Source organism: Perna viridis, chromosome 6 (genome assembly GCF_037379345.1).
Source record: "Perna viridis isolate PV_CMFRI_1.1 ecotype Kerala chromosome 6, ASM3737934v1, whole genome shotgun sequence".
Lineage (NCBI taxonomy): Eukaryota > Metazoa > Mollusca > Bivalvia > Mytilida > Mytilidae > Perna > Perna viridis.
This window is the reverse complement of record NC_142450.1, coordinates 9,656,411-9,717,358: the sequence shown is the minus strand read 5'-3', so window position 1 is coordinate 9,717,358 and position 60,948 is coordinate 9,656,411. Positions and strand designations below refer to the sequence as shown.

The following is a 60,948-nucleotide window of genomic DNA, read 5'->3' as shown; positions in this document are numbered from 1 at the left end:
AAAAGTATATAACTTAACAAATTCACTTTCCCACTGAGATACTTTTAAATCACTTCCGTACAATTTCTTGTATGTTCCGATAAAATATTTGTCTTTTGTCCGGAATTTTTAAGAAAGGTATGGAGACAATAGATAGAAACAAGTGGTATATGGAGGTTATGTTTACATTCTCAGCCCGTCTACGTAACTTCTACATATGAAATTACAGAAAACATACAAAACGATAATATATAAATAAAAAAAAGTTGGAAACGCTAGTGTTCGGGACGAAAACGATGACAGATTTACGCAATACAGGATTTTATTCCGATAATGAGTTATTTGCGCTGAAGAAAAATACTGCAGAAAATGCAAAATTACAAGAAAAAATAGGCTGTCTGTCGCTGCAGATGAACTTAACAAGTGACTTATTGAGACGTTACACTAGAATTGTTCGAGAAGATCTTGTGGAAATTCGGCGATCGACGGGTAAAAGTTTGGATATTCCATGGGTTCCCATTAATCATGAACACGTAGAAAACCTGGTCCAAAAACCTATTCTGCGGCTACCAGAAATAAGTAACCAAGAAGATCAGAACCTTAAGAAAAAGAGTGATGTTAGGAAAATACGCGCAATAACGGGGACTTTGCGCACCAAAAATGAATTAGGAGATGTGGTTACACAAGCTAAACGACGAAAATTGAAGTCCGAAGGGGGTCAATCAAAAACGTTGTTATCCATCAATATTGGTAACCCTGAAAGTGGAACGTTGACCATAGACACCATACCTATCGCTTGTGAAGATGACGTATTTAGCAAAAGTGAAAAACACGACGTAAAAGAAGCACATGATAGTGGTGGGAAATTTGAAGGTACTAAACACAACGAAGACCAGAAAATACAAGAAAATGAAAGAAATGAGTCACAAATACTACCAAGCAACGAATGTAATCATTCTTTGAATAATAAAACTTCCGAGTATTCAAATCGTTGGAAGGTACATTCCAGAACTGGAGAAAGAATTAATTTCCTCTCTATCCCAAAACTTACGGACTGCTATCGTCCTATGTGCAGACCTAACTGTTCTACCTGCCTTATCAGAAAGAAAAGGGGCCCGTGTTTTCTAGTTCCAGGATTTAATATCAGTACGGATCACTTTCTTCAAAACTCGGAAAATACATCAGATTCTGAAGAGCATGGATCAAAAACAGAATCCATTAAATCTGAAGTTAAGAAAGTCAGTAAAATTAGTAACACGGAGAAGGAGGACAAATTAGGAGACAAACGTCCCCAAAATGTAGAACAGGACGGTAAAAGTTTCGAACTCGAAAATTTTGTAAAAGAATGCTTGGAAATCCAAAAACAAACAACTGTAAAGCGCCCTAACATCGCCAGACTGGCAATGTTGGCTAAGCCAAAGAACGAAACTAAGCGGGGCACTAGATTCACGAAAACGTCAATAAGAAAGGAATTGGAGAAACTGAAAGGAAACAATCCCATCTGTAATTTATCAATTGAGGAACGCCGTAGATTAGACATTACTCAAGGCCGTGTTGCTTTGTTTTTAGCCGAGTTAAACGAAAGACGCAATAGTACTATAAAACCCCTAAACGAAATACTAGACTTCCCTGTGCGAGAAAATAATGTATTCGATTTTTCTCATTTACACCAGTCAATCAAGCTGCCTTCTTTTGAAAAGTTTAGGAAGTCTAAAGAACGGAAGGTTCGTTTTCAGGATCATGTGTGTTGAAATTGTACAAGGTTTGAGTTTTATAGCTTTAAAGATACATTTTTTGTATGAAATATAATTCATATCGCTTCTTTGAAGTTCTTTTTTGTAAGTGTCTATACTTGGCGCCAATATTTAATTATATATTTATAGTATGGACATATTTAAAATTAAAAAGATAAAAATAGTATGTGTATACCGTCGTATTGATGCAATTTGTATTGTTTCCTTGTACATGTACGTGTTTTTTTTGGTTTTTGTTGTTTTTGTTTGGGGGGGGGGTTGTCTCAACATCTTTGTTGTGTATGTCTATTTTCCCGGTCTAGTCTTTATCCCTGGTATATATTCTTTTGATTTCTGTTCGAATCTTGGTTCCCTACTCCTACAACGTAAGAGTTTGGAATTCCGTTCTTCCGTACCCCAACGTTAGGATGGCACCGAGTCAGAAAATAGCTTGCCAGACAACCTCCAGCACTGCTGGAGTATTTGGTTCCCTAGATATTCCCTCATGAAATACGTTGCAATAACTCGAAATGCATACAAATAAAACACAAAATACAAAAATACCAATCATATGTATTGCAAATTTCGATATGCTGTATACGTGTTTCAAGGAGTAACCTCTCATCAGCAGCATTAGAATCAAATATGTTGGAAGATCTGAAAATAAAAAAGAGAATAATTGCATACAAGAAGTACTCAATATTAAATATATCAAACAAGAAGCCAAAGCCATCACCGAGAGGTTCTACCATTTGAAAAACAAGGAATGAAGCCTCATTGTTTTAGGTATTTTGAAATTTGTAATACTGCAAAAATGGATAAAATATGATTATTAAAATCTGATATTATTCGGGGTCATATTGACGAATAGTTCGCGATAGTGTATCGTTGACAGGGATTTATTGTATTTAGAATTTATTGTTGTTGGAATCAACATGATACAATTATGACTTCTTGTCCCTATGAGAAATACAATCTAAAAGTGGAAAATAGATTAAATCTGTGTACAATGTCTTTCATACAAATCCAAGTTAAGAAACACACAAATCATGAAAAGATCTCAACTGAAGATCAGAACTACTTGTTAGTTACCCACTACTACAGATACATCTATAATTGGTGGATTGAAGTGACTTTTGTTTAAATGTACATTTTTTGTAGTTTATTCAGAATCTATAAAATGTCTACTATTAGACAAGTTAATAACCCATGATGAATATAAACCAAAATGTCCGCTCGTCGGCCTACACCAACTATCACAAATTATATGGATTTAATTTAAAACTGAACATTTGGATCAATGCGGTGCAACTTTCATATAAAGCCAGCCATCATTTCGACATTTTAAAACTGTCTGCTCCAAAGTTTATCTGAGCGTTCTAAATGATAGATCAATCTTTCTCCTTAATTTTCATTTATTTGGTTTACTACGCGTGGGCCCAGAGTATTTTTTCTATAGCCGGTCTTAAATTGTTTTGCTGTTTCTGACAGTTTTTTCCAGATTATTCTGCGGCCTTTTGAAAGTTCGAGTTTATAATACGGTATGTACGAGCAGATTTGGTGGCAGTATATGAATATGTAATCATTATTCAAACGTTGTCTTCAAAATCCGGAAATTTTTACATATATATATATATCTTCTACTGTTCTTTACGTCTGTGGTAATTTTGTCAAAATAATAACTAATAATTCCCGAATTTTAATTCAGGGAGGCTATTTTGTGTTGAAATCAGCAATATCCAGTTTATTTGTAAGGCATATGAATATATTGATCCCTTTGAATATAATTATTCTGAAGACATGTAAATACAACAAATTAAGAACTTATTCAACTTTTTCAAAACATAATTATCTTAAAATCAAATCATGTCAGCAATTTGAATATAAAGGTAATATTACAAAATTACCGATTTCATAAACACAAATCCAAAAGCCAGATCTTAAATGGTACGAACTGGCAAAATCAAGGATAAAGGAGGAAAACGAAATGTGTCACTATGTTCCTGGATTGGTACTGGCTAAGTGAAATGGTGGTTAAATTAGTCGATGTTTTATGGCTAACCAAAGCTCCTGCATGCATATTGTCCATTACAGTCCCGGTGTATTTCTGTTTTTTGCACAGAAGTATACGTCAAAATGGGTAAACATTAGTCAACTAGCTAAGAAACATTTACAGCTATTCAGTTGCATTTGCAACGAATTTCATGCTGAAAGATGATGTGCATGTAAGGTCCAGCTATGATCGGTACTTTTCGGCCATTCTCGATAAACTCCAGCAGTGCTAGAGGTTGTCTGGTAAGTGTTTTATGACTTTGTGCCACCCTAAGAACGGAATTCCAACCTATGACGTTGTTGGAGTATTCTTGATACTGATTTATCACAAGGTCGTTCAATTGTTTATATTGATTGGTCAGTTTTGCCCTGCGGTCTATGATGAAAAGAGTGACTTAGGTGTACCGCAGGTAACGATATGAATTTAAAAATATAGTCTTACCCCGACATTGCTAGAGACAACCCGGTTTTAATGGCATTTCATGTTATAGCTTTTTTTTTCTTAAATACAAACAATGTAGCAAGTTGATGTACAGATGGAAATTTGTATCAATGTTTAAATAGTCAAGCACAAGTGGGGGATGTGTTTTGAAACTGATGACTTATCAATTATTACGTTTTCAGAATAAACAAGAAAACCGTAAACAATTTAACTAAGCCAGCTATGAACAATTTAACTTTAATTTTCTCTTACGTATCGCGCATCTTTGTACTTTACTGTAAAATATATTGAAATAATCTGTCCAATAGACACAATCAGGGAATTAAGATAAACTCATTGCAACAAAATAACACACCAGGGACTTCATATATCAGTTATAGATAGTCCCTGAGCACTAGCAACTTGTGATCTCACTCAGAAGTTTAAAATCAGCATTTTGGAGTTTTTCCGCGGAAATGGATAAAAAGTAAAAAAAAAATAAATAATTGATTTCATTACTCACTACTTAGTGAAATACGGTAATAAATTATTTTTTTTTGTAGAGGTGTTAAATAATCTTGGTGATTTGTTAAGCATATGTATACTTCATGATATTGATTTGAAATAAATTCGCCTTAGAGCTTCCCTAAGCTGATCATTACGGTACATTTAGCAGCTACTGCTGGGGGACCAAAAAGTCTCCGATGGGGGTTTTCATCAGCCAAGTAGTCAGACATGTCTGACTTGATTTATATCGTAGACCATTTACGGGCATTTGTAGTATCATAAAATTCACAAGCGCCTAAACATCAAGACTTAGTCTTGGTTCCCTGCATCGCATTTGGTAAAAGTTTTCAGCGTGAATTTGGCATCATATTTCCAGATATTTGTTTGGTTTGTGCACTTCTCGTATACACTTATCTTTGGGTATTCTTATGCGTTTGGTTCTAATGCTGCTTGGATTGGAACGCGTGAACAGCATACTCGAATTTTGAATTTTTGTATTTAGAAAAGCAAGTTAAATCGAGAAAGGAAAGCGTTTTAACCATAGCAAGCCACAAAAAAGCAAGTTAATCTGTTAATCAGAACGAGAAGATCGCCTTCCACGTACAATTTTCAATTCCTCTTACTGGCAGTATTCCGACATCTCTACATATTAAGAGAAGTCATCACTTTAGAGTCTGCACTTTAAAAGTTTTATGCTCGTAGATGTTATGGTGCAACCGTCTGCACAATGAGAATCGATTTGTTCACCGTACCATAGTTTTCCCTCTCTCGTCTTCCCTGGATGCGACATTTCAAAATGGTTGGTGGGTTTTTATAGAAAGGGAGAGGACACTTACCTTCCCGATCAACCTGGGCCGGGTTGCTAATTTACTTTTATTTCTTTGTGCAAAATTTATTTTAGTTATTTCATGTACTTTGTTGTGCTATGTCATTTTATTTGTCTTTTCGATACCCTGGATTATGTTCTCTTTTTTTTTGTTACTGTACGAATCCTTGATCCCTTAATTAATTTTTCTCCACATTGGAGTATAAATGACATGTATCCGTTATTGCCTTTCATGTTAGAGACAAAGTTTTGTTTGGTGTTTGTTAATATCATCACTACAGAGGTTTAATGGTTTTAATTGACCGACAGGAAGTTGTCTTCTCACAGATATGACAAAACATTTTCTGCCAGGTATCACGTCTATCCGAACTGAAAAACAAATCTTGACGCTGACTGGATATGTCTCGTTGCCGTGTGATTGTTCCGGTTGAACAGGACATGTTTACCATTCAGGAGCACCTGATATCACCAGTTGGAGTTCAATATTGCAAGAGCTTTAGTTTTTGTGTGAAGTCTTGGTTTTTTCTCTTATCTTCACAGTTTGTAAATGCAATTGATTTATCTTGTTGTCTACGCTCTGTGTGTTGATCGTCTCTATTTCCTGTTTTCACGTTTTTGCAATGTGTTTGGATTCTGATGTCTATGGATTGTATTTTTTGTTGTTGTTTTTTTTTTTGTTTTTGCCGATTTCTAACTGATAGATATGTATATATATAACTGATAGTAATGTATTGTCAAGGATTTTACTGAAGGAAATTTATACAGAAACACAAATGATAGTCAGGAGAATCTTACTTTACACAAAGATCAAAAGAGCGCGACAAAAAACAAAACACACCAACGCTGATTAGAAGAGCCAAATAGAACATGCCGAGGAGAGCAGAGGAGCCAAACAGAACATGACGAGAAGAGCGGGGGAGCCAAACAAAACATGACGTGAAGAGCAGGGGAGCCAAACAGAACATGACGAGAAGAACAGGGGATCCAAACAGAACTTGGCATGAAGAGCAGGGCAGTCAAACAAAATACTGATAGATGGCCAAAGAGTTAAGCAGAACACAGAACACAGTGGTGGATTCAGAGGGGGGTTGGCGGATTGGCACCCCATTTTATTGGAAAATTTGTCATTTTCATATGTAAAATTGACAAAAAATGGCAAATAATGTCCTAGCATCCTCTTTTTTTGAGGAACCTCGGTTGGCACCCCTCCTTTCCAAAGTGTATTGATCCAGCCCAGGAAGAGAAGAGATGCTGATCCAAACTGATCTCACACTCACACATACATGAAAGATCACCAAAAGCCAGAAGCTTGACAAATGAGTTGTACAGAATACAAGAGATTTTTTTTATAAGAGGCTATATAGGAACACAAAATCAAAGAACTGAGAACAAACACAGAGCAGAAAGCAGAAAAGCAGCCAAATAGAACACATAAGAGATGGCTGGAAGAAGCAAACAAGCACATAGGAGATAAGACAGTCAGCCATGCAAATCATCACGACTGGACCGCAAGTAAAAAAAAAACATTAAAGATTGACAGAAAAGTCATACAAAACACAAGAAATGAGCAGAGAGCAAAACAGAAATGGAGATGCGAAAAATAAACAAAGAGCCAGGTATCACATATAGATAATATGGCTAGGTAAGCAAACCCCCCCCCCAAAAAAAAAAAAAAAGAAAAGAAAAATAGAGAGAACATTGAAGAGCCAAACATACAATTTAAGAGAATAACTTTTGAGCAAAACAAAACAGGAAAAGATGGTCAAAGTTAAAAGGTTAGAAGAGTCAACAAGAACTCAGAGCGAAGGTCACAAGATCTAACAAAAAAAAAAACTGAATAGAATACAAAGTTACACAAAAACCAAAGCAGACACACAATGGATGCACGGCTGGCGAAATAGAAAATGTCGCATAAGAATTCTCATAAGTCTATCAGGACACAATAGAGAAAAGCTGCAGGGAAAATTGAACTAAGAGGTTGTGCCTTTTTTTCATTTTTACCAGTTTATCCTTAATTTTACCATTCCATGTGCTATTTAATATTTCCCTTTCTGAATTATGATTATGAGTTCGGTAATTTTGTTATTGCCTTTATAGAATCGGTCGAGCGAAATGTGATGAAGACGGCAAAACTGCTGTAGAGATTATAAAAAGGTTGATAATGACCATGCATAAGAAGCTTATTTGGCAGTATCATTACTCTACAAGAAAATTCTGTGTACAGAACATAAGAACAAATGTGATCTGTATAACCAATAGGTTGGAGATGCCAGTATATTGCCACTATGAAAAAGAAAGTTTACAAATGGAAAGTCAAAACCACCACATAAGGAAGGATAGATTTTATCTACATAAATGTTCAGGTCTAGGTATGACACGGGAGAAGGTACATCAGATGTCTCTTTATTTTCAATATTCATACCAGTATCAAATACAAATAATCTTTTTTTCAGTGATTATACATCATCTATATATATGCAGCTGAAGGAAATGGGATATACGCTTCTCTTTTTTTTCTATATTAGTCCTTGTAATAACTTGACAGGAATATAAAAAGAATGATGCACAATTTGTTCCCATAGGTATTGCCGTTGTCCTGTTAGAACACCTGTCGCTAAGATTCGATAAAAAAGCTTACATTTGAACAACATAAGAAACACAGTACTTCTTGTTAAAATCAATGTGTTTTTTTTTCGCAAAATAAGTATTTTCTCTACCTAATACTAGAAAAGCATTGTTGAATATCATCACATAGAACGTACTGGCTCATAGTGTGGATTCGTTGGATAGAAGTTGAATATGTGTAAAAAAGGTAAGACTATTAGAAGAAAGATACTCCAGTTTGTCTTCTGTTCTTTCCAGTAACCAAAGACACAGGCTAGAATATATATAGTTCAAATCAGGTTACAAAATACAGTGATAATAATTTTCTTTCCAGAGTTATAGCTCTTTGTTCATTTTTACATTTTGCATTTTTTTTCTTTTACTGTGGATGCATGTTTGATAGTGGGAGCTAACCCGTGTGGTTGAACTGTCTCTATTCATTTTGTGAATATCTATTTTTTCCCAATAAAAGGAAATGTGCATACTACAGATCAGCATATCATGTTCTTACTGGGATATATAATTATTTCCAATAATTATTCTACAATATGTACATGTAACCATATGGAGATCTAGACATAAGACTACATGCTGTTGAGCTTAGTAGATGTATTATTCATTTTTGTGTGTTTCAACTTTTCAATCCTATTTCATGCAGTACTGGTAAAACAAGGCGTAGATTGGAAGTTAAAGCAAAACAAATGTCCATCAATTTATGCAAGATCTAGATTTCCATTGTTTATTCAATAATTACAAAGAATAAGCTATTTTATAAAATATTTGCTCCCTACAGGGATTTGTACATTCTGCGTATTCCTAAACCTTGCTTAATATTGCTTGTCAGGATAGTGTCGTTTTGTTTTATTTTATTTTTCATTGATGTTGGGCATTTTCTTTAACTGCTAAATTGGTGAATGCAGTTTTTGATTGAATAAAGTATGTTAAAAAGACACACTTTGATTTGGACACACAGATTGTTTCCATTTAAATACCAGGAGCCTGGAATGGTTCATTTTTCACCATTCAAGGGCAATAAATCTCACAAGGAGTCTTCCTTCAACTCAATGAAGACTTTTGTAGGCCTTTTCATAAGGGTCATTTCATCAACTGAAAATGTTTTATATCTATTATGGTTATGTATATGTTATGTTGAAAAAGGCCAGTGCAGAATAAGCCTCATAATGATGGTAAAAATTGCATGTCATAAATATATTTATACAAATAGTTGTATATGGCAACATGTCATGATGATTGTAATAATATACTTACATATTTGTAATTATGTGGTTAATTCTAAGTTGCACTTAAAACAAAAAAAAAACAAAACAACATCTCTATTTCTCTATTGGCTAAAAACTACATAAAAACAATATTTTCATCTTCCAATTAAGAGCAGTAACTCCAACAAGAGTCTTCCTACAACTTAACCTAAGGAGACTCTTGTAGACATTAATGTTAAGATCATTTCATCAGTTGAACAATTTATCTATCAATTATGATTTTCCAGATATTGGCTAAAAACTGCATAAAACATCATTTTTCACTTTCTGATGGCAATAACAAGAAGTCCTCCTACAACTTTAAATCAATGGACACTGCTGTTGGCCTTATCAATAAGATCATTTCATCTATAAAAAAGTTTTTTCTATATGTCATGATTTTCAAGATATTGGCTAAAAACTGCAAAACATATGCTGTTTTCCTCCTGTCAAGGGCAAAAACTTTAACTATGAGTTGTTGGCATGCAACATCTATATTCTATAAATATGTGGCAATTTTATTTAATGGATAAAAAATCCAAACACAATTTTTGGGAAGAATACCCTAGAGAACATTCATGCTATCTTTCTTAAAAGTCTGTCAAGAAGTTTCAGAGAAGAAGATTTTTGAAGTAAAGTTTACAGACTATGACCTTTACAGCAATGACAACAACACAGCCACAGCAAAGAGATGGCGATAATTTCTCAAAGTGCAAGGTGAGATAAAGATAAATGTTTAAAGTGGGAAACTTCGATAGAAACTTCCCTCAAAATTTCCAGTTAATGTGTAATTTTTTTTCTATTTTTATTTAAGGGAGTACTTAACAACTTCTCTAAAATTTATTTGGCTCGTTTAAATTTCTTGAAATTTTATTCAGTATTTTACTTTGATATAAATTCATAAATTTCAAGAATTTTCACCACATTTTACATGGGAATAATTTCAATGAACATAATGTAACTTCATCAACAAAACTTTTGATCAATAAGAAGTTTTGAGTTTGATATCAGAATGTCACAAAATAAAACATTTTGCTGATTTTTACAGAGTTATTTCCCTTAGGTGTAGTTCACCCTCCCCCCCCTCCCCACCTTGAGAACATAGCAACACCTGTACCAGATTTTAGTTATCTGTTGTTCACCTTATAATTGTGCCACCTTAACTAATATCAAATTTGATCATGCAGTGTTTTGAAGATAATTTTGTGAAAGACAGCTTTTATTAAACAAACTTCAGTAATTATTCAAAACATCACTAATCAAAAATCTCTCTAGTGTGATGTTCATGAAATCCCTACACATTTTTGAACATCTGTCCATGTGTTATACGTTATCTCTGCAGCTTTGTCTTTACCGTCTGACAAGACCTTATGAAGATAACATTTGTCCAATAGTAGCCGATCTATTTCCTGTCTGATGGGCTTCAAATGTTCTATCACAATCTCAGCCAGTTTGTCTTTGAATTCCACCTTATTTAATGTAGAACATTGTTGACAAACCGTCTCTACATCTTGGTCAGTAAATGCTGAATAGATTTCCAATAAATTGGCCATACCTTTTCTATTTTCAGCGTCATAGGAAATACCTGGCAGGGAATCAGTTAGTGATTTTTTAATCTTTTCAGATATATCATCTGGCAAATCTGTTAGAGAGATTCTGGTTTTTTCATTTGGTTCAGATTTACTCATTTTGACGGATGGATTCTTCAGGTTCTTTATCCGTGTACTATCTCCTACAATTCATAAAGAGAAGGCTAGAAAAAAACATGTTCATAGGACACAGATACCACAGCAATTTCTAAATTTGAAAAAAAAACCTTTAAAAAGAATCAAATGAGGAAATAAATCAATTGTCTCACATACAATAAAAACAATAATATTGAAGCTTATACCATGTTTTCAATTAATATTTCAAACCGTTTCTACGAAAGCTTGAGGGGATTTTATTACCAGCTCTGATAAAAACCTTAAAAAGCAAAAAAACCCATTTAGCTAAGAGGAATAACAAATTGTTTTGGCATTTCTAATTTTAGCAGGTACTAAGTAGTGCACTAAGTAATCAAGCCCAGACTATAAATATTTTTATATGTAAATTTATTTTGAAATTTTTTTTGATCACTAAATATATGCAAAAATTAGCACCCCTTGAAAACTTCTCACTACACAGTATTACATGTAATTTCAGTCAGCTACAGGGGGGAATAGGGGATATATGGGGTCCGTAAAAATGTAAAGGGCCACAGAGACATTTGCAACCAAATTTTCCCACTGTTTTTTCCATAGTGCAATTCAACTTATGAATCAACACAAATAGGATACCAGGTCATTAGCCAATGAAAAGACAATTTTTCACAAAGTTGGGATAAGTACAGATATGTAGTGCCAAAAATAAATTAAATTTATTCTATCATATATTACATAAAACTCAGCAAGAATTTAAATTCAACTAAAACAGAAAAAAACGTATCTACCCTGAATGTATCAAATTCTATCATTATAATTGGAAAAAAAATAAATAATTTATTTACCCATTATAGCTGATGGTAAAGGGAAGTTAAAGTTGAATTTGTTGTTAAAACTTTTGGCAAGATCCCTTGTTAGTTCTAAATGATGGATTTGATCTTCTCCCACTGGTACATGTGATGCTCTAAAATAAAACATATTTCCTAAAATACACTGTATACTTTTACTTGAGGTACTGAATATATTATCTTGTATAAGGAACTTGGTTTGATTTACGTGGAACAGAAAAAGACAAAGACAAATAAACAGCTGAATTGTCACTGCATGATATGTCCATATCTACCTAAAGCCAAACTGAACAAAATGCTTTGCAGGGCACAGCTGGATACAACCAAACAAAACAAAAAAAAAAAACAACATGAAGTTGCCAGGGGCAGATCCAGACACTTTGAAAAGGAGGATGTTAAAAACATATGTCCTATCTATTTAAAGCCACACCAAATTTGTAATCAATGCATCAATTGGGAGCTGAGAGCTCCTGCAAAGAAATTAGGAATGATGAACAGATGGAATGATGGATGGATAAGGTAATTCAAATATACCAGCCACCTGTTAAGTGTGGGTATAAAATTGTCGTAAAAAAGTAAAGGTTACATTGTGGTACAATTTCAAGGAGATTTTTAGAATTACTTTCACAAGTTTTAGTCTGTACAAATCGGAAAATGCTTGTTCTTGGCCCCTTGTTGGCCTCTAATTCCTCAACGATTTAAGTCACAACTATAAATTCTATCCAAGCATTTCTTTTCAGGTAGGGTACATTGTGACTGAATTTCAGAGGTCCATTACAGATAATTATAACATTTTGCAATCATGTTTACAGAAAACAGACAAAGTAAAAGGTAGTTAGATTGATCAGTGCTCAGATGGCATAAGATTTTTGGTGAGCTTAAAAAGGCCTTCTACAAAAAAGAATATTTTTAACATGTCATAGTTTTCCTTTCCCCTTTCGTCGACTCTGGACTTGGAGTTTTTATGAGCAAGTAGGCAGGTAAAGCAGAGAACACTTACCGTTTCTGTGCACCTGGTCCATGCTCCCAGTTTTTAATGCAGTTAGAGTCGCTCATTTACTTTTGCTGCTTTGTACATATTATTTTGGTTAATGTTCTTTGTTGTGTGTGTGTTCGTTTTTCCTGTCAGGTCTTTGTCTCTGGATTATATTCTTTTGTTTTCCACTAGAATCTTGGTTCCCTTGATTCTTCTTGAATACATCAGCAAGTGTACAGATCCTGTATAAATCTGGGTTACAGTCCTGACATTTATCAAAAAGCTTTTTTCAATTAATATATTTACAATACACATATATATATATAAGTATATCTGGGTTACAGTCCTTTACTTAAAATAATTAACAATACCTATATATAAGTATATCTGCTGCCTGGAGAATAGGATAGGTTAACAGACCAACACCACTACTGTCAGATGACTTGGATTTCTCCTGAACAATGAATAAAAGATTAACATAAGGCCAAATAAAATTAATTAGTAGATTCTCATCCCACCCACCCCTAAAAAATTGAAGAAAATTTAAAAAAAAAATTAGGCCTGAATTTCAAAATCAGGATTTCTTTCGTGTTTGTTTCTACTATTGAGAAACTATAACACACAAATCTTTCATTTCTTGGTGACATAAATAATGTTTCTTCTTTAAAACTGATGTAGCTATGGATTTAGAACATATTTATCCTTCAAATAGCTAAAATTAGGCTAGCAAATATCAGGTAAGAAATAAAAAATAGAATCCTTCCACCTGCCCCATATTTTTTGTGAAGGTTGATTGAGAATCTATCATTTAAGTTGACTTGGCCTAACAATATGTCTGATTTTTTTACCAACTCTAATCATGACTAAACACAATCCTGATTATTTTTGCATTTTTGTTAATCAGGGTACCTTTGGGTTCAATGCAATCATGTGTTCAAGTTTATAGGCACCCATTTTATCCTAGGAGTTTCACTGATTTTCCAGATTAAAATACCAAACTCCTCACCTAAACCAGATGACCTGATGATGCAAAGAAATCATTTTGTCAAGTGGTTGTAAATATCACCATCAATTTAAATGTTCTACAGAGCTTATATCATTTTTTAATCCAACATGTTTGTTTACTGAGGTTAAATAAATAAAAAAAATAAATTTGCCTTTTCTTGTCATGCAATCACTTCTATAGAAGGGGAAAGTTTCCCTGCATGAGTCCTGTCATGCTACCTTAGGGGAAAGTTTCTCTACTCGAGTTCCATAATCTATCGGGCTATTGCAGGGGGAGCTTCCCTGCACAAGTCCTGTACTTTATCATGCTATCACAGGGGAAAGCTTCAACACAGGTCACTTACCCAACCTGTGTACATATTCCATGCAACCAGTTGTTTTTCTTAACTTTTTCATGTTATATGTGTTCTCATTTTGTACTTTCTTTCAAAGTATAAATAGACAATAAATAATTTTTAATGTCACTTCTAGATGTAACTTATCTAGAATGAACTATCTCTGCAGAGCAGATTTTTTCATATTGTCTTTTTTTAACTAATCACACTAGCTATCAGTTCAACTTTAGAGATGAACATTTTCATTTAAGGGATTTGACAAAGAACGAAAGTTTTCATTGACTATATGGTTAATTTCCATCATGATAGTGGCCCAGTCAAACTTAAGTAGAATTGGGTATGTACATCTATCAAGATTAATCTTCATTGTTAATGAGTTGCTTTTGACAAGATTGGCTCTATTGTTATTTAAATGTTTTCGCTGATAATGACTTACTTTCCACTGTGGTAAATGTTGAAGTCTGGGTAGGCTACAGATACAACCCAACACCCAGGCTAAATCTGTATGGTGAGGTACCTACAGGGAAAAAATGCTAGAAATAAAATACATAGTCAAACAGAATACCTTGTTTTACCCAATAAACAATTTAACTTTCCATAGTGCTGTACATATTGCCAGTATTAAGAGGGTGTCCATGCAAAAAACAGGAAGCTGATTGCACATGACAAATTTTGTTTTAAAAATATTTTCATCCATTTCATATCACAAATGTATTGTTTCTCAAAGTTGAATATTTGTTTTTGATTAACTGCAACATTTAAGGGAAAAAAATTACATAAAAAGCAGAAAAAGGGAGATAACTCATTAGTTTTGTGCAAAATTAGAATGCTTTGTTAGGGAACTATCGTTTTTCGAGTCATCCGTTGTCGCTTTAAAAAGATCTCTCTACTACTTGACATAAATATGATATATACATCATACACTGGAACAAAACATTTGGTGGGACAACATTTACCCTGTATCACCCATGTCATAGGATTTGCTTGATTTTTACATGGACAGTCTCTAAGAAAAATCTTTATGAAAGATTACTCCAGTTATTTAAAACCTCATTAAGTGTCAAACAGAAAAGGAGAAAGTTATCGTAATTGTGTCTTCTAATGATTTCAAAACATGAGAAAATAGAATGTATACAACTCATTATGCTAATCATATACATGTATCATTGAAACAAAGTAAAAAAAAATTCACTATTACTTGTGGGTAGACATTAGTATGATTACAGTGATTGCATTATAGCCCCACCCTTATAACAAATGTGGTAAATAATATTGATATCAAATATACACAGCATATTTTACTAGGTTATCCAAATATAGTCTGTAAATTATTACTATATTGTGAGTCAATTTCAAATCTTTTTTTATACATCAATGTTTTTTACAATGATTCCAGAGATTTGGATCAGCTTTTCCACACAGTAACAGGCATTTGTTTCCTTCCTTGCTAACTGCAGCAGACAGGCATTTCAAAATTCTCGGGCGTTATTACTTTGTTTGACAATTGAATAATGTCATGTAAAATCATTCCCTTTTCCCCACTTTGCAAGATTCTTGCATTTTGTGAGAGGGCTGGCGGCAGCTTCTAGAGTGAATTTTGAATGTCAGACATTATTTAGTAGCTTGACATCTAAACTGAATATGACTCAAACTAACCTGAGACTGTTGAAATAAAATACTTTTGTTTGGATCTATTCCACAAGCTAGCAGTGAGGCAGCCATCTTTTGGATGTTTTCTCTACAAAAATCCATAGAATGATACATATAATGCCATGATGGCTGTATAATTTACATTGCAAAAGAATGATCTGTATTTGGAGTAGTGAAAAAATGAAATGAAAACATTTTCAGATTGAATTAACTGTAATATCAACATAGAAAATGATCAATAACCAAAAAAAATCTGAATTTTATGTTTAGCAGATCAAAACAGCATTTTAATTTAATTTTGAGCAATTAATTCATATTCCCATTTAGGTTACATGAATGTCAAATAATTAATGTACTGGCATATATTTTATTTGATGAATTCAACCTACTTATATTCAGGATTACATACATGTACTAGTAACTTTAACAATTGTAAGTATATTTGTATATGTTTTTTGTTGTTGTGAAAAGTACAAATGTATTATTTTAATTGAAGTTTTATGCTTGTTTAATATCATACTGTATTTGTTATGGATCTACCTATTTATGTCATACATGTGTAACAGTGGCATCTCACAGTCAGAAGAATTAATTACTATGTTTGTAGAGCATTGGTTTACAGTGACTAAGGACCCTGGTTGAATTCCTTGCTGGTACAGTTGGGAATTTTGTATACTGTTACTTATGAATATAGATATCATAAAAGGTCTGAATGATTTAAGATTTTCTTACCATGTATTGTACTGGTTTATGTAGTTAAATAATACTCCAGATAAAAATCATGGAAAATGTGATTCGTGGTTGGAAAGCCTACATATTTTTATTTTTGATATTTCATTTAAAATGCTTTAGTAAATATGAATTAAGGTAAACCTAGGGTAAGGGACACTACTCTTAAAAATCACTGGAACTTTTGTATTCAGCATTTAACACTATCTCATGTAAGCATCTAAGTAACTTGGGTTGATTTTATTCTGCTTCAAATGAAAGCTTGAGAGGCTTTGATGAAATTGATTATGATACAAACATATTACTGATTTCAAGAGTTATGTCCCTTACCCTAGATCTACCACCTTAACATGTGACTTTTCATAAAATCCTTCTTAGGAGATACAAATTATATAGAATGTACTATATAATTCAAAAATTAAGGGAGATAACCCAGTAAATGACACTAAAATACATAGAAACTGTTGGATTTTCAATGTGAATTATTTCCTAAGAGCAGAAAGATTGGAATGAATAATTATACATTACATAATATAGACCTATAAAGCAACTCAATAAAAAAAATAAAAATGTGTAGCCTTTTTTAGGTGTATGATACATCACAGAATTTACATGATTCTTATAAATATACTTAACAATAATCATTCTATGGCTAATTCCTAACTACAGAATCCTACCTCAACTCTTTAGGATCAGATGGAACAGTTAAAGCATGAAGATCAACCACTGTGTAGAGAACCTCAGTATATTCATCTTGTAATTGTACCCACTTCTTGATGGCACCTAGGTAATTACCAATATGTGGGATTCCTGTTGGCTGAATACCAGACAAAACCCTAGATGTGGAAGTCTACAATATATACATCACAGTAACATGCATGTTCATACCAGATACAGTGAAATCTATCTAAACCTAACTCTGAATAATCTGAAAACCTGTCTAAACCTAACTCGGAATAATCCGAAAACCAGTCTAAACCAGACATTTTTAAAGACCTAAATGTAAAACGATGAAGTTGGACCTTGCTAATTTTTTATTTGTAATTTGGGGAAATAGAAGGACTTCTTGGTCTGTATAGTGTGAATAAGAAAGGCCAATCATATACACTCATATTCCTCAACCTATATATGCAGAAAATCTATGCAAGGCTTGAAAAACCCACTTAAAACAGACAAAAAATAAGGGATATGCAATATTACAAAATAATACAATAACTGTTGTTAGATGATTGAAAACCCATATATTCATCATAAATAACTTTTATAAGTTTTAGGTACATTGAGTATGAAGATCTATATAAATGTAACATGCATCCTGTGAATCAGAACTATTAACAGGTTGGGAACAACACCTGGAATTAGGGTTAACCATCTGTTTGGGGAACAGTACTACTACCAATTGCCCCAATGGCTTCTGTAGACCCCATATCATCTTGTTATGCATTATCATTGCATAATGAAATATGTATAACTTATACTTCATGAACTGATAAGGGTGAGCGCGAATTAACATGAATTAGTCAATTTATACTGGTTTCAATTTTCTTCATTTAGAGCTGACTTCAAAGATGTTGCAGTAACTGTTGTAACATATAAGTAATACCAATGATTAATTAATCTTATAGAAAATCAATGTAAATGCTGTAGTGATGTCCTACACTGTTTTCAGAAAAGTTTCTTTGAGTGACCCTTTGTTGTATTTGACAAAAATAACACAAATATTCCCACATTATATTTAGAAAACTTTAGATTTTGAAAATAATCTGTCTTTGATTATGTAGGAAATGAATAATTTGGCCTCATCATACCAGAAAATAAATATTCTGACTTAACAAATTGCTAGAAAATAAATATTCTGACCTTGGCTAGTGAAATGAAAATAAATATTCTGATCTTGGCTAGTAAATTGAAAATAAATATTTTGACCTGTGCAAAAAAAAAAAATGGCTCACTACACTCGCAATAGTTTCATAAATTAGAAAAGTATACATGTTTAAATACTCCACAAGTTTTATATAACACCTTTTGGGTTCTTGAAAATGCTACAGTATGTATGCAATTAACAGAAATATGCAATAACCAGGTATGCAATTCAGTGGAATCCTCTATACATAAATTACTTTACTGGGGTAATGTGTAGTTGAATATTGCAATTGTAGATTTCATTCATATTACCTAGATATATGCGAATCTGTTGCCTAAAAAGTTTCTCGCAACATATCCAGCTAAATTTGGGATATATGTCAGGTCCAGGAATGCCACCTGTCGGATATACATCGTACATTGTAGTACTCACGCAGATACTATGCCTTGTATTATAGAGAATGAACTTCATTTAACAATGTCTTTAATAATGAACATAAAAAGTAACCCAAACCACATATTTTTGTAACCCGGATATGCACATTTAAATTTTCATTAAAAAAAAAACATTTGACTCTTTTATGAGTATGAAAATAAATAATCTAGCCAAGGTTATTGTGAAAATAAATAATCTGACTTGCACCAGCCTGAAAATAAAAATTCTGACATGAAAAAAGGTTGCCAACCCCTCCACTTAGAATCTAATGGTCGCCCCCTTAAACTGCAGCAAGTGCAAGCATACATGTTTTTCCCAATACTCCAAAATACCAAATCCAATTTCTTACCTGAGTTCAGGTAAGAAATTGGATATGGAGTACTCGAAGATATGCTTCCGCGCGTAAAATCATTCATTAAGAATTTATTTTCTATCATAACCAAACAAGCTATACCTGATACTTGTGCCGTAAACTATAGACAGATGTTGAACGTTTACATATATTTAAAAGTGAAAGTAGATCTGTTTTCAGTATGGACGCTGCCATGTTGGTTAAATGTAAAAATCAAAAACCAAATTTACAAATAAACGAAACATTTTATTCATCTGTAAATTATTTTATCGTATGATATTTCGAATCATTATTGTTTGAGAACATTCAAATAAATCGAAAAGGACATTCACTTCAATCTCATTAATAGTTATTTAGTAGATGTTGTTTAATAATTTGTCGTAGTCGTTTACTCAATATTATTATTGTTGATGATAGAAACACCATACTGCGAGCTAAGGTGCGTGTATCACAGGTATTTGTTATTGTAATGTATCACGAGAACGCAAGGAGTTGACGTATTTAACCATGTCAGCAAATAGCTTCAGTAATCGAAATATTTACATATTCATTGCTTAAAAAATGCATTTGAGTATTAAAATAGCCAAGATTAACCCCTTTTGCCGCCGTTTTGGGATTCAGTGTCCGGAGCGGCCAAAACAGCTCCGGACAGTGAATCCCAAAACGGCAAAAGGGAGAAAGCCAAGATTAGTCAATGACTTTATATCATACAGGGTCTTTTCACTCCTAACAAAGTCTATATAATGTACAAACATAACTGTGCCTCTCCGGTCTTTATACTGGGAAAACTTAAAGCCTACATGGTTTCTATATAACTTACCATACTTGGGGAAAGAGAAATTATTCCAAATTTTAGTTATATAAGCTATAAAATTATCAAATTGCATTGATTATGAAAAAGTTGTGATGAAAATACTGAGGAAAGATATATCCCTTACAAATACCCCTGTTTTCAATAGAGAAAAGTGAGAAAATTGGCTAATAAACAGCCAAATAACAATGGAAGTGTTCTATGTAGATTATTACAAGTGACTTTTCCAACTAATATACACTCCCTGGATTAATGTACATGTAGCACATTAGGGAATATATATAATGTACTACATGTATATATATATATTCCCGACTTGCGGACCAACATTTTGTCAACATTTATTCTGCTCTTTTGGAGCAGGTGTCTATTCGGAACACGTAAGGTTTTCCATCTGATATCAACGATACTTTCAAAAATCTCGAAAGTCAAAAGGGAATTTTCTTGTTCTACTGACCCTGCCATAAATTTTCTTTACCCGGGATACAAATGAAAATCATCCTTATGTACCTACCAACAAAATGAAACACCCTGTAAATTTTAGAAACACCATTGTGTTTGTCTGCCGGGGATTCTATTTTCATTCGAGTTACCTCTTTTTTCTGCACCCAAATCTGAACATCTATTAGAGAGACTTCGAAATTATACCTGCTCTTACGGGAGGTAACTCAGCAAAAACAGGATAAAATATGGCTGCATCCCGAGCTCCACAAGTAGGGAATATATATAACATATGGTGTAAGACTTCTTTGTTCATTGATCACTTGGTGCAAAGGATATTCCATGGTACATGAAGCCTCGTTTCTATTTTTAAATATATTGATGCTGTGTTTCTATTTATATGTATATTGACGCTAAACTTCTGAATTTAGATTTGGAATATAAACCGTTTCATTCCACAATTACTCTCAGCCAATCATGGTTGAAGCAATGCAGACAAAGCAGACAAAAAGGAAATACATTATCTACATATGAAATATATAAATTAAGGACTTCCACTTAGTCAATAAGTTATATATGGACCTGTTAGATTATATTGACTGAGGAACAGGTCCATATATAACATTAATTTACTTAAATGTCCATAATTGATAAATATTGTACATGTAACTGATTTCTTTAGAAGGGCTGTCAACCTTTTAAGATGCAAATACACTGCTGTATCGGGCAATTTCTTCCATAGTTTAACTGTTCTAATTGTAAAAACAAGTTTCTACATACATGTATATTGTACATTTGTACATGTATCTCCTTCTTTACTTGTTGGTGTCCTATTTTCTCAGTATTTGTTCTTGCACTAACTCTGAGTTGACTGTCCTTGACGAGTGGAAGGCATGAACAAGCAACCTTTTCGTATTTTATATACTTGAATCCGTTCTGCAACTTAGTATTGAATTTGACTTTAATTTCCTAATTTTCCCGGGTAAGTCATATTTTTAGGACTTGGAATCAGTTTTGTAGTTCTGTGTTGGACTTTTTTTATTATATCAATTTGTTGTGTAATAATCCCCTTTACATTTGTTCTAGGTTCTGTATCTGCATGTCAGTCTGTGCATCTGTGGTTCTGCATCCTTCAATTGCATATAATTAATAGTGGTACTTTATGAGAAAATGAGTACAAATTTCAATAGTCTTTGTCATTAGTGGACCCTGTTCTTGAAGTTCAGCAGGTGTGATCTTTTGAAGCATCCATAGGTGTATTTTTGTACAGGTCAAACTTAAGTATCTGTGAATGAATATTGCTGTAACTGTTGCTACATTGCCATGTGGGTCTGAAGTAAGTGCCAGTCTCTTTATTAGAATTCTGCTTCTGATAGATTGTTTTCTTTCTGACAATATCAAACATACAGCTGCTAATCACAAATAGAGCTGTATCAAGATTGAATTGTTTGCCCTAAATGTTCAGGGTGCAACTTTTGTAGTATTATCAAGCTGCACATAGCAGAGCAGCTTACTAATCATATAAGCTTGTGTTCATACTTGTTCCAGTTATTCTGGGTTTGACCTGGTATAAGGCTCTTCACTGTTGAGTATTTTATTCAAACAACGTATAAAGTTTGTAATTACATTTTAGAATTAAGACTGTAAATCATGTTGTTTCAGGTAAAGTTTGATATGGCCAAGATGAAAGCATCTGTACTCAGGAGATCAGATGATAAAAAAAAGAAGGTACTGGTATTTATAATTAATGGACACAAGACAAATACATGAGCTTTCATAGTTATAGTAATATTTACTAATTTTATGAAATATTTTTGTTAAAAACACGTCTCAAGTGACTTTTTGTTAAAAACACCTCTCAAGTGAGTAAAATGTAAATAATGTAATTAACTAAAAATCAATCTTCAATATATTAGAGTTATTGCCCTTTGAACTTAGATAATAGAAAATCTTGCCTAATTGTTTTCAACTATATGACATTGTAAGTGTTCTCATATCAGTGGTGGATCCAGAGTGGGGGGTGCAGGGGATTTGCAACCAGTGAATGACTAGTCTGTCCATTTGTCTATCATTTTGTCTGTCCATCTGTCTATCATTTTGTCTGTTCAAAATTTTGTCATGATTAACTTGACATTAATGGATAAATTGATTTCAAAGTTGATGTATGGCTTTGTAAAGATGGGGTATGTGTTGTAAATGGTTTTGGTTGTTGTTCATTGTCAATTTCCTGTTTCATGGGACTGTCATTTTCACTGTATGGAATGATAAAGAAAATTTCACAAAATTCATGGCTGCCACTGAAGGCGTTGAATACAAATGTGGTATGTGGCTTTACATGTATGTAAACTAGATGGGCATAAGTTGTGAGCAGTTTTGGTTGCTGCCACTTATCAACTTCCTGTTTTGTAAAACTTTCCTATTGGAAGAAAATAATGCCCTACAAGTGAGTGTATACTTGCTATAATAAACATATATTATGATAAATGTGTTACAGACCAAAAAAGAAAAAATTGGGATGGAAGATGAAAAAGGAAGTTCATCTGACTCAGAAGATGATATTTTCAGTAAAGAAGAGAAGGATTCTGGAATGACTGATTTTATTAAGGGTACAACATGGCCTACAGATACTAGCATTGAGGTATAAAGATTATACTGTATAATACAGTGAACTCTGTCTAAACCACACCTTGAATAAACTAGTATACTGTGTAAACCAGAGATCTTTATCAGTTTTAATTCTTTTCCATCAACTTGTTTAAAATCAACACCTGCTTTAACCCAACAGTTACCAGTTTAAAGGGTTCATTTTAGAAAGGCTTCTCTGTAGTTCCATATCTTATCAGTAATACAGAAAACTGAAAACATCTTGCTCAAATTTACCAAAAAATTTACTTTTGAAGTCAAAGTTGGGAAATTTCCTAATTTAAATTACATATTTTATGAGACCCAAAAGTCTAAACTTTTCAGTTCAAAGACAAATATAAAATTAGAAATTGTTTAAAAACAAGTTTTTTTCTTAAATATTCTCATTTTTTTTTATATTATGTATTCATAAAATGAAATAACTAAAATAACACCAACACAGAGACAAAAATAAAGAATAAACTCAGACTCCAGCTAAAATGAGATTTGATTTAAGGTAGATCTTACCTAATATTTCTAGTAGATAAATTTTCCTATTTTTTTCTTAAAGAAGACCATGAATGAACATACTGTACATTTTTAATGTAAAAAAAAACAGGTCACCAAATTTTGATTTCAAGATAGTTGAACCTTACTGAAGCCAATATTTTACTACATTTTATAACGATTCTGTAGGAAATTTTCAATATTTTGCTATTAAACTTCTAAAAAACTGTTAGGTAAAATGGTCATAACTTTACTTAAAGAACACTTAACTGACATTATTTTATATTTCAAAACAAAAATTGGGGGTTACCAAACTCTTTCTTGCAATATTAACAAGACTAAAATTCCCTATACTTTTCAATAGAACATTTTTCCACCAATTATCTCCCCTTGAAAGAACCCTTTAAGCTCATCTGGCCAAAGGCCATGTGAGCTATTGCCATCACTTGTTGTCTGTCGTTGTTAACAATTTTTCAAAACTCTTCTCCTCTAACACTACATGACCAATTTGAACCAAACTTAGTATGAATGTTCCTTGGGGTATCCTGCATAGAATTGATGTGGGGATTTTTGATCTGTCGAAAAACATGGCAGCCGTTACTAAAAAATAGAACATAGGGGTCAGACATTAGTTTTTTGCATATATCTCCAAAACTGTTAGGTTTAGCTAAATTCCGACGGGGGTACAAGTGTTCAGCATGATGAGATCTATCTGGTCAATTTTCATTTTAATCAGTTAAGCCATGTTGGAGTTATTGTCCTTTTTCAACATTTTTTTGCTATTTTTTATGTTATTTCTTTCAAAAATCTTCTCCTCGGACACTTCATGACCAATTTTACCAAACTTGGTATGAATGTTTCTTGGGGTATCCTGCATAGAACTGATGTGGGGATTTTTGATCTGTCAAAAAGCATGGCCGCTGTTACTAAAAATAGAACATAGGGGTCAGACAGGAGTTTTTCGCATATTTCTCCAAAACCATAAGGTTTAGCTAAATTCTGACATGGTTAATAGTGTTCAGCATGATGAGATCTATATGTGATCAAATTTTCATTTTAATCAGTTAAGCCATGTTGGAGTTATTGTCCTTTTTCAACATTTTTTTGCTATTTTTTATGTTATTTCTTTCAAAAATCTCCTCTGACACTACTTGACCAATTTGAACCAAACTTGGTATAAATGTTCCTTGGGGTATCCTGCATAGAATTGATGTGGAGTTTTTTGATTCCGTTGAAAAACATGGCCGATGTTACTAAAAATAGAACATAGGGGTCAGACAGGAGTTTTTTGCATATATCTCCTAAACTGTTAGGTCTAGCCAAATTCTTTCAGTAGCTGAAATTTCAGTAGCAAAAGTTGTCAGGTGCCTCCTTATAAGAGTTAATTGCCCTTGACAGGGGAAAATGACAGGTTTTTTTTTTTACAGTTTTCAGCCAATGTCTTGAAAACTATGATTGATTTAAACTTTCATTTGCTGAAATGACCCTTGTGATAAGTCCTATCAAAGTTTTCTTGAGTCAAAACTGTTGAACAACTTCTTGTTTAATTTATTGCCCTTGAAAGGTAAAATTCAACCAGGTGAGTGATTCAGGCTCCTGGGAGCCTCTTGTTAAAAATAATGGTTTCAATTTTATCATCCTAATTTTTATGTAAAAAAACACATTTGAAATAATTTAGATATATTATTTTTACATCATTTTAAACACTATTAGTGTATAGAAAATATGTCTGTATGATTTTGCAAGATGACAGACAAGAATGCTACATGTTATAGGTATGTTCTACCTGTAAGAAATGTTATCCTTGTTCATGTAGGTTGTTGTGAAATATGATGCGGCAAAAGAAATACGATCGGTGAAGAAAGAGTTGTATCCCTTGTTATATCACATGACCAGATCTGATCCAAGACAAATGGCTGCTTGTATCTGCAGATTAAAACTACTTTTATCTCATGTCAAAACAAGGTTTGATTCATTAAAGGAATGTTTCAAGTTTTTGAAAAAGTTATATGAAATACTGTGAAAGTATTTTTTTTTTTTTAACTGAAAATCTCAAAACCATGAATTCAAGAATCCATGAACTTGTGTTTCTTCCCTAATTTACGAAAATTGGTATCCACAATCAAAGTATTTTCACATTAACCTGGTTTGCATCAGTTTTCATGTATAAATTGTGAAGTGGTTTATGAAATGTATAAAATGTCCCAACCTGCTCAATAATAGAAACATTCCTTATAATTTAATTTCTTACATAATACTGTCCAGATATTAAGAATAGGTTTGTAATAAAATCTTTTTTTTTATTTTGGATAATTTGAATGGTGAACTATAAACTAATTAATGTTAACAATATGAAGGAACCTATACTATGTATTATTAGTTACATAGTCATTTAATGATTGGGTATGAAATTTACCCTGGTCAGTAGATTTAATACCTGATGAGGTGTAGAAGAGCAAACTCTGTTCCTGGTCACTAAATGACTATGTAACAAATTTACCCAATCCATGGCCTACATTTAAATTTTTGAAATAATCAACTTTTTGTCTTTGACATTTGCCATATCATTTTGACTAGAAAGGATAAGAACAATAACTCCAGCATTGACTGGGCATTGCTAAATTAGGCACTGAATATAAAAAATACAAGCTCTTCATGTGGCACTTATGTGGAGAAAATAACCTGGTTTGCTATAAGAGAACCAACTTTCAGAAGGCTTGTTACTAATCAGTTTTTTAAGTTATTACCCTTTTGGTAACACACTTACAATAAAGGCACTGTCATTACATTGTCTCTAAACTCTTGTGATTTCATTAAAATTCCCCGTGCAGGTCCGGGTGTTAAAAGAATAGGCCTGCAGCAGCACTAAGCTTGTTGTAAAAGGCGACTAAATAGTACTCAGAACCCTAGCCGGGGGCAAGGGTGATCTGCCCACAGAGCAACTGGGATGTGTGCCCCAGGTGGTGGAATGGGATACCCCTGGTGTGTTACATGCTGGGGTTGTCAGGCTATAATATGGAAAACCTGACCGCAAACCATAGTGGTGCACCGTGTTGGGAAAGATGCCACGTTCCTCACATGTTAAAGAACCCTACTGTGGTATTCTCCCGGAGTAGGAATCATAGGGCTCCGCCACAGGAGGCTAAATTGCCCGACCCTACCCACCTCTCCCTATTTCCAGTGGCAATCAAAATTTGTCGACCCCATTGTCCTTGTGTCCCATCCCTTTTTCATTTCATCATCATTTCATGTTCATTTTATCATCAATTTCATGTTCATCATCTGAATATAGCTGAAATAGTACTGCTCAGATGTTAAACCCCAACAAACAAACAAACAAAAAGATCATTCAATAGAGTTTATACTACAGTTTTCCAGTTATGATCCTTTATTGTACATTATATATATGTGTCATCGTTAATAGACACTTATATTTCAGGTGTTATCTTTACATTGTATTTTATTGTGAATCTCGTTAAAATTTCCTAACAAGGTTAAGGAGGAAGACCTAGGGTTAGGGACATAAATCTTGAAATCAGTGATATGTTTGTATCATATTCAATTTCACCAAAGCCTATCAAGCTTTCATTTGAAACAGAATGAAATCAGTCCAAGTTACTTTGATACTTACATGAGATTGATGTAAAATGCTGAATACAAACATTCAAATGATTTGTAAGAATTGTATCCTTTACCTTAGGTCTACCTCCTTAAATGCCATAAAAGAAAGGTTGGTATTTTTGTCCCCTGCCATTCACGAAAGCAGGGGAGTATAGAATTCAGCTTGCCATCTATCCATTCACAATTGGTTTCCAGATTTTTGAACGCCTTCATAGAATTTCACCAACAGACAGTTGAAGGCTTATGAGGTAAGGAAAACACCTATTAATTTTGAGGTCAGTAGGTTGAATGTCAAAGTCACATAGACTTCATGGAATAGAATTTTTTAGATGAAATTTGGTTTCAGAGTGTAACTATTGAACGCCTTCTTAGAATTGCACCAAACTTGGACAGCTGAAGGCTTATGACGTAAGGAATAATATTCCATGAATTTTTTTTTCGTTGCAAGGCGGAAGACCTGGAGCACTGCTCTATTTTTTCTTGGGTTCTGGAAACCACTGTTTAGGAATTAGAGGCAAAAGAGGCAAAAATAAGCTTTTATAAAGATATAAATGTACATGTATATATATAACTTTATAACTCAGTTATAATGAATGAATAGATCTGTATGATATTGTACCACATTATTCATTACCACAAAGGGTATGATTTTATGTATATGAGTATTTATCTCTGTGAAATTGTATCACAAGGTTCCATAACACCTGACCAAAGTCAGGCAGGAGTTGATTTTTGGGGTAATAACCATAACAATGAAGGAATTACAGGTCAGAATGGATAAAAAATAAAATGAACATTTTCCTAGTATGCAGGCAATAATTTAAGCATACGTGTATTGAATTCATGCCAGCAACTTCTAATTACCACAATTGGATGGTTTTGATGGATGTAATGAATTCTGGCTCATGTTTTTTTGTGGGGAAAGGACCAAAAAGGGGGACAGAAATACACATTTTCTTCAACTTTGTATGAATTACATGTTTTTATGTCTTTTTTCAAAGTTTTTTTTACTGCTTCTATACAGGTCTGAATCTATATATAGTCAGTCCAATTTCATTTGTTGTTTTTGTTTTGGCTATTTTTAGGCTAGAATATGGCCTCCAGAGTCTATAATAGCCCTCAGTTATATCTTGGGCCATTAGAGATTCTCAGACCATTACAACAGGCCTTAAACATATAACAGGACCATTATAAATACACCAGGTGATTAATACATGTACTAGAATATGACTGATACTTTTTTAGAAATTTGAATAGAAGAGCAATTTTCTCACTTTTGTCTTTCCCTTTAGGTTTGAGGCAAATGAGAGGAAAAGGGGAAAAGCCAAAATATCCTCCTATGAAATGAGGTAGGTTGCTCATCAGGTTTTATTCGTTGAATTTGATAGAATTATTTTTTAAAATGAATTAATTTAAGGTACATATAATTTAATGCCATCACTTATAATAAGGTTTATCATCTTATTATAATATATTCAAGATAATTACTGATATGTTATACAGTTGACATGTCATGCAGAAACAATAATTTTTCCTTGGTGTTTTGTCATGTTTGGAGCTATAGTTATTTTTTATTAAAATATTCCTAATTTTGCTTTCCTAAAAATAAAAATAGAAAAATTCAAAAGTGGATTATAAATGTGGTGAACATATCTATGAGACAAAACTGAGTACATAGAAAGTAGATAGCGATTAAAGACCAGAGGAAAAGTTGTTTTAGCATTGTATTTGTGGACATAAATAGTGGATTTAAGTCTCAAAAAGTATCATAATATTTTTCTTATAGAAATTTAGGTATTAATGATAGTGGAACATCAGAGTCAGCTTCACCAAAGAAATCGAGACGAGCTGCAGTGGCACCCAAATTGGATTTACCAATTTCAGGTATTAACACTGCATGACTTGAGCCTTATTTACTCCACCATAGACAATTCCTCTTTATCTCACTCTGTTCTTTGCTAGTTGTTGTATTGTATTCTCTTTCTTTCATTTCATTATAAAATATTCTCCTCATGATCAATCTAATATTCTCCTCATGATCAATCTAATATTCTATTCTCCTCATGATCAATCTAATATTCTCCTCATGGTTAATTTTCATTGTCCCCTTTGGCTTCACTCCCTACAGTTACGAAAACACTGGCTTCCCTGCCTACAGTTATGAAAATACTGGCTTTACTGCCGTTAAGTACAAAAACACTGACTGCGGGCCTATTCTTTTGACACCAGGACCTGCACAGGGCCCTACAGATATAAAAACATCACAAGTGATGATAATATTGATATAGCTACATGTAACAATTTTGTTCATACAATATTAAGAAACAAGAAAACTCAGCTCTGCTTACTCTAATATATTTGTGAAATTGATAAGAGAATTTATATCAATTGAAATTTAAAGGCAACCAAATATGTAACTTCTTCTAGATGATTTTCAATCACAGATTATTTAAACGAAAGAGCACAGTAAAATCTGTCTAAACCAAACCTCTTTGGACTGAGAGATTTGCTTTACACAGGTTAACTGATTTGAAGAGACTTCAGAAGTCTGGATTTCACAGGTTATCTGATTTGAAGGGACTTCAGAAGTCTGGTTTACACAGGTTACCAGTTTATACAGGTTTTCATTTAGACAGTTTTCACTATCTTTCAATTGCCAATGACCTTTGGATGCCCTACTCACTTACTGTGGATATGTTTAATAATAGAATAAGATAGAAAAATAAGAGATGTAGTATGAGATAGTCATCCACCTAATGCCAAGCAACAAACAATTAAACATCTATACAGGTCACCACATAGTCTTCAATTAAGATATAAAGGCAATGAAATAAGTATCTTCTGTTAGATGATTTTAAGTCACAGATTATTTGAAAACAAGTACTATCTATAAAAAAAGAAAGCTGACGCAGGAAGTTCTTTTTACTTATAATTTTCATCAGGAAGTAACACATGTCACACAATTTCAATTTCTGGTACAGTTTTTCAAATGCCACTCAGTTATCTGTATTTGGCCAATCAGGAAACAGAATTTTGATCAGGTGACTTGCATTTCCATGGAAGAGCATCTTTAAGGTCAAAGGGTAAAAAGCGAAACTGTATTGACTGCATTGGAAAAAGTACAGTCAAACCTTCTAAACCAAACCTCTATTGGAGAGAGAGAAGATTACTGTAAACATACTGATTTTCGTGGTGTACTAATTTTTGCTATTTTCACAGTGGACAGAGAGCCACAAAAAATAGTACACACAAAATCGAATTTTTACATGGTATAACGCTAATCATGTTTTGAATCTGCACAAATTGATATCCGCAAATATGCTTACTTGACAGAATCCACAAAAATCAGCAACCGCAAAAATGAATATGTTAACAATAATTCATTTTGCCTTACCCAACTTATTATACTTCTACTTCAAAACTGGTATTTTTCTGTATATACATATGTTAAACCCATAGTTTGTATATTAAGAGATCAGGAGATTTATATTTATCATAGTTTATTCTAAGGTAAAACCTTATTCTTGTTAGTTTTTCAGTTAATATTTGCTTGGGTAAGTGAACATTCTGGCAATACCTCTTCTTATCTGATAAGTATGTGATTTTAAAATTTTCTTTTTAGATTTAACCGATGCAAAAACTGAATTGCTGAAAATATTAGCTAGAGTAACACTGAAACGTCCGGAGTTTGCAAAGTTGTTAACCTGGATGCAGAAACTAAAACTCTGTGGGAAAGAAGGAGAAGGACGTTGGGGAGGTAATTTGTCATCTACAGTCTAAGTCCAAAGTACATCCAATTAAATATCTGTTTTTAATAGATTTTTTTCTTAAACCATTGCCCAAAGTAGGTGTCTGAAAGATAAATGTCTTTTTTTTTCATTTTTACCTGCTACAATGTGATGGAGAGACTTACTAGTGTGATATTCATTAACCAATGTATCCTTGCATTACAGATTTGCCTCTGAGACTGCCTATCAGATTTTGTATGCATTTTTATTACTAGATGTATTTGTTCAGAATACATATACATCAGAATGTCATTTTGATTTGCCAAATTTTACCAGAGTTTTGGGACTTTGATATTTTTGTGCATTCAGCACTTTTAATAGAACACTTTGTTGATCAAACTTCCACTTCTGCAATCTGATTGCTGTAGTGGAATCAAGTTCCAAATTCAACAGATATATTTGGTTAGCAAAGTTGGTAATGAATTCATTTCATTATTAGGCCATAAGATCCAAACAATGCAAAGTAAAATTATAATAAGCATTGTTTTGATATTCACTGTGTTAAACATTCTTTATATCTGTGATATAGCCCCTTAGGATATCATTTATCAATATAAGGGCAATAACCCTTTTATTGTTTTAATGAATATTCATAGCATCTTTCTGTGTTTTTATGGATATTTCACATTTTTAAAAAGTTTATTAAATATTGAACTCGTTCTAATATCATAAATCTTTATTTAATGTTAGACTAGTTCTAATAGAAATAAAAACTTAATATCGCAATATACATGTACATCTAACTTCAGAATTTGTTTCATCTCAGCAATTTAATTTTGAAATTCCTGCTTTAAAACATTAATCTATAATAAGTCTTGGATACAATCCATTTGTTCAAACTTACACTAATTAATTGTTTAAAACTTAACTTTCTTTTAGGCCTTCAATAGTGGCAGATGCACTATATAGTTACCAGTCTCCATCTGTCCATAGCAAATAATGTCAATTGTAACTTTTTTGTCTTTTAGTAAAAGCTTTTGATATAGGGCATGAGGATGGATTAGCTCAAGACCATGTATCACATACCATGGTTGGTGACCTTTTATCTTTTGTCGAAATAATTATCTGTGCATGACAGATTTGTGTCTGGATTGAAACTTTTTTTGTAATTTAGTGCATGCTTTAGGTATTCGGCATGAGAGTAGGTCATCTCAAGAAAATATGTAACATGCCATGGTTGATGACATTTGATTGGTTGATTAATTTTTGTTTAACATCCCATGGCAGATATTTCATGCATTTCAGAATGAGAATGACATGCTCTGGCTTGTAATAGTCTGACATGCTGAGCTTGATTTTTATCACGAATATGGTAAAATATAACAAATGCTCCAGTATATGACCTAAATACAAAATAGTAAATACTTTTTAGATGTCACCAAAAGGTCTTCAATGAGTGTAAACATACCTTTTAGTAAGCTCTTGATAGCTGCAAAAGCAAAGTAATTAAATACAAATTAGCTGAACCGTGAACTTTTTTCAGAATCGAACTGAAAAGTAACTTAACTACACAAAGACACATTAATGACTAACATCTTCTGATTATAGATAGGTGCGTGAAAACTGTGGTGGGGTTCAACTAATTATAGGGCCTTAACTACTCAAATGTAGGGTCAAAAATGAACTGAAACAACAAACAAATACACCATAGAATTCATTCAATAACACATCCAATTCTTTCCATGGAATACCTCAACATAAACTATGTAAACAAATGAGACATCCACTTGAAGAATACTCACAGTTACTGAAAGCTGGCCCAGAACAGAAGCTCACAGAAGCAAAATAATTTTCTATTGGCATGCCACCCTACTCATACACATTATTCTGACTCTGAGCCAACCAGCAGTCACTCCATCTCATTAAATACAGCATGCTTAGCAGAGAAGCAGTGACTACCAATTGTGAAGTCTTTGAACCCTATCACACTAAAGGCAAACACACTACCCAAAGGTCATGCTACTCTGTTGGTACTTCTGAAAGGCAGGTGCAACATTTTTCTGTAAAATTTGGTTGAATATTGTTCTTATAGAAAAGTATGACATTTACCCAGCAGAAGAACCAACTAAGCCACCAAGGAATAATATCATGAAAGGGTCTATTGAATGAAATAAATGTAGAGAGTGTCTTGTTACTATTATTTATCTGATTATGGTACAGTTATGATATATTATGATTATATGTTGTAGAGGTATATGTCAAGGACACTACACTTTTGTCAGCAGACGATGACAATGAAGAGATAAGAACGGCAAGTAGAACCAGGAGTGAAGGAAAAAGTAGAAAAGCTCTACAGAATTCCAAACTTAGAACATGTGTTGGGAATTCTAACCAAACCAAAAATAGGTGGTCAGTAGCATTAAGGAATATTAATATAAAAGGTGCTTCAAGAAAATCATCAGAATCTATGTCAGAGGAATCATGGACAGAAGATTCTAAAATGTCATCAGTACCTAAAGTAAAAACTCTAAAGTTAAATAAGTTCAAATTAAAGGGAAAAACCTTGTGTATAAAGGGTTCAAAAGACTCAAAAAACGTTGATGTAAACAATGATGAAATGTATAAGTGTTCTGTTCCATTGGTTGATGTTGTTTCTGTTTTAGACACTAGAATTGATAAGAAAAACAAAGCCAAACAGGCCAAAACAAATCCTTTATTTAGCAGGAGATCGAGAAGACGTGAGAATCAGGCACAAAAAGACAATGGTGATGATAGTACCCCTAAAAGGCTTTGTATTTCTCAATCAGATGTTGACATGTATCAAGTGTACAATGATGATATGAGGGTATCTCCTATTGTTGAAATAGATAATATGGAAGATGGAACATGTGTCCCTTACTCAGAAAGGTTCACAAAACATGAAAGTAGTCTCAATTATGAGGACAGATTTCTCACAAAGGAAGAAGAGGTTTTTAAAAGACAATTTACAGATACATTACCAGACTTTCAAGAAAATAACATAAATAATGCAACATTGTCTTCAGGACATCAATCTGTCTCTTTAACAAGTGAGACAATTTCATCCAAACCATTATCTTCACTACACTCCACAATAGTACAGTTATTGGCTTCAAAATATCCTACCAGGCCAATTAATTCTAACCAGACAGACCTAGGTATGGACGGTGGTGCAGTGGGTGATGAGGGCTTAAGTTGTGGAGTGAAAGCATCAAACATTGACCCTGACAGATCAAATCCTTCTCCTATTTTGGGGTCAGTCTATCCTCTTAAAGATACTATTAGAAAAGTAGGAGGTATCGATAAAACTACAGAATCTGTATCACCAAATTCTTCATCATCAACTGAAAACAGGCTTTCACAAATTAAGACTGAAGACAACATAACAGATAGGAATAGTTTGATTGAGCCTGGTCATTTATTTGATGGAATTACTGTAAACTTGAAAAAAATACCATCTACATCCAATATACATGTAGGTATCTCATCAAAGAGTAATGAGCCAACATCATCAACTGATAAGAATGTGAAAGAGGAACCAATGGATTTCATGATTTTCAACAATACAGAATGTATTGTATTAGATGGTGATGATGATGAGGAAGTTAATGAAAATGGGAGAAAAACAGAACAAATTGATACTCAGAAAGAGGCTGACCCTATTATTGTTATAGATGATTAGGGGTTTACATATATGTACTATATTGTAACCAACTTTTGGGAGGACGAGCTTGTTGGACAAATAAAGGGAAATCTTTTTTAAAAGGAATGAAGGGATTTTTTTATGTACAGAGTATGTAATTTTGTAGAATTGGCTATGTCTATGATATGCTGTGAATGTATAAATAAATACAGTGTTAGAAACTTAATTTTTGGTCAACATAGACCCACCATAATTTTATGTAGACCACACTGTAGATTTCAAAAGAAATTTCTTCATAGACCTGTTTGATTTTACATAGACTCAGTCTGTAGGTTTACTGCTAATTTCTTTCACTGTAAATCATGTATGAGTAATGTGCTAATTATGTAAGTGGGCTATAAAATGTTGGGTACATGTACAAAATGATCATTTGTGAAAAAGGACTAAGGATTACAAGCAAACTTTTTTTTACTGGACTTATATGTTTTACCTAGTGTCACATTATCTATATTAATAAATATTATTATGTTAGTGGGTCAGATTTACAGGTTAGATCATTTTGATCTTCCAAAAAAGGACCTAGAAAGTATATTTCACGGATAACCTGGGTATGTTGTAAGGACACAATATGTAGTTGTGCATATTAATACAATATTTTTGTTGGAGTTAAGCCTCTTTTAATTTAGTTTCCTGGAATGCTTCAACCAAATGTAGTGTATATGCTATTTTTAATGTTATTTTTTTCAAAACTCTTCTCCTCTCACACTACTGGACCAATTGGAACCAAACTTGGTTTGAATGTTCCTTGGAATATCCTGCATAGAAATTGATGTGGGGATTTATGATCCATTGAAAAAAACATAGGGGTTAGACCATTGTTTTCTGCATAAATCTCCAAAACTGTTAGATTTAGCCAAACTCGTTCAATTGCTGAAATGATCCTTGTTATAAGGCCTTCAAAGGTCTTCAGGAATCAAATTTGTCAGGTGACTCCGTGTAAGAGTTATTGCCTTTGAAAAATGAAAAATGACATACTCTTTACAGTTTTCAGCCAATATCTTGAAAACTATAATAGATAGAAAGAAACTTTCTGTTGATGAAATGATTCTTACGATAAGTCCTACCAAAGTCTTGAGTCAAAGTGGTTAAAATTATTGTCTTTGAAAGACTAACTTTAAGCAGGTGAACAATTCAGGCTCCTTTTAACCTCTTGTTTTGCTATTTTTAATGTTATTTCTTTTAAAAAATCATCTACTCTGACACTATTCGACCAATGGGAACAAAACTTGGTACGACTGTTCTTTGGGTATCCTGCATACAACTGATGTGGGGATTTTTTATCCTTCAAAAACATGGTCACTGTTACTAAAAATAGAACATAGGGGTTGGACAGTAGTTTTTTCAAATATATCTCCAAAACCATTAGGTGTAGCCAAATTCATTCAAGAGCTATAATGATTCTGATTATTAGGCCTACAAAAGTCTTAGGGATAAAAGTTGTCAGACGACTCTTTGTAACAGTTATTGCCCTTGAGAAGAGGAAAAATGACTGGGTTTGTTTTTACAGTTTTCAGCCAATATCTAAATCTATAGATAAAAGAAACTTTCAATTACTGATCCTGAAATGATCCCTGTGATGAGTTCTAACAGTCTTCTTGAGTCAAATTAACTTCTTGTTAAATGTATTGCCTTTAAAAGACAAAATTCCACCATGTGAGTGATTCAGGCTCCTGGGAGCCTCTTGTTTCCAAATAACATAGATATAAGATGCAATACAAATATACAGATCACAAATATACAATATGATACATTACAAAGGTACATCAGGTCTATCAAATTACAGATTTGGATATTCAAAAAACAAAACTTTGAGGGCCCAGTTGCAAAAAAAAGGAGTAGAAGAATTATCACTAAGTGCGGAAGACTCGACTCGTGCTCTAGCATCAGTATCCCAAAAAGATAAATCATGAGAAAAAGAAGATGGCGCAAACTGCCGATCAAAAGGCATTATTGTAGTCCGAGCTGCTTATTGTCCCCCCCCCCCGCGACATGGTAATACCAGGCGCCTGTCCGTCCGCGTTTTCCGCACTTTTTTGTAATGCTTTTACCAAATAAGTTTGTTTTTGGTATATGGCCTTATTATGAAGAGTTAAGATTAAGTTCGACTTTGGTTACAGTTGATTGATTTTTTTGGAAGTTGTGGCCCTTGGACGTAGGAAATTTCAGTGAATTTAAAGTTTTCTGAATTTTTTTTCGCGGCGGACATTGGAACGCTGTTCTTTATTTTTTTTTAAACATTGTTTTTTTACAGTCGAAAATTCAACTTAAAACCAAAATAAGCCATCACGGCTGTAAATTTTGCGTTTCAGAGTTTTACCGTTTTGATACCTAATAAAATCAATTAAAAATGATAGTTACCAAAAATCCTCAGGGTAACATCTCAACCTGAAAGTCATTATAGAAGCATTCTCGGGTACCGCTAAAAATCCCAACATACGGCACATCGTAAGTGGAGAATCATTAGATTATTTGGATTATGCTTATACTGAGCCCTAAAAAGGAAAAGCAAAATTTATTTTGTATGTCACATGAAATATATTTTCTGCAAAATATTAAAATTATTATTTTTCATGCACAACTGTTATCAATCCGATACTCAACGGAATCCTGTCCTGTCCGGAAAAGAGAACCACGATACTCAATGCTACGGACTCCTATATTTCCTCTCCGGTAAGGAGAATTAAGTCCCTTGTATGGACTGTTTCTTGTAATGACCAAGCAAAATAAGATGCATCTATGGTAGAAAAAAAAAACCAGCCGAATTTTATTGAATTTGTGGATTGAGAAAAGTGCAAATAAATAAACGTGAAGTAGTTTATGAAACTTAGCAAGGAATATAATACACTTTGAATGAGAGATTTTAGAAATAGCCGTTTCCAGTGTGACATGGTTTATAAATCTATAGATGGAGTTCTTAGGCATTAGCGATAGCTTTTAAGTCGTAAAATAACAAAAGTAAATGAGCAACTCAAACTCCACTAAAACTGGGAACATGGACCAGGTGCACCGGTGGGACAAGCGTCCTCTGCTTTTCTTGAAACACCGACCGAGTTGTTCATAAAAAGTCATGTCCGGGGTGGGGAAAAGAGGAAAGGAAAACTACATGTATGACACGTTGAACAAATCAGTTTTCGTGGTGCAGATGGAAATGTTTCCACACTGTTTTCCCTTTATAAGCTGTCAAAAAATATCTACGTCAGAGATGCTTTAGGATAAATTTAAATACTTTTTCGGTTGTTTTCAAGATGTACTGAATATATTTTTGTTAAAAATGAGGAAAATGATGTGCCACCCGTTGCCTGATTCCTACACAGAATGGTACTTAGTATTCCAGTCAGATTTTCATACATGGCCTTTTTAGCTTACCTGGTCGAAAGCCAGGTGAGCTATTGTCATCACTTGGCGTCCGTCGTCGTTAACAATTTTTCAAAACTCTTCTCTGACACTACCTGACCAATTGGAACCAAACTTGGTATGAATGTTCCTTTGGGGTATCGTGCATAGAACAGATGTAGGGATTTTTGATCCGTCAAAAAACATGGCCGCCATCACTAAAAATAGAACAAAGGGGCCAGACAGTAGTTTTTCACATGTCTCCAAAACTGTTAGGTTTAGCAAAATTATTTCTATCGTTGAAATGACCCTTATTTTAAGGCCTTCAAAAGTCTTGAGGGATCAAAGTTGTCAGGTAACTCCTTGTAAGAGTCATTGCCCTTGATGGATGATTTTTTTTTACAGTTTTCAGTCAATATCTTGAAAACTATATAGTAGATAGAAAGAAACTTCTATTACTGAAATGATCCTTATTATAGTCCTACCAAAGTATTCTTGAGTCAAAATTGTTGGACAACTCATTGTTAAATTTATTGCCTTTGAAAGACAAACTTCAACCAGGTGAGCGATTCAGGCTTCTGTGAGCCTCTTGTTGTATAGTTGCATAAATATCCATACTTGCCAGTTATTCTACAGTTATTGTCCGGAAACCAATATACACACCCGCAAACGAAGTTGGGGGTATATAAGTTTCACCATGTCTTTCTGTCTTTAAATATTTTCTAAGCTGCTGGCAGCATTGTTATGAAACTTTGTGGGAAGTAATATAACCACATGGAGATGTGCATACTGTCATGAATTTAAATTAAGGCAAAAATTGTACAAATGAAGGCTGATGGTATTAGGCGTTTTTCAGCAATATTTAGGTATGATGTGTTGTTCGCAACTTCTCCTCATTGACTTGTAGGATTGTTATAAAGCTAGGTGTAATGATAAATTACCATATTGGGATGTACATGTTGTCGGGAATTTATGTTTTAGCAAGAATTGTAGAAATGACGGCTGTTTGACTTAGGCGTTTTTCAGCAAAGCTTGGGTCTATTGCGTTGTCCGCGACTCCCCATAAAAATGTGTCAAATACGAATCGTGTGTCCACACTGCCGTGCAAAGCAAGGCAAAAAATATTATGGGGGCAAATTTGTGGTGAAATTTTTTTTCTTACCGATTTAGGGGGCGTACGCCCGGTACGCCAGTCCTTGCATCCGCGCCTGATTTACTAGTAACTTGCTTGTCGTACAAGTATTAACTGGCCATGGAGAATGCAATAAACTATCAAAAACATTTGAATTATTGATATCTTACGTAATTATGACTAAGTCTTACTTTCATTCTTCGAAAAATATTTGAATGCATTTTTTCCCACAAAAGCCCATATAGAGAAAAATATAGACGTTTCCGAAGAACATGAATGGAAGCATAATGTTTAACCACGTTCTGATTTCCAGTGATATGCTTTAATTCAAACAATTCATCTGATCATACATGTAGGCTTTGAAGGTTGCCGTTTTGTGTCTTCATTTGAATTTAAATGAACGATTCTTGTTCAAATTGGCTCTATTCCACTCACAGAGCTTAACAATTACATTTAATAAATGAAAGTGATGTCGGCAATGGGTCCGGGGACCGCTCAGTCTCCATCGGGTCCAGGACAGGTCCCTGGTAGGGGGTCCCGGCCAAAAAATGGATTTTAGCATCATATTGATATAGACTTGAGGGAACGTATTAAATCTTTGATTGGAGCCTAGTAGAAAATTTCAAATGAAAATGATATTAAAGCAGGGATACAAAAAAAAAATATATGCATAAACAATAATTGAACTTTATTTTTGTTCGGGTTCTGCCTTACATGTATTTAGATGTTGTGGTGAACTCGCTATTCTTTGAAGAACCATGTTTATTTTGTCCTGGCTGGGTACACACAAATTAGGCAACTTGTAACTTTCTGACAATTTCATGGTAAGATTAACCCGAACATAAACTATAAATTTTATTCTAAAACAGAAAAAAAAACAAAACAAAATACTGCAAATTGTCTATTGCTTGAAGGAATATAATAGTCTTCCTGCAGGTGAACGTACACATATACACTCGTTCTATGATGATTTCATACATTTGAATATCAATACTTTTTTTTAAATACTAGAAAAAACAAACAATATTTACTGAAATTAGACTTAATTTTAAGTAAAGCTGTCTCTGAACTTAGAACCATGAGAAATCACAATTAGAAAATGGAACTTTGGACAACAGAAAAGAATGATATTTTACAAAACTATTAGATAGCAGGACAATTGTTCTAGTAATATTTGAAACATTGACGATGTGCACCGGTAGGGTTAACTAGTTTTTATATCAACAGTCACAGAGTATTTCCTGTCATAACAGATTGCGGTAAAATATACCTCTACTGTAAAGATGCTGATTTCATGTAATAAAAATCTTTTTATTGTACAAATCAAGATGCAAACTGAGGAGCTACGAATCCGGATCCTGCTTACCGGTGGATTTAAAATCTACCTGACGAGTGTAATAGGACATTACTGACCCATTCATACATACATGAGCTATTAGGTATACTCTCAATATACCAGCTAAAAAAATCAACAGTATTTACACCAGGAATATAACGCATTGTTAGGACTCGTTCTAGCACCTTTTCATCTTTGAAGTATTTTAAATTAATATTCGAGTAAAAATATCACAGTCAAATTAATTGATGAAACAGGGACACGGTAAATTAGTTTGACAACTTTGTTAACTGGTATTTTAACGATTCCCTACTATGTAGATCAGATCTGAATTGAAAGAGTCTTGGTGTTTTTGACTTTAACTCGTCTCTCTCCGGAAAAAGATTCAAAACATCCTGAACCGTTTTCGCAAAGTGGGGAAAACCTAAAAAAACAGCCTCCATGTTTGTTTCCAGAACATGTATCTACATTGTTAAATATATTAAATCGTATTTTCGAGTTTTGAAGAAATACAAGTCCGTAGTTGTCCCCGTATGAAATGCCTAGAACCGTCTCCTTGGGAGTGACGAAGATCTTATACGTTCAACTGTCTGCCGTGAGTTGCCAAGATCTGAACTATTCGTAACCGCCCTTCGATGAGTAGCAAAGATTTAAATTGTCTTAAGCCGTTTCCCTGTAAGTAGTGAAGATCTAAAATGTCCTCGACTCTTTCTTTTGACGGCGAAGATCGAAAATGTCCTCGACCCTCTGTGAGTAGCGAAGACTCTCGATCCTCACTGTGAGTGGCGAAGACTCCCTTTGAATAAGGACTATCTAAAATGTCCTGAACCGTCTCTCTGTGAGTGGAGATGATGCATATTCTAGTATCTGCATTTCATCCGTGGCATCTGATTGTTGTCTTCTATACATAGGACGATTAATATGAGACATGCCATCCGTTCTAAAGGAGTCCTGTAAAGAAAAGTAGAAGGTGCCATTTTCCTTCTTTAAATATATCAAGTAGTCCTTTTAGCATTCAGATCGGTATTTAAGAGAAAACACTACATCAAAATACTATTCATCTCCCACTAAAATCAGCCAAATCGAAACAAATGAAATGTTGCTATAGCATATGTAGACCGGAAAGCATCATTTGTTGGTACTAAGTTTTTTCAACACCATGCATCACCATTACCATAGGAAGTGCCTGAATTATATACGGACGGGTACTGAATACAGTACTGGATGACGAAGTCCACATAATGGAAGTCAATACGAATTTAACCTAAAAGCTTGACCTTACAATCACTGAGAGCCTGCACGATTTCAGTCTGACAGGAACTTGTACAGCTGTGTAATACAAAGCAATGATCTTTTTAATTTCGTATCTTTTACAACATTTTACAAATATTTATAGCTCGCGTCTTAAAGTTTTGAAAAAAAAACTACAAAGAAAAATAAAACTATTAAAGGCATCATCATTTAAAAATATATCAACATGTTCAACTTCGTCCTTTTACAGGCTACACTTGTCTCATACATTACTAAATTATACTCTTAGGCTAGAGTACGTGTTATTCAATGTTCTTTCAGGAATCCTTACCAATTAAAAAGTATATTCCTGAGAGCTGTACCGTGTTTTTTTTTCGACACATACTTTACTGTTTATGTTCTATATATAATTGTACAACAAAAATATGAAGTAGAGATATCTTTATATAATTAACATACATGTATATATTAACAATTCTTTTGTATAGCTCAATCAAATAAGTTTGATTTTGCGATCTTGCGGAAAAAAAACGCTCTCAAGCTAAGGAAGTATTCTATAAACATCAAATTTAAATCGAATTTGTAGTGTGACTATCCAGATCAAAATTGTACAATTACGCTTTGGAACCGAACCCCATGGCCATCTGAGCGGCCGATGATTGACCCAGGCCTGGGTTTCATAGTGATAAATGTAACAAGTTGAGAATTTGCTCAAATCACCACTTTAAAGCAAGAAGGATTTGAGAAAAATCGGCCATGTGAGCTATTGCCATCACTTGGCGTCCGTCGTCGTCGTCATTTACAATTTTTCAAAACTCTTCTCCTCTGACACTACTTGACCAATTAGAACCAAACTTGGTATGAATGTTTCTTGGGGTATCCTGCATATAACTGATAGAGGGACTTTTTTATCCATAGAAAACATGGCCACCGTTACTAAAAATAGAACATAGGGGTCAGACAATAGTTTTTCGCATATATCTCCAAAGGTGTTAGGTTAAGCCAGATTTTAACCAGATAAACGTGTTAAGCATGGTCAGATCGATCTGTAGTCAATTTTTTGTGTTAATCTATTTAGCCATTTTGAAGTTCTTGCACTTTTTCGACGTTTTTTTTGCTATTTTTAATGCTTTTTCTTTCAAAAATATTCTCCTGCAGCTGCATATGACACTACTTAACCAACTAGAACGAAACTTGGTATGAATGTTTTTTGGGCATCTGCAGAGAACTGATGTGGGGATTTTTGATTTGTTGAAAAGTAGGTAAGACAGTAGTTTTTCGCATATATCTCAGAAAAATGTTAGGTTTAGCCAAATTCTTTTTATTGCTGAAATGATCTTTATTATAAGGCCTACAGAAGTCTTCAGGGATCAAAGTTGTTAGACGACTCCTTGTAAGAGTTATTGACCTTAAAATGTGAAAAATGATGTTTTATTTACAGTTTTCAGCCAATATCTTGAAAACTTTGAATTGCTGAAATGATTTTTATGATACGACCTACAAAAGTTTGAGTGAATCAAACTTGTTGAATGACTCCTAGTTAGAAATATTGCCCTTGTAAGGCAAAAAGTTGGGTTTTTAGCAGTTTTCAGTCAATATCTTCAAAACTATAATAGAAAGATTGAACTTTTAAATGGTGAAATGATCCGTATAATATGTCCTAGCAAAGTGTTCCTTGAGTGAAAATTTTCGGACAGCTCATTGTTAAGAGTTATTGCCCTAGAAAGACGAAAAAATAACCAGGTGAGAGATTCAGGTCCTTGGGATCCCCGTGTTACGAAAAAGACCCAGATTAACAGTCCTATAGTGTTTAACTATAAGCCCACGTAGTATATAAGGAGTTGATCTTTGTAAATCGGTCCATCAGAAGCATATACATACCGGAGCCCAAGTGAACCATGTATAAAGTATCAGTGCTGGGAGAAATATAGGTCATAACGGTTGATATGAGAACTTTAAGTGGCCTGCTTAAAATGCCAGTGTATCTTTTGTAGATTAGAACCTTTCATGGCTATGGCAACCATCTTGTTCAAGCACCCTTCCAAGAATGATAAATTTCTTGAACGAAATTGTTATTAAAAATAACAACAGACAGCAGGCGACACTGCCCACAAAGTGAATAATCTCGCATGGACTTTTTGAACCTGGTGAGCTAATTAAAATATTTATATTTTGATCACAAATGGCTTGCAGTTTTTGCAAATGAAGATACATGTATGTTAATGACTATTAACGGAAGCCAATGAGTCTTGTGAGGACATGTGTCGCTTGTTGCCAAGGTATTATAGGATAAGATCAAGCGTCATATGAATTTACAGCAGTTCTTGATTGGTGTCTTTACCAGATGCTCACTTAATTGAAAATTATCAGATAATACATGTAGTATTAATAATATGAAGCAGGTGTAATCTATAAGAGATACTGATATTTTTACAGTTAAACGTCAACTAGGATTTATTTTTCTTCATAATTTACCAAAACTTTAAAATGTGAGCAACATTTTGTTTTTGTTAAAGAATTACAGGTTAACTTCATATCAGACTGAAATTGGGCTCTCGGTGCTTCTTAGGTCAGAGGTTAAACTTGTATTAATTGTCATTATAAGGCCCGTCCTCTATCAAATATAATCTTACAAATTGCAACAGCGACTAATGTTCGTTCTCTGATTGTATTTTACAGGGACGGAGGAATGATTTTTCAAATAGTAGAGTTTGTCATGAAACAAAAGCTTCCGATCCTGGGAATACATCAAATCAAGTAACAACAATGTCATGATAATAATTCAGTCTTCAGTTAAAATGACCGTTTTAAATAGAATATAAGATTTTTCAACATATGCCATTAAGTTTTAAAAAATAACAGTTTAACAGGTGAGACTACACTTGGTACGCCGACCATAAGCTTGGGAGAGTCTATTTTCAGTTATATTCTCAAATACAGAGTTTAAATGCTGATTTTTTAAAACCAATATATACATTGAAATTCTATACTTTCCGGTATTATGTTAACTCGCAATACATAATCCTATTATAGTACACAACATTTATATTCATTTTATGGTTTGGTTATGTTTTTGTTTTTGTTTTTATTTTTGACTGTTACGAGATATAGAAGACTATATCATTTGATTATCTCGACTTGCCAAATTTCTATTGAAATACTAAAATTTACCAAATGCATTATCTGGGAAAAGTAACTAAAAGCCCTTAATGTACATTGAACTAATTGGTGTCAGAAAAAAATATAGACAGTCATTATAAATGACGACAGTACATAATCACACACAGACCTTGGTCTGTTGACAGTAAAATGGATTAAGGTGTAGAGCAGTATCTGCTATTTGACAAAGTACAATAAAATGAATATGTTGATTATTTAAAGCATTATAGGAACCGGGCATTATGGGAATTACCGATGTCCGTAAAAAAGTACGTCCATCCATTTGACTGCACCTTTCTTTGGTTTAGCAGGGGAATGATCTGATATCTGGTATATAGATTCCTGGTTGTAAATGGTACAAGTACACGCTTTTTGGATTGACCGACAATCCATGTCCTGTATTTTACTTTACTTAGTTAATCATAAATGAAATTCGCGTGCGAACTTCATTTATGATTAACTAGTAAACTGGATGGCGAATCTCGCTTGTTTTGTTTCGTTATAAATGTTCTATTTTTACCTGAGAGATATCATCGGGATAGTCAGGAGTGGAGGGTGTAGTAGCTGCAGTTAGTGGGCGTGCTGTCGAGGAGACGGATGCTGTTGACAAGCGTGATATTCTGGAACTTATCGACAATGTTCGTCTGCGGAAGGGTCTCCTCGCTTCTCCATCATCTTTGTCTTCATCGTAGTCCTAAACATAAACGACTCAATACACTTTAATACTATTTAAACAAGACTGATACCGGTAACCTATCTGCACCTTGGTCACTTTTTAAATGCGCAAAACATTACGAGACTTCAGGTGAGAGTTGCAAAGTATGTACTGATGATAGCATATACTGATAAAAAAGAAAATTGCTTGGTTAAACAAGCATTAAGCATTTGTTCACTTTATACACAATAAGCGGTGAACATCTTTGATGTGTATTTAAACACTGCAAAGTTTAAATAATATTGATGTAATATTTAATAAGTACCAGGCTTCACAAAATATTTTTTTCGTCACAATATGTAGTGACGAAAGATGACTAAAGACAGTATGTTTAATATGAAGATAAATATGCAGAGAAGGACAAAAACATTCCAAAGTATAAAAAGTAATAGTCCCATACTTTTGGGGGTTCAATTTACACGAAGCATGCACCGGATCACCGGTACCCCACCCCATTTGTAGAAAAAAACTTTGTTAATTTTTTTCGAGTTTGGTAAAAAAAAAAAAAAGAAGAACCCCCCCCCCTTTCTCTGAAACCACTTTCGAATCTGGATCTCTCCATGCCAATGTATACTATAGAGAATAATACATGGCAAAATCAGAAGAACATGATGTATTGTTTCCACAGAGATTATTCCGACATATCTATGTCAACACGAAGGCCTCTGGTCCGAGAGCTGATATTGATCGAAGGTGATACGGCATGTGATACAGATTTTTTTAATGTACTATACACTTTATCATACATTTAAATAGGTTAGTATTAAAGTATAGAAACTGTCTGAGAGACTCCGCAACGAAAAATGACAGAAAATTCCGAGAAGGGAGCGATAATAACTAAGGTTCTGCCATGTGATAAAGAGGTGTGATAAAGGATAGTCATATTATACGGGTTTGTCGTCACTATATTTTATATTTTTAAGGCTCAAACTGCTGTATCCAAAGGTATAACTATGAACGCGACTAATTTTAATTTTGCAGACGGTCAATCGGCCATTTCATGTTACCCGCGCCTCTTGATTAGAACATAATCAACTAATAAACAAGGCTATAAACGTTGAATCAAAGCAAATCACTTACGTTATCATCCTCAGTTAAAATCATTGCGTTTTCACTCTCCGCAGCTTTCCTTTGGCGAATTTCAACTAAGATCTCTCTGTATTGCTCTTTAAGAGCTTCAATCCTTTTAATTATTTTTTGGTCTTTAGATGAGTGCTTTTGCCGCCCCTCTCCTTCCAGCTGAACTTTTAAATCTTGGATTTCCTGATGTACAACTGCCATTTTCATTTGAAGCTGAAAACATCAAAAATGTAACTATAGTTCGATTTCTTTTTGAGCATGTACAATTGGTATGACTAGTTAAACAAGTATAGGGCCGGTTCACGACAATTTGAAAATGAGGAGTGTCAGCCGAGGTTCCTCAGAAAAAGGGGGTGCTAGGGCATTATTTGCCATTTTTTTTTCAATTTTACACATGAAAATGACAAATTTTCCAATACGAAGGGGGTACTAACCCCGTGCACTCCCTCTGGATCCGCCACTGAAGTACATGTATATGCATTAGTCAGGTATTAAAACACACACGCACCCACACACTACATTGTAACTACAGATCAGCTATTTTGTCAGCATTTTTTGGTTTTAATTTAGTTTGATAATGGGAATGACACACTGTTCCAACTCAAAGAACAAAGATAGGGTGTAAAAATGGGTGTGCCCCAACAAACGTATAACAGAAAAATGAAAACAAAAATGAAGCGAATACTCAAACCGTCGCATTAAAAAAAATATCATTTTTCAATCATTTCCTTGAACTGTTTCAAAATTTTAGGGGACGAAAAATTGTGATTTTAATTTCAGAAGTAAACCTTTGTGGCTGGATAAAAAGTGTTGTCCCAAATTTTGTAATGTGACTGTGACGTCATCAATCTTTATATATGATTTACTCGTTGAATTGTGGTAATTAAATTATAAGGAATGACTTAAATAATAAAATTGAGAAAAAATCAACCATCCAGGAAACAATAAGTAACACTAAAAATTGAACAAAAGGTATACCCTCAAAACTAAATTCCAATTTAAATTGTCAATTTTAAGCTCGAACTCTTCTAGAAAAAATAAGGCGAGTTAACCCAAGTCGATGTTTGTTGGGGTTTAACGTCCGAAAGATTCTGTCAAATTTCTGGTAAATTTTATCCTACGGAGTTGTTTGTTTCAATGTAATGCTTATATTATATGTATGTCCAATAGTACAAAGATTTTTTCTTAAATAGACAATGGATGGCTCAGAAATTCCCTATGAAAGCAACCAAATTTAGGTCACAGAATGAAAAAGAGAGTTGCCTCCCTTTTTTCAACGAATTTTAATGCTTTCTTTATAATTTATCTACAGAAACGATGCATTTGCGATATAAAATAAGTAATTAATTTTTTTTTAAAACAAAATGTGTTATGTGCCACCCGCTGATTGGTATTTGTATGGACACCCTCTTAACGTAAAAATAGTATCACACGGTTTTATTTAGTGTCTACACATCTATTACAAATTTCCAAATGTAATTGTCATATTAGTTGCAATAACGGGGGCCTTTTGCTTCTGTTGGAAGATTCTCTACAAACCACAATTTTATTGTTTATTGGTTTTATACGAGTATAAACATATGTGCCAAATAATTGGCAAGCGATATTGATAATCAAATAATTTCTTTGACAATAATACATCAGTATTACCAAACATTACAACATAACAACACACCTAATGCCATTACCATAGCGACTAATCAAAGCAATAATACAGTATTATGCTTCTATCTTTAGTTACGCCAATCACAGTTACACTGTTAAGTGTCAGTTTTTGTAAGAATCAGGCAAAAGAGGAAAAATCAGAAACATGCATGTCAAAACCCCACCAATCTGACAATATTATTTCACTCAAGGCTACGTTCTCTATTTGAAAAGACCATAATTTAATCTCTGCATCACTGGATTTTCTCAGAAATTTTTCAATAGAATGTTAGAAAAATAAGGTGTTTAACAGATTTATCTGCACCTGAAATTTACATTTTCACCATCATTATACGGATATTCTTTTCTTCTTTCCTTGATTCTGAAGGTGCAAATAGTCAATATAAACTTTCAAAATTGTGGTTTTTTTCATACCACGTTTCACTCACAGTCTGATTCTTACATAGACTGATACTTAATGAAACATTTCAGTGTATATTCTGATTTAGAAAAGGTGGTTTTGTATAAAAGAAAACAGCTACATTAACTGTGAATTACGATGTAGAAAATTATTTTTTCTTCATCTTCTTGCATAAGTAGTTAATATCTCCATTTGACAAGCATCATTAGTGTCGTAACATTACCACCATGACAATAAAATTAGGACAAACGCGATGCCATAAATCTAACTTCTCATTTGTTCGCGGTAATATACCTTCCTCTATTGTCTACTGTATCATTTATCCTGTCTGTCTGCCCATCTGCCTTTCAATAAAACCACAAATCGTGAAAAAATAAACGTTGCGAAACAAATGATCGGAGTCGAGAAAAATTCAGTTTTGATGTTGATGGTCGATGGAGCAAAACTATTTTCAGATGGTTTCTAAAGAAGAGAAGTTAGTACACACTGCAGCTTTATATGCAAGTGCTAAATTAACCCCAAACTATTCGATGGATGTTTAGAATATACAACAATATACTTTGAACTAAGGGCAAATCATCGATTCAAAGGATTACTGACTATGATGAAGATTTGTACGAATTCTAAGGCACAAGTATATATTTATAAACCAAATCTGTCTCAAAGTGTGACGGGATATACTTTTTATGAACCTGTTTAAGAAAGTTATGATAATTCAAAGTACTCAAATATAGAAAGTTATACTTAAAATTCACAAAAATGCTCTTTTAATTCTTGCCCGCGGTTAGGTCCTTTATTTCTAAAGGATTGATGCCTCAACCCACAGACAGAAACAGTGGTGGTAAGAAACTGTGATTTCAACAAGAAATAATATAATCCCAATTTCCATAAGATCACAAATATATATTCATGATGTTTGTGGTAACAATGACATAACACTGCTATACCTTACATTTATAGTGATCATATGAAAACAGCAATATAATGCTTCGCAAAACACAGCTCGGTACGACCGTAGAGGTAGAGTCCTGTGCAGTTGGGACACGTATAAACTGAATACTTAAAATTGACACAGCTCTAAATGTTGTTAAATAACTTTATAAATTAGCAACAAACTACTGGCAAAATAAATAAGTAATATTTCTGACCCCATTTTGGTCCTTAATTCCTCAATGGTAAGAGGCATAACCCTTTAAATTCATTAAAACATTGTTTTTTTTTTGTAGTATGGAACGTGGTAGTACAGTTTCATGGAGTTTCGTACACTTTAACTCAAGTTGTTGTCAGGAAATCAGAGAAATGTTTGACTACAGTTCCCTCCATGGCTGTGGTCATCACCCCTTAATTCCAATCCAGTCTTGACTTTGATGGTGTGGACCCTTGTGAGGTCCATACCTTAGTTCTATAATAAAGTTTTCTACAATGATTTACATTCTTGTTTTTACCCATATTCCTACATGTACAACCTAGGATTATAACCCCAAAATTAACCAAACCTTTCTTTAAGTATTGAAACCTTGTACAATAGGGTTTGTAAGTCTCGTTATAATTTCAGCTTTCCTTCCGGAATTTTAGATGTAGAACGTATTGAAATCCGAAGGCCGGTCTGCATTTTATTGTTCACTTCCGGGAAATGAAAACGCTGTATCACTATACAAAATCTTCTATTTCTATGCTTTTCTTATTGTTTTTATTCAGTAGAACTAGATATTTGTCATTGTTTATCAGTATTTTTTCACAAAAGTATATTTTGCTTTTAACATATTGAACTCAATGCTATGTTAATGACGAATCTCTATGCATTTGAATGGGAGATGAGGACCCATTCTCATGAAATCACGGAGTCACGTGACGAGACTTACATATCCTATTCCATACATTAGCATGCTGTGGTTGGAAAACAAGAACAAACTATTCGTTTCTTTGCCATGTTTATCCCTAATTCCTAAACGATTCAGGTCATAGCCCTCAAAATCAATCCCAGTCTGACCTTAGTGCTATAGAACATAGTGGTACATGATCACTAAGATCCAAACACTTATCATTGAGTTAAATGCAAATGTAGTTAGGTTTTATTCAATATTAATTTTGTTTTTGGTTTTGTTTTGCCCCTGATTACTAAACGGTTGGGCCAATACCACAAAAAAATCAGTATCAACTCTTCTCTTGTGGTAACACACTTTGTTATTAAATTAATTGAAATCCATCAATTACTAACGATAACTTTTCAAGTTTTCGCATGAAATCCATGTGGACACGGACGACAGCGCCATATGTAGCATTATGTGTATAAAAATGACTTTTCAAAACAAGAAAATCATTTTCATAATATGGGAAACGAATTAAATAGAAGTTAAACAAGGTATTTTAAGGAAAATAACTATTTCAAAAAGTTATACTACAGCTTCTATTCCATAAAAAAAATTCTGAGAAGCTCAAACTGAATTAAGAGTGTAGGTCGCATTCATTTTTCAGTATGTCTAAGCGTCAGTCTCTGTATGGATCAGGCAGCGGGTGAAACTTGGTATAAAAATACATTTTGAAAGTTCAGTTTGATTATTTGCACTCAGAATCAAGGAAAAGACCAGATTTTCCATATCGTTTTGGTAAATTGAGTAATACCTTCATTGAAATGCACTAAAAATGATCATTTTAAGGGCACATAACTATGTAAAAAAACATTTGTCTAACATTATATTGAACAACTTCAGAGCAAATCCAGAGATGCAGAGATCAAATAATGGTCTTTCCAAATACATCTAGTGCAATCTATACCAGTTATCCAGTTGAAAAGTCTAGTGCAATCTATACAAGTTATCTAGTGGATAAGTCTAGTACAATCTATACAATTCATCCACCGGATAAGTCTATTACAATCTATACAATTCATCCACCGGATAAGTCTAGTACAATCAAAACAAGTCATTCAGTGGATAAGTCTAGTACAATCAAAACAAGTCATTAAATGGATAAATCTGGTACAATCTACACACGTTATCCATTGAATAAGCCTGGTACAATCTATACAAGTTATCCAATGGATAATCCTAGTACAATCTATACACGTTATCCACCGGATAATTCCAGTACAATATATACAAGTTATCCAGTGGATGACATTTTGATTAACTGGACTATACCAATATCCCTATAACTCAGCATTGACTTTCTATCAAATAAATTCAATTACAAGCAAGACCAACCTGGTGTATTGTGGGTTCAGCTTTAATTTCATCTTCCAACTGTTGCATCGTTTCCATCTTTTTAGAAAGGTATTCGCCTGGAATTCTTCTGTGAGCAAGCAATTCGGATAGCTCATCCATCTGAAATTTTAGTATTATATTGTATAAAATCCAGAGTATTACTTTCTGTAAATGTTGGCATTGAAGTGCGTCCATAGGTTTCAATACCTACCTACATTTGTATCTATTCATATGCTATATATATTATGAATTTGACAAAAATATACAATTAAGTAACAAGCCATTTAAAAAACCTAACCCGTTCAGATCGACATATTATTTACAACTAATGTCTAAACAACACGGGGCAAATTAAGCTACGGGTAATCTTATCAGGAATCCATACAAAAATTCATATACTAGTCATTATAAACAGTTGTTTCTTCTTTTTTTTTGCGCTATAGGCATTTATATATGTGTATGATTTTTTTGTGTTTGTTTAAAAATAAGCGAGTACGTTTTGCATAAGAAAATATCCATAGATTTCTAAGGTACGTGAAAGCCATTGTCTTTTTGTTAATAAATATATGCATGGAAGGGTAAAAAATGACACAAGATAATACAACCAAGTTTAACATTAGAACTAATTTTAAAAAAGCCGTACCTGAGCAATGAAATCTTTAGTGAGCACCTCAGGATTTGGTACTATGGATCTTTCTGCAGACACCGCCATTCGTATAGACTGTCCGTAACTAAGGAATGATATTCCTATAGCCATGTTGTTAAGCGGAGGAACCCAGTATATCACAGATTTTATTTGTTTTGAGGCAAATGTCAGTGTTCCCTCGGGTCCAGGAATATTAGATATAACACAAGAAAATTTCCCATGTATATAATCCCAAAGTTTATGGAATAAATTTACAGAAAACAAACATGATGTAACCCATATAGCTCCTCTTGTAACATAGAATAAAGCACTGGAGCTAATATTATCCATGACGTGTTTGACATTCCATAGTCTAGGAATAGCACCTTCAGTGTTGGTTGGCAACGGGACGCTGATGAATATAAAATTATTATTTTCAGTTGAGTAATAAGAACAACCGGCATTATAGTGTACTGCTAAAAGGTTATTGATATCATACGGATTCTTAATTCCATTCTGGTTAAAATAATTCCTTATACATCCTGCAGTAACCGACAATAAGACATCATTCATGGTACTTCTCGTTATTTGCTTAATTCGGTTGGCTTTTTCAAGGTCATAAGGCTCTGACCATGTTAAAATTTGTTTCCCTGACATGTGTACATGTTCGCCATGGAACATGTTAAAGTCCTTCTTGATGAATAAATATTTTTGCATAAAAACTAGAGGACCAACAAACAAAGACTTTAAGCTATTCAGAAATATATTTTGGCGGGCGAACTTAAGTTTAGGCGACGTAACAAATCCAGTATCAGCTAGAGATTTTTGTAGAACATACATCAATGAAACGCCATCCATTATGCAGGAACTTAATCGGAGAAAAAGTATTGTGTCGTGATGCTCGCCAAAACCATGTAGTACCTGTATTTCCCACGGCGCCTGGCCAAAAGCTAACGATCTGCAGCTTATTTTAGATATATATTCTTGTAGATCTTCCAAATTTTCTAGTGAAGATGGCATAGAAAAAACGTGATTTTTCATGAGAAAATTTGAATCTTGAACCCATGCAAGACCTGAACACGTAGTTACAATTTTCTTTGTTAATTTTGGGTACATTTTTATTCCCTCGTCATCCTCAGCACAAACTACCCTCGCATTTATTAGATCCCGAATTCGATGTATGTCTAAACCAGTTTCTAATACTAACAAAGCTTGGTAAACATTACTTTGACATTGTTGAAGAGCCATCAGTTCCTTCTTAGATAACAATTCTCCAGCTTGACATTTATTTCCATAACAACAACAACACGAACAAAATTTCTTAATGAAATAACTCAACGGTAAAAGAACACTGAGAAGGACTATGGTCGGACATACTAGTACTAATGAACAAACAATGAATACAATGCTGTAAAATAATCTGCTGCTTTTCTTTGGTACATTTAATGGAGTCAAATGAGTAAATGGTGAGCTTGGAAAACTATGACGTAAACCGTGATAGTTGTATCCTGCTACATGTAAATCTTCCTGACTTTTCTGCAATACATCCATATCTATAGATAAATACTGTTGATTTCGGGAATTCATCCCGGTCATGCTTCCATTAGTAAAATATTCGTTACTGTTATTAAATTCAATTTTTGGATCACTTGTTCGAGGTGGGTTAGTTTTTTTCTCATGTTCTGTTGTAGAGGTCGTAGAAAAACTATGATTATTACAAGGAGTGTTACCGTCGCGACAGGAGTGACTTGTCGCGTTGTTATCTGACCTATTTTCCACCAAATGCTTGTTGTTCCATATTTCATACTTAGAAACGCTGTCGTTGACGTTTCTTGACATTTTCTTAAACGGTCCACCACCTTTGTTTGACTTATTAATGACCTTTCCGTACTCTTTACCAATTGACTGCTTTGGTTTTTCATCCGGGTTATGTCTTTTACTTGTTTTAACGCATTCGTTTGACTGCAGTAGTTTTTCAGTTGACCCATACCTAGAGACAGGTCTTCCTTGTATTTGACTGAGCCTCTTGTTTTCTTCAAATGAATTAGTAGGATCTGAATCTTGGTGTGTGTGCGAATTATGAGAACGTTTAGACAATCTCTTCTTCCTGTCAAGAGAAGCTGTTCTGTTTCTTTCTGTGACAATATCGACTTTATTATCGAGTTGATTGTCTGCGAACGATTTAGACTTGGTAATCGATGTTTTACGAATTGTACCACGGTCATGATTGCTGTTACTTGAATGGTTAATTTCCATTTATAACTCCTCTCATTACTGTGATCTGCTAATAACAACTATATATTTTTCTTAAATATACTTATATTTATGGTACGATAAATATGCAGCATTGTGTAGATAACAAAAACTATAAAAAAAAATGTTGTTATCTACACAATGCTGCACATTTATCGTACTATAAATATAAGTATGTTTAAGAAATAACAATTTTACACCAAACCGTTGAAAACGGACATATGTGCCAGTACATTTAATTGTGGATGAATTTTAACCATGCCACCAAAATGACCAAAGACCTGTAGCAAATTCATTTACAATAAATTTACGCAATTCTCTAGATGTATAAATGGTGGTTGTCGATAACCTTTAATGACCTATTATTAATATCAGTATACAATGTCTGTCAGTCTGTTATGATTCACTTAATGGTCATACTTAAACTGAATTAACTTTTTAAAAAGTTTATTCCAAAATAAACGATTGTCGACAATTCATATATTCTAAAATTAGTCTTCCTGGCTTGGACATTCTGATACCCCTGGTGATATTTTGTACTCCTTGGTCTAAAATCTGCAAGGGTAGAGCTCTCGGGCTCCTTCGGTTTTAAGACTATACACAAAGGCGGCTCTCGTAGCTAGTCAGTGTGCATTTTCGTCGTCATAATGTTTTTTTTCGAGTTTTCTTCAGATAGTAAAGAAGGAGAGCCAAAAACCAAAATTAAGGCACCGTTATGATGCATCTTCGGTGTTTATGGGAGAGAATAATCAAGGGAACCAAGATTCTAGCGGAAATTAAAAGAATGTAATCCTGGGTCAAAGACCAGACATGGAAAATTAACACACACAACAACGAACATAAAATAACTAAAATAACGCATACAAAGTAACAAAAGTAAACGAGCAACTCGGACGCCACTAAAAACTGGGAGCATGGACCAGGTGTACCGGTAGGGTAAGCGTCCTCTGCTTTTCTAGAAACTCCCGTCGAGTTGGAGTTTTACAAAAGAGTTGAGTTGATTTACCATATCCTAACACAGTTTATTTATAGTGTTAGTTTTATAATCTTACAGTTCGTATTATTGATGAAATATTTGAAATACGAGACATACTTATGCTTGCAGCATATTTTTTAGCGGACCGAAACGGTGAAATTAGAAGTTCTGTAATCGAAATAACCAAAATATCTCAAATGTAAGTAGTAAGCAGTTCTAAAGAGGAAAAATAGCACCTACTCACAAGAACTGCTAATTGCTTATCATTAAACTAGCTGTTATGCATTATCTCACAAACATAATAAAACCATCGTTTATGTATCAAACATGTTTTTGAATAATGAAATGAATTTTCTATTTTGTTTATCTTATCAGTAAATTCTTACCTTGAATTCTCGGGCATTAAAGTGTACGAATGTCACTGATCATAATGCTTAGTATCCATAAGGCTAAGTTGCGGTAATAATTGGGCTGATCCATTTTGGAATCTGGTGGGTGATGAGCTTCAGCTATTGATCCAACTGATGTTCTTCTCGCTATGTTAGTTGTGTGCTGGATCGATATCAATATAAAAACTGACATTTATATTGTAGCAAATAGTATGAATTAACACACTGTATAATAAAGTTAACTCAATAGACACGGAGACAATTATCAACTGACCGCGCCCCGTGCAGGTCCGGGTGCTAAAATAATAGGCCTGCAGCAGCGCTAAGCTTGTCGAAAAAGGCGACTAAATAGTGCTCAGAACCTTAGCCGGGGGCTAGGGCGCTCTGCCCACAGAGCAACTGGGATGTGTGCCCCAGGTGGTGGAATGGGGTACCCCTGGTGTGTTACATGCTGGGATTGTCAGGCTATAATACGGAAAACCTGACCGCAAACCATAGTGGTGCACCGTGTTGGGAAAGATGCCACGTTCCTCGCACGTAAAAGAACCCTACTGTGGTATTCTCCCGGAGTAGGAACCATAGGGCTCCGCCACAGGAGGCTAAATTGCCCGACCCTACCCACCTCTCCCTATTTCCAGTGGCAATCAAAATTTGTCGACCCCATTGTCCTTGTGTCCCATCCCTTTTTCATTTCATCATCATTTCATGTTCATTTTATCATCAATTTCATGTTCATCGTCTGAATATAGCTGAAATAGTGCTGCTCTGACGTTAAACCCCAACAAACAATCAACTGACCGCTGTACCAACACTGTATAACAACGAACGAAATGCGTACATTTAATATAAAGCACAATGCACGTGCGGAAAATGCCATCTATTTCATATATTTCTAGCCTGTCATTTGAAAAATCTTGATGACAACTATAATGATGAACTGTACGCTAGTTGCTTATGTAGAAGATTAACCGTAATAAATTGGCTCGGTCTGACCAATTCAATGGAGAGTGATATTGCCTGAAACTGTGCTAATTAATGGTTCGAGTCGCAGACAAGGGCATTATCAGAGTGGAAGGCAATGCCACTTAACCTCAGATAGTCATTTTATCGATAATATGCCATTTACATAAGCAACTGTTGTGTTTTATTTCATTGAAGGATATTACCATGTGTGGTAATACTCTCTTGACAATTAAATGCACATTAGTGCATCAGTTCTTGGACTACTTACGTGTGATCATGTTTAATCAGTAAGAATAGCTCATTCTTCCCTGAAATGAACCAAATATGAATGATAGATAGTGGTTAAAGAAGAATTAAATCTTAGACCATGCATATTTTGGCAGGAAATTTACCACCGTTCAAATTCCGTTTTATTTCACCCTGCAGCAAGTGATCTTCCATTAATATTTCTAAATAACAAACCTCTACTTTAACCATTATCAAAACTGTTATCAATTGTTGCAGTGAATGTATATTATGGTGTTAACTATTTCTGAGTATCAAACTTTCGTTTGAAGTATTAGATCGGATTTATAACTTTCAAGATTCGTATGATTCTGTTGATAGTTATGACTTTTCTACTCTTTATACATCACTGCCACTTAAACTTACTAGAGAAAAGTTGTTTAAATACTTTTTATATATAAATCTGGTTCTCAATTCTTTTCATGTATAATGACTAGAATGCTTTTTTCAGTGATTTTAGATGGGGTAAATACACTAACTTGACATATCAAGATATTATCAGTGCATTGATTTTTTTTTATTTGACAATAATTATATATTCGTTTTTTTAATAATATATACAGACAGATTGTTGGCATTCCAATGGGAACTAATTGTGCTCCTCTAATAGCTGATTTACGATTCACAGTTCATGCAAGGCCAAACTCTTTAAAGATCCTTCAAAAACAAACATGATCTAATGTGTAAATATAGCAATTCTTTTTGGTTTCTTGGGGATATTTTGGCCGTTAATAATCTTAACTCCGAAAACTATAATTAAGATATCTTCACAGCTGGTCCGTTTTGTTTGTATTTGTAATAAAGTGCATGTCAGATTTTAATGAACGCAACAGATTCCTTCTAGAAAAACTAGAGTAGCGATTCACAAACTTCGGAACACATTCATTAAGCTTTTTTTTTGCCGTTACCAAAGTTTGATACAAAAATATAATACTAGGTGCCCTTGAAGGTACTTAATTAAAATTGGTGTTGCTCATCTAGTTTTTTTTTTTATGGAAATACGGCTCTACAAAACATATTCTTTCAAACAAAATCCGATGGATTTACCAACTACCCAAAATAGATTTATTATTGGTAAAGAATACTATTTTCAAATCATTGTCTATTCTTTGAGCCTTGTGTTAAAAATACAGACATTCGTATCAGTATTTAACTTTTTGTTTATTTTTGCAGAAGTATCATCGTTCAGTTCCGTGGATTTTGTTACTTTTGTTGTCGAGGTCTTTCAGAGCTTACTTTAAGGTTTGTTTACACTTATTGAAGACCATTCGGTGATCTCTGTATTTACTATTTTTACAAAGGTTATACGGTGTTGCATTTGAAGCGATTCACCATACCTGTTCATTTTCTATGATTGCAAAACCACGACTGACTATGTCCTAAATATGGACGTAAAAATGGGAACTGTTTCTGGGCATCGTTGAAGGCACGAATCACGTCGCTTCAAATGGTTCTGTGCATGCCTTTTCAGTTTAAGACAGGTTTTCAATATATACACCCCTTTTCATTACACAGGCAGGGATCTGAATCCACCTGTATATATATTTTCTAATTTCGAACTTCAGTCGTACTCTTCACGTTGATGTACTCCCAAACAGTTAGGGTGGGGAAACGCTCTCGGACCCACGTGGGATCTGGGAGTAGGCCAGAACGTCAACAGAGCAGCCCAGCCGCTAGTAGGACATACTCTGCCTGAGTTCTTCGGTCGGGTATCCCGAAGGCTGGGCTCCGCTACCTCCAACTACTAACAGATATTTACTAACAGAATCCCCGTAAGGATCGGTCGTGCGAGATCCGTAAGCATATTCAAGACCGTAAAAAACCCCAATCATCACAACCTCAGTCAACATCATTCTGTTGATCGTCAAACATTGACTCTGAACGACCTAGCCAGTGGACCTAGTGCAGCGTAGAGCAGTTAGTTGTCTAAATATGTAACATATATATATTGTGTATTTTTTTTAAGGTAAACTCTTCCTTTATTATTGTACATTTTTCGCTTTAGATCTTTCGCTGATTTTTCTACTTTTCGTTGGTTCTGGTTAATTTAAAATTTCGATTTCTTTCTTTACAGTTAACGTTTTTTTTAAGATTTACTTTTCTTTTCGTATGGTAGGATTTGCTTCTCAGTTTAGAAGTACCTGTAGTCTGTTGGTACCGAATTTCGATTTTTCGATTTAAAAAAAAAATTCACGTCTCTGTGAAAATTACAAAAAACTACGAATGTTATAAGAATAACAGTATTTAATTCTATACTATATGTATTTTACAACAATATTATTATGTATATCAGTATAGAGGAGAACATGGGAAGTGTGTAGGCCACCTTGTCACGTTATCGTTGTTTTTATGCTAAATTTTCCTATTGCAAAGATAGTCAAGTTTTATGAAACTAAAAAAAAACTTGAAAACAATATTTAATGTGAAGGACATGTAATCGGAGTGGTCAGAAATAACAAATAAGAGTCGGTGGATCAGAAAATAACAAATAAAAACATAGTTTTATTATTTTTAGTCCTCGGGAATCGTTTCATACGTTCAAAATATATTGGACTGTATGTATATACAATTTCCGACTCCTAAAGGTTTCTCGATTATTTATTGTCATTGAAGAACCATCATCCTTCCGAAATACTACATTTCAAAGGATATATTTATTAATTATAATACCTCATGTTCATTAAACGTTGAAAGCATAATATATGTTGAAAATGTCTTTTTGCGCCTGACCGAGGTACCAGGGGCGGATTCAGGCGGGGGCGTGGCGGGCGGGCGCCTCCCTAAAATTTTGCAAAGCATGGGTTGTCAGGGGTAGTTTTAGGTGGTTTTAGGTTGAAACTTTAATTTCTCGCTAACTTTACCACAAAAGATATCTACACCTACTCTAGTAGAATATTTAAAAAATGTAACCTCAAAATATTTTTCGCCTCGCTCCGCTCGGCGCCCCTCCTAATTAATCTAAAATCCTGGATCCGCCCCTGGGTACATTTGCTACTATATAAATATCATCCATCCGATCTTACTGTACGGCAGTAGATTCACGGCGTCTGTGGACGAATAAGTAAGAATTATCTAAAATCAGAATTAATGCACATCAATTGTAAAAATAAGAAAAAAAAAAAACAGACATATACATGTTTGAGTATCATAAATTATCTATTGTAACATAAATATCAATATTAGTTATTTATAGATCGGAATGGGTCGTATTTCTACACCACAAAATCTTTATCCGCTGCAGTTTGTTGGCGAAATGATTTCAATGTGTCTAACTTAATAGTTATCTCTACAATACATATATATTAACCGGGATATCAAAAATAATGGTCTGCCAGAAATGTTACTTTCACACGCTACAAGCGTGAAAAAACACCCAACTGTTTATCACACTGTATTTTAATGTTTTCGGTTTGTTTATATGTCTAGATCTGCGAATACTTAAAACCATTTCGGATAGGAAAGACTTAATGTGCAC

At 33.8% G+C, this 60,948-nt stretch overlaps 3 protein-coding genes across 5 annotated transcripts; 1 reads left to right on the top strand and 2 right to left on the bottom strand.

Moving 5' to 3' along the window:
• Positions 1-8,830: 8,830 nt before the first annotated feature.
• On the bottom strand, positions 8,831-19,494 carry LOC148613568 (tryptophan--tRNA ligase, mitochondrial-like). The gene is made up of 7 exons (XM_088586956.1): positions 19,360-19,494; positions 17,284-17,456; positions 15,884-15,965; positions 14,664-14,744; positions 13,259-13,341; positions 11,909-12,027; positions 8,831-11,113 (listed from the first exon to the last, which is right to left on the bottom strand). Exons 1-7 carry the CDS (start codon positions 19,450-19,452, stop codon positions 10,665-10,667), a joined length of 1,080 nt encoding a protein of 359 aa, XP_088443082.1. The 5' UTR covers positions 19,453-19,494; the 3' UTR covers positions 8,831-10,664.
• A 165-nt stretch (positions 19,495-19,659) lies between these two features.
• Positions 19,660-35,179, top strand: LOC148613567 (uncharacterized). Its single transcript, XM_088586955.1, has 8 exons — positions 19,660-19,711; positions 22,172-22,237; positions 23,004-23,147; positions 25,455-25,603; positions 28,552-28,608; positions 29,046-29,143; positions 30,882-31,016; positions 33,237-35,179. The coding sequence occupies exons 2-8, from the start codon at positions 22,184-22,186 to the stop codon at positions 34,685-34,687; spliced, it is 2,088 nt and encodes a 695-aa protein (XP_088443081.1). The 5' UTR covers positions 19,660-19,711; positions 22,172-22,183; the 3' UTR covers positions 34,688-35,179.
• A 4,836-nt stretch (positions 35,180-40,015) lies between these two features.
• Positions 40,016-56,364, bottom strand: LOC148613566 (uncharacterized). 3 transcript variants are annotated; one of them, XM_088586950.1, is made up of 6 exons: positions 56,223-56,364; positions 52,626-54,891; positions 51,983-52,102; positions 46,715-46,927; positions 45,440-45,613; positions 40,016-41,460 (listed from the first exon to the last, which is right to left on the bottom strand). In XM_088586950.1, exons 2-6 carry the CDS (start codon positions 54,861-54,863, stop codon positions 41,323-41,325), a joined length of 2,883 nt encoding a protein of 960 aa, XP_088443076.1. In that variant the 5' UTR covers positions 54,864-54,891; positions 56,223-56,364; the 3' UTR covers positions 40,016-41,322. The 3 variants fall into 3 exon arrangements, with proteins under 3 accessions (XP_088443076.1, XP_088443079.1, XP_088443080.1); XM_088586953.1 differs by having other exon boundaries at positions 52,626-54,901; positions 56,223-56,357; XM_088586954.1 differs by having other exon boundaries at positions 52,626-54,888; positions 56,223-56,357.
• Between the last annotated feature and the right edge of the window lie 4,584 nt (positions 56,365-60,948).

What these genes read in the sequence shown, in the direction of transcription:
- LOC148613568 (XM_088586956.1), bottom strand. Translation starts at nt 19,452, where the DNA reads ATGGCAGCGTCCATACTGAAAACAGATCTACTTTCACTTTTAAATATA. An exon ending in TCTGATCCTAAAGAGTTGAG is followed by an intron (nt 15,966 to 17,283) that starts GTAGGATTCTGT and finishes GGATTTTTGTAG; the next exon opens with AGAAAACATCCAAAAGATGG. An exon ending in TTTACCATCAGCTATAATGG is followed by an intron (nt 11,114 to 11,908) that starts GTAAATAAATTA and finishes TATGAATTGTAG; the next exon opens with GAGATAGTACACGGATAAAG.
- LOC148613567 (XM_088586955.1), top strand. Translation starts at nt 22,184, where the DNA reads ATGGCCAAGATGAAAGCATCTGTACTCAGGAGATCAGATGATAAAAAA. An exon ending in CAGATGATAAAAAAAAGAAG is followed by an intron (nt 22,238 to 23,003) that starts GTACTGGTATTT and finishes AATGTGTTACAG; the next exon opens with ACCAAAAAAGAAAAAATTGG. An exon ending in ATTGGATTTACCAATTTCAG is followed by an intron (nt 29,144 to 30,881) that starts GTATTAACACTG and finishes TTTTCTTTTTAG; the next exon opens with ATTTAACCGATGCAAAAACT.
- LOC148613566 (XM_088586950.1), bottom strand. Translation starts at nt 54,863, where the DNA reads ATGGAAATTAACCATTCAAGTAACAGCAATCATGACCGTGGTACAATT. An exon ending in CTGAACCCACAATACACCAG is followed by an intron (nt 46,928 to 51,982) that starts GTTGGTCTTGCT and finishes TGATGTTTTCAG; the next exon opens with CTTCAAATGAAAATGGCAGT. An exon ending in TTTTAACTGAGGATGATAAC is followed by an intron (nt 45,614 to 46,714) that starts GTAAGTGATTTG and finishes GTTTATGTTTAG; the next exon opens with GACTACGATGAAGACAAAGA.